The following is a 72,089-nucleotide window of genomic DNA, read 5'->3' as shown; positions in this document are numbered from 1 at the left end:
GGAAGGGAATAGGAGACAAATGAACAGTAGAAAGATTGCACTGAGGACCCTATGGCAGAGACATAGAATGCCAAGATTAAAAAAGAAAAGACTTCATCCTCAGGGTTAAAATTCCCTGAGCAAGACCACCAAAGGTTGAGTTTGTTCAATCCATCTACAATATCCAGCATTCCCCTGAATAACAGTTGTTGCAATCACAATAGAGCTAAAATACATTTCACCCAAAGAGAGGTTAAAGAGTTGCATGGCCAACTGAAAAGGTTAAATATGTATTGATCTAGAATCCTGATCCCAACTCTTCTTAGCCACATGGCCTCATTCAAGATATTTACATCTTCCTATTCCTTAGTTCCCTTCCCACACCTGCAAAATAATGCTAATTTTACAAGGTTAAGCAGGAAATGAGATCTAAAAATCCTCATATAGTGCTTAGTATGTACCTTTCCCAAAATTCACAAAGGCTGCCATCATGGAAGCTGGGTTTGCTAAGAACAAACTAATTTGTAATAAATAATGCTCAGAATTCCTCTCTCCTCATGTGGACCTCAGGCCTCATGAAAGGTATGAGTGAGCAATGCAGATTCCCTGCCCCACAGGCCTTCTGAGTCACAATGTCCAGGACTGAACCTGAGAATCTACAGTCATAAAGGGTCACTAGCTGATTCTTGGGAACATTCAAACTTGAGATCCATCACAACTCGCATTTCTAAGAAAGAGAGGGGAGCCTGCAAACTCATGTGGGTCACAACACAAAACTGACAGACTTTTTCCTCTCCCACTCCAAGATTCCCCTTTTCACTAGGATGATGTCTAAGAGTGTGGCCTTGTGAAAGAATGCAGACATTTGCTATGTAGCATCTGAGGTCTTTTCGATTACAGTTTGGTGGCAAAGACTTGCTGTGCCCCCCTGTATTCTAAGGGCTGTGGTTAGTCTTGCCAAAGTCCTCAACGCACAGTTCTCAGTGTGGGTGGATACAGTCTGTATTTTGCCTTTTTAATTTGATTTGCCTTTTTAATGATCAGGTGGAAATCTAAATCAAAGGAAGAAAAAGTCTGTCCCTATTTTCACACTTCCCCTTAAATTAATCTTTTTCCTCTACTTCTCCCTTCCAGTCTTTGAATACTTAAGTTTTACAAATTCATAATCATTACATTGATATGTTTCCATGATATGGTTCTTTTAATTTCATGATCAATATCTTTCCTCTTTCCTTTTCTGCTGTTCCCCCCACACTATAGAATATCTTTCTTGTAATAATTAATTGTTAACCTTTATGTGAGGCTTTGCAGCTCTCAAAGCATTTTCATGCCCATTATCTTATTAACAGAACCAGATTCATTTATTTAGATGATAGCTTTGTTCTTTCTTAAGAAAAGTATCTCAGCAGAGAGTCATCCAGCAAAGTGCCTTGAAGCAAAGGCTCTGTAACTGGAGAGATGCAAGTTCAATTCCTGCTCCTTAATAACTGTGAAGGCAGACAAGTAATGTAGCCTCCCACAGGCTGTTTCTCTTGTCTATTCTATGAGGATAATCACAGTACCCACTTCATAGTGTAGCAATGAGAATGAAATGAGATAATCACTTATAAAATGCTCAGCACAGTGCTGGTGGAGAGTAAAGATTCCATTAGTGTCAGGTATTATTGTCGCTATCATTGTTATTAAATATATTAGATAAAGACTTTTAATGATTGTAGGAAGTTGAGATACCAACTCCATTTAGCTTGACCTGACCCCCAAATCGAACTCAATCCAATACGAAGTTTTCAGACTAGAAAAGGAAAGAATCACATTTCTGGCCATGTCCTTTACTGACTGCCTAGTGGATAGATTGGAATTCCACATTGGATGATGTCTTCACCAGAGACAGAAAGATAATTTTTGAGACCCCTCCTCTAAAAAAAAAAAAATTAAAAAGCAGACACCTGGATATCTGGGCATGTCTGGTGAAACTGAAATTCAGATTTTTCATAGTTTAGAAATCCTTGGAACCTATTTGTTATAATCTTCAGATGGGATCTATTTAGGCTGCTGTGGAGATGGGGGGTTCTCACTGCCAAACTTGTCATGGGGAAGCAAGTTTTTGCAGGTCTCAGCAGATTCAGTTGGTTCCAAGAGTTCAGGCTCAGGTAAGCTTTGGACAAACACCTGAGGCTTTGAGAGGCTTAATTGAAATGAGCCCGAACTTAAATGTTTTATGAGATACGCCCATCGCTAATTTTCTTGGCCAAGTCTTAGTTGGCTTCATTGTGAATACGCTCCTTTCAGTGCCTGAGAAACTCAGGTCCTCACGATGGAGTGTTGGTTTGTTTTCCTTTAACACAACTTCTCTTTCGAGAGCTGTGCACCATGTGCGCATGTCAACACACAAGGCAGGCCCCATCACATGTGGATCTGCAGTCTCCTGTCACCCCAGGCTGGAAGCCGTTTCTCCCTTGGTGTAACTTGTCTTGAAGTTCCAGAAAAGCCAGGCTTCACCTTCGCCAAGTCCTCCAGGCTGGGACCAAACGCTCTCTCAAACATAACAAGTCTAATGAACAAGGGAACACCTAATCCAAGTGTCTTGCCAACCTCCTGTGAGACTGGGAGTGAAACTGAGCCTGTCTTATAAAAGGAGACAGAAAATACCCTTGTTGGATGGAGCAGACGGGGCAATCTGAGGGAGAAGCCAGTGATTCTACTGAGATTTGCCATCTTTTTTGGTTTGAACAAGCTTGTCCCTACACACAAGTTCAGAAAGAGCTTGGAAACTTGTCCTCAGCTACCTCCAACCTCCAGACAGAATATAAATCCCTCAGTCTTATTTTTGTTCATATCAAGAGTCATCGCATATATATGCCAAAAAACATTACTAGAAAATTCATACCCTGAGAGTTTGAGTGGAACAATATGAGTCTATGAGTCTATGAAATTTTCAAAATGTTCTTTGGGTCAACAGGAAATGAACTGAAAGGCACAATGAAGTCCCAGCCCCACATTCAAATGACCCTTCAGAATGTTCTGGGTCAGTCACACTCCAGTCAGAAAGAAGAGTTGAAGCCAGGAGGTCTGTGCTAAAAAAATCAAATGTGGGACACTATTGCAAAGCATGGGGTTGATAAAAGGCAAACAGAGTATGAGGAAGCAACTCAGAGTTAGCAGTGGCTGGGATCTCCTTCCACCCCCAGGGCTGGAGAGACAAAAGAAAGATGTGGTTTTATCAACATTCAAAAGCCAGACTGTATGACAGCAGCTTGGATGGAAGAGACTTCCTGGATGGAACTGGAACTCCAGGCAAGCCTTGCAGAAGGTGTGGATCAAAGTACAGAGAGGGGAGAAAAAAACACTATGGCTGTTTCTCCTGCCTTTCAAACCTCACCGAGTGCCTGTCATGGCAAAAAAGAACCAGAAGCCATTTCCAAAGAGAATCTGGGAATATTGCTTTCATGGCTTAGTGTCCTCAGAAAATGGTTCTAAGAGAAAGTCAGTATGTAACCAACACACACACACACACACACACACACACACACGACTGATATTATATATCATTTTAAAACTTGTCACATAAGGTGAAATTGAAAAATCAAAAAATGGTAATTATTTTAATGCAAACATTGACATTTTCACTTCCATTATTGTGTCATCTCTCTCTACCAATTTCTGACATTATTATAAATGTTTTATCTTCATTCTGCTGATACCTAGAGCCTGTAGTCAAGTCTCCATAAATATTTGTGACCCAAGGAATGAGGAACACCAAATCCATCAAAAGCACATTTTTAACTCCAAGGGGTGGTGGTGGGGATGTAGGTGGTGAGCAGACTCCTCCGCTGGGCTGATGTAAGGATTCCATGAGAAATTAGATTTGCATATGCCTCGTAAGTGTTAGGTCAAGACAGACATGCGTGATGCTGGTTCTCTGTGTGCCAGTGAAACAATCCAACTTCTCTTTTTTTTCAGGGTGATGTTGACACATGTCGAATACATTAACATTCCCATAGGAATGACTCATGTGGAGGAAAGAGTAACCCAGAAGACGAGAGAAGTGGAAGAAACAGTTTACAATTGTTCATGATATTAGGACAGGCATGTCTGTTGGGTTTTTGTTTCTTAAAGAGAACAGCCCCAGCACTACTGTTATCATATTGCTATTTGAGATCATCATTATCGTTGTGGTTGTAATTTGTATGTTGCCTTAGCGTCACCAAATTAGGAAGTAAATGAGGTCAGCAAGTCTGTGAATGGACACGAGTGAGGCCTCCCTGCTGGCTGAGCTCCCTCAGCTGCCCTGGCCAGTTCTCTCTCCTCTTCAGCGTGTAAGGAGTAGGGCTGCCTAAGCCTTCAGCCTCTGTCTTGGCCGCTGCCTCTGCCTCCTTTCTCACATGCTTTTGCAAGCCCTCTGTTCACCCTTCCTCAAGCGCGTGCTGATACCACTCATGTGCCTGACCTGTGGGGTCAAGTTCAAGGTCTCTGCACTAACGTTCCCTCAAAGTCTCTTCTCTAACCAGTTAGCACTTTGTTGTTGCTGTTGCTTGCTTTCGCTTTGTGTTGAGGAAGACTGACTGTTGTTTTGGTTATAAATGAAAGAAAATGTGAATCTACTGATTGCAATGGAATGTGAGCCCAGTTAGAGCCACAGGCCCAGTCTATCCTTGCAAGGCCAGAGCTGCCTTGCTCGCGCATTGGAAACCTCTCTAAGCGGGGAAGGTGGCTTCTCCTTCTAGGGAAGACCCTATAGCGGGTCTCATTCCCTGATCACTGGGGGGCCCAGAGCAGCCTTCCACCTCTGCTGGGTGCTGACCTCACTCCAGGATGATGGACAGTGAGCACTGTCATTCTCTTCAGGAGCACCCCCCTACACACACACACACACACACACACACACACACACACACAGAGGTGATTAGAATTGAGCTGTCTGATATCCACATACTTCTCGAAGCCTAAGCCACTGCATGTTTGAAAACATCCCCCTCGGGCTAACAGCATAATGGCTTAGGGTGGTCTTTGCCCACACTGTCTGCTTGCTGTTTCTCTTGGTGGCACCCTCAAGAGGAAATGAACATGGACCCAACAGTCCTCTTCTGCTTCAGAGCCTTTAACAGACATATAACAAGGACAAGTCCCAGTTTGTAGGCACAGTTCAAATCAAATCTCAGTGGAAAAAGGAAATAGTTCAGCCCCTGCTGTCCAAGAAAAATGCTGAAAATGGAATCAGAGCCCTTGCTCAGCCACACATTTCATCCCTGCATCCAGCTTCTTGAGTCTTCACACATTTTCCTCAAGAACCCTGGGTGGTCCTAGTGCTACATACGTACTACCCCCAGGGGTCCCTCCAGGTAATTTTTCTCAGATGAGAGAATAGTGGACTATACTCCAGAAAAAGTTTTACATATTTGAATAACAGATTTTCCAGTTTTGACCAGATCTAAAGGATTCCAAAGGCAGGACTTAAGTTTTCACACATATGACACTGTCATGGTTCAAACTTAGTGGTTTGCCCAACTTGTACTGACCCTGGTCTAGATGAGGCATCACAGTACATGCCAGCTCTGCACTCGCTCCCCCAACTCTGTGTCACCCCCGACTCATACCCAACACCCACACACATTACAGGGAAAGCCTCTGCCGGGGAGAATTAATTTAGACCAGCTGTCTTCCGTATGTTGCTCCAGATAAATGATCCTCCAGAACATACCACATCTAATAGCCATTGTGAGAAGAAGCTGCAAATCAACCTCAAGCCTGGAATGTTCTCATGACACTAGATAGGACTCTCAGACGTGAGTACATTGTGTATCCTGCTGTTGCTTTTTTCCCCTGTTGACAGCATCACCACATTTATGCCACCTTTCTCATAAGAGGTCACAAGGGGTTTCCTTTGACCTTAAGTTTCAGCTATTTGGGGCATGAATGTCTGCTGGAGAGCCACTGAAATCCCCACACTAAATTCTCTATGTGCCATATAACTTATACTAGGACTCAATCCATGTCAAGGACATTTTACGAACTTCTTGATATTGTCAACTATGCTTACATGATGAAGCACCATTTAAGCAGGAAATTGTGTATATTACATGTGTGTGTATGTATGTATTCATGTTTGTGTAGTAGAAAGGGGAGAGGGTATTATTGGACACTAACTCTCCCTTAGAGACTATCTTCCATGTGGTAAACTCTGTTTTGCTCCCATCTTGTTTCTCTGGGGCTGCAGGGGAAGCTGCCTGATTGAGGGTCTCAACTCTTCCCAAGCCTCCACACTGTCTGCACTCAGTCGAGCAGTTATTTGTCACCCCCTCTGAGTCCTGTGATGGATCAAAGTTTAGAATTCTACCATCAGTTGACAGAGGAAGGCAACCAAGCACAGACAACATTAAATTTTCTTTCTTCCTCACCCCTTCCATCTTTCATTTTCCTTTCATTCTTTCCTTCTTTTCTCTCTCTTTTATTCCGGTACTGGTATTTTATTTGAGCATCTCTGATGCCTATGAAAACAACTGTGTTGTTTACCTAACAACACAAAAATTGATCTTCAGATGGAAATGAAGGCATCTGTGATTCATTTCCCAAGCGTCAACTCTAGCTGCTGTCAATTGTCTTTTACTTCTTTTCTGTTCTTAACAGCCTGAGTCTAGTGTGGACACTAACTGGACACTAACCTGAACCACCTCCACAATATCTTGTCTCTTTCCCATGAACTCAAGCTTCAAAGACCTTCCTAGGCAGATCACTCACTCCCCTAGGGGGTGCCTGTTGTCCTTCAACTGACCCTTTAACTTTCTAGGGGGTCCTGATCATCTGCTAAGTTACAGTTACTCTATTTCTAAGAGTTCTTTAAACTTAGTTCACACCCTAATTTCGTGGCTACTGCTAAGCAATCTCAAGTCCTTCCTGAGATTTCCCAGGAATCTGTGAATTCCTGCACTTTATTCCTTTGCATGTCTATGACATCCTGGAGTTTTTTTTTTTTTTTTTTTTCTGGTATCAACATAGATATCACTGATTGACCTGGAAACTCCATTATTTATTAATATTAATTATATGAATATTTTGGTATATTTTATTTAAGTTTCAGAGAGCCCTGGAAGTGGCCATATTGTGGTTGTTAGCCTTCCCCTTGGTTCTGTATCTTCTTGCTGCCCTACATCCTCCCTTATCTGCTCCCTTGACCAGAGGTGATAACCATAATCTTCTCCTTACCCCCATAGACACTAACGGTTCTGATCAAGGCCCCCCCAGAAGCCTTGGTTGTACCCCAGTTACTTGTCAGGGAAGTTTTCTAAAGAAATATCTTCTGGGGCCTCCCTAGTGGCGCAAGGGGTTAAGACGCAACCTATGAAGCTGTGCACAGCCACTGCAGCATGAGTTCGATTCCCTGGCCGGACAGATAGCTAACCCACATGGTGCAGCAGACCTCTCCTGTCTCGCCCGCTGCTCCCCTCAGCAGTGTGTTTCAGTTAGTCTTCCTGTTCTGCTCCCCACTCTGTCTCTGGTGAATCCTCTCACCCCCCGCATCTCTCGCTGGACTCTACCCCAGTTCTTGTATGCATAAATAAATAAATCTTAAAAAAAAGAAATACCTTGTTTTTCATGGAAGAAAGCCTGAATACTTTTTTTTTTCATCTAATGAAGCCTAACTACCTAACTACAGGTGATATAATTGTTCTTATCTGGATTCTCACTGGCAAGTGGACAAAAGTAAATTTCGCAAAAAAAAAAAAAAAAAAAAAGGGAGGATAAAAAGAGAAGAAAACATAAAATAAATGAAAAAATGGGGGCAGAAAGAATAGAAAGAGTGAAGGAAGGTCCATTGACATACTGTGAGCAAGTGTTCCCAGGAGAGGTGGCAAAGGTTCCAGATTTGTGGAGGTTCACACCCAAAAGCCTTGGCCTGTTAAGAATGAAAATGGACCACACGTGGGAAGCTCTTCTAGAACATGGCTAAGTCACAGGGAGATCGTAAGATTATATAAAAGTAAGCACAGCTAAATTGAGGAGAATTGTGATTATTTTTCCTTTCACCAGTTTATTTATCTGAACTATATGCAAATCATTAAGCCTTGAGTTCTTGTTTTGACCTGAGCATCTGAAGTGGCAAAAGTACTGAACAAAACCATTAGACCACTCAAATCTAACCTTAGTTTAAACAATATACCGGGCCTCCCCTGGTGGCACAGGCAGTTGAGCGCAGTTCTGTGAAGCTACCCGCAGCCTCTGCAGTGCCGGTTTGATCCCAGCTGGCTGGCTAGGGTCCCACATGGCGCGGCAGACCTCTCCTGTCTCGCCCACTGCTCCCCTCAGCAATGTATTTCAGTCAGTCTGCCTGTTCTGTTCCCTGCTCTGTCTCTGGTGAATCCTCTCACCCTCCTGTGCATCTGGCCTGTACCCCGGTTCTTGTATAAATAAATAAATAAATCTTAAAAAAATAAAATAAACAACATACCCACAGCATTATGGACAGCACAAAATCAGATCACTCAGGAAAGTGTTGGACAGAAATCTGAGGCCTTCAATGGACTTCTTTTAAAGAACGTAGAGGAGAAGTGTAATAATACATGAAAAGTACCAGCACTTTGCCTGGAATGGAGCATTATTATAATGAAAAGGACAACAATTTATCTCTGGGAGACATGGAGTAACTAACTCCCCAATGTGAGATGTCCAAGGTACTTAGTCAATGTCTTCACTGTAAGGAGAGAGCCTCATCCAAGCAGTGAGCCAGAAGGGAGAGGCCACAGGGCAGGATGACCCTGACGTGACAAACTCAGTCAGTGTTGAAGCTGCCACAAATGCTATGTGTGATCCCTGCTCCCAGGCAAACACCACAAACAGAAGATGCTGGTTTTTATCATCAAACATTCAGGTTGCCTTCACAAAGAATACCATAGGCAGAGTAGTTTAAACCATAAATATTTGTTTCTCAAAGTGCAGGGGGTGGGGAGTCCAAGGTGAAGAAGCCAGGAAGACTTGGTGTCTTCAGGCCTCCCTGGTGGTACAGGGATTAAAGTCTCAGCACTGTTAAGCTATCACCAGCCACTGTCCCCAGCCATGGAACTGACCCACATGGCACAGCAGACCTCTCCTGCCTTACCCGCATCTCCCCTCAACAGTGTATTTTAGTGGACCCATCTTTTCTGCTCCCTACTCTGGTCTTGAGTGAATCCTCTCACCCCATGCACCTCTGGCCTGCACTCTAGCTCTTGTATGCATATATAAATAAATCTTTAAAAAAAGAGATTTGGTGTCTGGCAAGTGTTCTTTTCTCTATGTGTTCTCACAAGGCAGAAAGAGCAAGGGCACTAACACTAACTTCACCACGAAGATTCCCTCCCTTATGATCAAATCACCTTCCAGACCCCACCTCCAAATACCATCTCCTTGGGAATTAAGTTCCAACATTCGAATTTGGGGAGGACATGGTTAGTCTATTGCACCCTTGAAACTGAAAGGGCTCACACTTGGTTGTCAGAACAGAATGAAGCAGAAACCACACAGCAAAGAGCTTCTATGAAATCTGTTCGAGGTATCTTGTACACATCTAGAAGATCCCTCTGCAGGTTGGCAGTTCCTGGCCTCCATCTTGCTGTTTGATTTTAAGTATAGCCCAATGCTATCTCTTATTCATAAACTCTGCTTTCTTGTTTTCCTCATCTTAATATTCTACTTAGAGCTGGCTGGTACCCCATCTTCTACACATGGAAACCTCAGCCGGGGAACTACAGCATCTTTTCAATAAAACCCAAAGACCTCCACAGTGGTATGGAAGTTGGTCCAAGGTGCTTTCTTTTCCACACACCCATCAAGGCATTTGGGTGTCAATCAGCCGTATTTCCCAAGAATTAGAGAGCCTGGTAAGATCTTCATGAGGGTACTCAATCAAGTCTTCCCTCTTAGTTCACACAGGTATGAAAGGGACAGGTTTTTTCTTTTTATTTAATAAAGGCAGCTATTTTCCTTCACATATAGGAGAAATTAATGTCTTTTTTGAGTCCAGCTAAGGACTCTGTGAGATTATACCTGGATGGAAAGTTCTATAAAGAACCCATATGAAGGTCAATTCTCTTTTTATCTACTCTTAGTCTTCTTGCTGAAAACAAGTTTGGGCAAGACCTATTTCACAGTATCATGCTAATTCAGAGGCCACTGGGCTGATGACTTCATCATCTTCCATGCAGATATTAACTTTCAAATCCCTAAGCAATAGGATGAGAATACTTACCTCGAGTCCCATAATTCATTGCATATGCACTGGCAATCAAAGGGGGAAATAAAAGCACTTTGGTGTGAACCTAGCTCAGTGAGCTTTGAGCACTATCTAATTCTTGGGAGTTACTGAAAAGAGATTAGAGAAGAATGATGTGCCTTTCAGATTGTCACACTGACTTGATCTACAATTGGTTCATACAAGTGACTTAACCTGTTTTGAGCCCTTTTGAGGTCAGAGTGAGCGGGTTTGAAATGTACATATCCTTGTGACATGGACCTTCCCTCTGGCTAGGGGTATGGAAAACACACCACCACCTCCATCATATTGTTTAGCTCTCCTTGGGATCCTTTCCTCAATATTGGTGGTAGTTTAACGTGACATATCTGCAATTAAAGGGTGATGTCAGTTGACACAGAGCCACAGAGGCCAGTTAAACATTGTTCCTTAGAAAATAAGAGCAGGATTCAATCCTGAAAACATTGGTAGTGGTCCAGGGACTGAGTCATTTGGCTCTCTCGGAGCGTCTAAGCTAGCTGGAACATGCCTAGAAGCGCAAGTTCCCTTTCACACCATGGAAGCAGGAAAGCAAGAAGCAAGTGAATGTAATTTTAAAATAATGCACTGCTCTGGAGATGTACTATTTCCCTCACTATTCAAGTCTAATCTTATTCATGAATAAGAATTAGTGAATGTCTATGGCAGCGAGTTTCAAACCTTAACATGTATAACTGCAGCTCACTGACAGTGCTGGGTGGAAAAAACAAGAGATGCACTTCTCTATTATTTTAATATTCAAAGCACCTTTAGGTACCTGGATATATATTTTTTCATCCTTTGTGTCTGGCAAAAGAGCCAGGAATTGAAAGATTAAATCTAATCTAATTTATGGGCACCGCCCATTTTGATGGGAATACTTGGAGTAAAATGGGAATACTTGGAGTATACAATATGCTTGTAAAAAATATAATAATGCTTTCATGGAAATCCAAAAATGTATCCAACTGACTCTGTGCTCAGCTGGCATGACTGAAATTTCATATAGAACAAAAATACCTAATAGAGAAGAGAACCAGCATGACTGCTGTTCCAGAGGAATCAGGGTCCCGTTTCTATGTGAGTTTTCTACGTCGGTAATAAATCATCACAGAGCTGGTGGCTTCAAACAACAACTATTTACTATAGTTGTGTAAGGCAGTCTCACAAATGTCAGCAGCATTGTTTTCCTTTAGAAGTTCTGGGGGGATTCATTTCCTTGCTTTGCTTCTAGAGGCTACCTACACTCTTTGGCTTGCAGACCCTTCTTCCATCTTTTTTTTTTTTTATTGTCCCCTAATCATGAAATAGTGAATGTCTATGGCAGCGAGGCTCAAACCTTAACATGTATAAGCTTCACCTGGGAAGCTTGTTAAAAATGCAGATTCTGGGCATCCAGTCACTAATATTCTTTTTTTTTTTAATTTTCTTACATTGTTGTTCATTTTGTACAATAATTGAAACTGGAAGGGATTATTCTCACTGAAATAAGTCAGAAGAAAAAAAATCAGATGGTTTTGCTTGTATTTGGAATGTAGAGAGACCAAAAAACGGTCAAGAAAAAGATAAAACTAGCAAGCTGACCATAGATCTGAGACATACAGCAGGAGAAGGGACGCATGAGGTCAAAACAGGGGAAGGAAGACAAGGGACTATGGCCTTGGTTCATGCGTGACACTGTGGCAGGAGAACTATGCGGACTATGCCAGAGTGGAGAAACCACCCTTCCTCTTTAAAGTGGACAGTCATTGGTAAAGAACTCTTCAAACCACATTACTTCAATTGTCCTCTTCTGCCTCCCCTCCCGCCCTGCTAAGGACCTCTGTGCTTGTATTTTGTGCCCACCCAGACAATCTATGGTACTCTATTTATTTTAAAGTCAGCTTATTAGCAAACTTGAGTCCATCTGCAATTTGAATTCCCATTTCTCATATAAAGTAACAGTCATGATTCTAAGCATTGGTCATGGGCATCTTTGGAGTGGCTGTTATTCTGTCTACCACAATTTCCAATTTATTCCTATAAAATGCACCAAGTAAGTTCCAAAAGCAAACAAACAAACAAACACAGAAGTTGACTCCATACAACAATCATTTAAGTGAATGTGGAGTTATAAATTTATAGTAGAAGAAGAAAAGCGGTTTTTTTAAATGCATTATGGTTAAGAGCCAATGATTTTTAACTAAAAATTTGTGGAAACTATAGCTATAAACAGATGACTATTAAATTTAAATAGTCATCAAATTAAGTTAAATTCAATTTAACTTAAATATTTATTAGGAATGAAAACAACATAAATGTTGAAAACTCAAATTCTTATTTCTCAATTGTCCTCTCATTTACCCACAATGTATTTCTGACTGGAGGTGATTTCCTAGATTTTATTAACCTGTAACAGACGGGGTGTAAACAGCCATATCCATTCTAGGAGAATAACCATTGGTAACCTCATGTTGCAGCTTCTACAGCCAAGGAGGTTAAGGAAAAAAGTATGAAGTCGGGAAACTCTGTTGCCTGAAAATAAGTTAGATAAAGATGATCACTTCAAGAAATGTCAGTGAACTGATCCATTAACAATACATCAGCTTCCCTTCATAAAAAATTTCAAATAATGGGATATATGCATTCAAAATATGTTTATAAGCACTTATTCTATGCTGAGTACCGTTTGGGGCATTGAGGAGACAGTTGTGAGCAAGGCAGAGAGGATGTCTCTCCTCTTGTGAAGTCTGCTTTCCTATAGCGGGAGTTGGATAACACAAATGAAAATAATTTTTTGAAGGATTTATTTTATTTATTTATGCATACAAGAGCTGGGGTGTAGGCCAGATGTGTGGGGGGCCGGGGTCAGTGAGAGGATTCACCAGAGAGAGTGTGGAGCAGAACAGGCGAATCTACTGAAATACACTGCTGAGGGGAACAGCGGGAGAGGCAGGAGAGGAAAATAATTTTAGAGAATGTGTAACACACACACACACAATTCAGGTGGCATACACCAAATGGTTAAGGACAATTTCATGAAGGACAAGTGCAAAGATATGAGCAGGTTCTGGTGAAGCAAGGAACCCAGCAGGTAAGCCGCTGCATGCTCCTCCTGGCCCTGATTACCTACGACTCGCTTGGATGAATCCTAGAGGAAGCGAGGTCCAGGGAACACATTACTGCAGTCTATGAATGTCAGACTCCCGAAGTGCAGAAAAGGGGAGCAAATTCAATCTTCTTACACCTACTCCTATTTGTAAATGCTTTTGAAAGATGAAATAGGGTGTGATTGGCCCTCGGATAACGCAGTGGGATCTACTTCAGGTAAAGTTCAAGGAAGTCCTCCATTGGGGTACGGGGGTGCTTAGAGCTAGTCACCAGACAAAATGAAGACAATGATGCATAGAGATGGCATTTGACAGAAATAACCAAGAACAAGTGCAAAGTACGTCAGGTGGGGAGACATTTAAGGTGGTGGGAAAGTTCAGTGTCATGTAACAGAGCAGGCAGAAGATGATGTCAGAGAGATAGGAGGTAGCTCCTCATTGGAAGACTTGTCTTAGATTAGGTTTCCCCAGAAGAAGACCCTTGGATGAGGGTTTAAGTGGAGGCAGCTATTTGGGAGGTGACTCCAGGAGGCGTAGAGGTGATGGCATTGACCTAACTACCCTGTGGCAAGAGAGGCTAAGTCTCCTGGGGCCTTGTAGAGACCCTACAGTTCGTATCTCACAGTGCTTCCTTTGGAGGAGGAGCAGGCTGTTTCATCATCAACTCTGTCTGTGGTTCTAGTGAACTGCTTCTGGGGGTGCAGCTGTCTGGCTTTCTTGGGGAAGAGAAAGGCTTGAGGATTGAGGATGTTGCTGCTGGCAAGAATGTTTAGAAGGGCAAGTGCTGGGTGACAGGGGTGAGACATCCTCAGAATCTTCTACCCACCTAGAAGTCATTTGGATTCTAATTGTGTTGGGAAGTCATCAGAGGTAAGAAATTATTCACAATTATGCTCTGACTGGGATAAGTTGATAGGGAATAGGGTTTACATTAAGATAAATTCACATACCATGAAGCACATCCTTTAAGTGCGCAATTTAGTGACTTTTAGTATAGTCACAGAATTCTGCAACCATTGACACTAAGTCCAGTACCTCCTTATCACTCCCAAAATAACCCCCTCGACCCATTAGCAGCCCACTCCACCACTGAGAATGGGTTCTTATATGCTGGCGTGGGAGGGTGGTTGATGAGGGGTCTCAGGGCTTAGAATAGAGAAAAATGGGTGTAGAGGAAAGAGCACTGGGTCCCGAGTTAAAGGCACCCAGCTTGCATTACTGGGTCTTTCAACCCCATATTCACAGGTAAGTCACCTCTCTCCCTAGTCAAAGGCACCCAGTTTGCATTACTGGGTATTTCAACCCCATATTCACAGGTAAGTCACCTCTCTCCCTGACCTCTGTGTTCTTAGCTATGAAATGTAGTGTCCACCTTGTGCAGTTCTCCAGATGATTCCAGGAAGCTGTCTTGCGAAGCAAAGAATCTCTAACACCTAACTGGAAATCACACACTTTACATAAATCACAATGTGTCATATGCAAACATGGGCTTGTGGGATAGTCACTTTGGATAAAACTCATTCTCCCAAATCAAAGATTATTATTATGGATCATTTTAAATAATATCAAATTTAAAGTTCACAAGCCAGTGGGGATTTTTTTTTAGAATATTTACAATGTTGTGCAACCATCACTGCTAATCCCAAAACATGTCCATCACCCCAAAAAGAAACCCCTTACCTCCCAATTTTTCCCCTTGCACTATCCACTGGCAATTACTATACAACTTTATGTCTTCATGGATTTGCCTATTATGGACATTTAATATAAATAGATTCAAGCAACGTGTGATTTTGGTGTTTGGCTTCTTTTACTTAGCATAAAGCTTTCAAGATTCATCCATGTAGAGTGCATCAGTATTTCATTCCTTTTTATGACTGAGTAATATTTCGTTGTTTGTATATACTACATTTTGCTTATCAAGTCATTAGTTGATTGACCATTTGCATTATTTCTACCTGTTGAGTATTATGAATAATACTGCTATGTATATTTTTCTACAACTTTTTATGTGAAAACATATTTTAATTTCTTGGGTATTTATATTATAAGTGACATTGCTGTGTCATATGGTAACTCATATACTTTTTTTATTTTTTGTCAAATTATCTGTATTTTCTGATATGATTGTTTGACTTTCCCTCCTTTATTCTGTTAATATTGTATATACTATTGATTGGTTTTGCCCAGTCTTGCATTCCTGGGGCAAATATCATTTGGCACTGATATATAATACTTTAAGCATGATACTGGATTTGGTTTGCTAGTATTTTGAGGAGTTTTGTATCTATATTGACAAGCGATATTGGTCTCTAGTTTTCTTTTCTTCTGTCTTTGTTTGGCTTTGTTATCATAGTAACACTGGCCTTACAATAGGAGTTAGGAAGTCTTCTCTTGTATTTTTAGAAGAATATGAAAAGGATTGGTGTAAACTTAACCTTAAATATTGGTAGAATTCACAAATGAAGTCACATTTTCTGAGTTTTCTTTGTTGAAGTTTTTTTTTTAATTACTGATTCAATATTTGCTATAGATCTATTTAAATTTTATTTTTCTTCTTGACTTTTGGTAATATGTGTGTTTCTAGAAATTAGTCCATTTCACCTAGGTCATCTAATTCATTGGCATAAAACTGTTCATAGAATATTTATAATCCTGTTATTCCTATGGAAGCAGTAGTATTGTCTCTGCTTTCATCCCTGATAATAGTAATTTGAAACTTCTCCTTTTTTTGCTTGGTTAGTCTAGCTATACATATGTTAATTTTGTTGATCTTTTTAAAAACACCCAACTTTTGGCTTTATTTATGAGGGTTTCTTTTTCAAGGGAAGTTTTCACTCCATGGTATCTGTTTCAAGTAATTGGAAGTTTCTACAAGCATAGATGTTCACCCTCTGAGATACAGTGTTTTAAAGGTAACCCTGTTTTTATTTGATGAATAGAGTTATGCATGTAATGACATGCAGAAAATTAACTTACTTTTGGATAAATAATGTTGACTGCTGTCTGACAGGCTCAGCCTTGGGCTGGTAACAAGGGGAAATCATTGCTAAGAATACCAAAATGTGTTACAATCATTTTAGCACTTATTCTGTCTGCCAAAACCAAGTTAAACCAAATATAAATCTACAAATGTAAACATTTCCTTTATGTTTTCATGCTTTCCCAACTTTTTATCCTCTTCCTATAGGACATCTTTTTGTTTTTAAGGGCCATATCACCTCATCCTATACCCCCACCAAAATCTCTTTCCGGAAGTTGAAACTAGAAAATAAATCTGGATAGCTATGTAACCATTCTCTTTTCCAGAACTGAGATTTTAGCTAGGCTGTTTCCTCTCTTTTCATGGACTATCTATCTAGCCAACTCCTATCCATCTTCTATCATCTCTCAGAATAGAAAAGGGGCAAGATTGTTAGACTTGTTTTCATCAGAAGAATCATTATGAAGAACATGAAGCAAGTGGACCTTGATCTTCTAATTAGAGAAAAGACACGGTCCTGTGCACAAGGCCGGTCAGTCATGCATGAGGGATAGTCTGGGCAAAGGTTTAGTGGCAGAAGATGACAAAAATATTCAACAAATTCTAGCAAATTGAACTCAACCATATACCACAAGGATTATATACCATGATCAAGTGGGATTCACCCCAGGAATGAAAGGATGGTTTAATATAAGTAAATCAATGAATGCAATATATCATGTCATCAAAAGTAAAAATAAAAATAAAAATCATATGACAATATCAATAGATGGGGAGAAAGCATTTATTAAGAATCAGCACACATAATAAAAATCCTAAACAAGGTAAGCATAGAACGAACTTACCTCATTATATTAAAGGTCATATGTCACAAAACCAACAGCCAATATAACATTTGAGGGTGAAAAACTTTCCCCACGAGTTATGACATTAGACAAGGATGACCATCATCACTACTTCTATTTAATTTGGTACTAGATGTTTTGTCTAGAGTTATCAAACAAACACGGGAAATAAAAGGTGTCCAAGTAGGGAAAGAAGTAAAACTATCACTACTCACAGATACATATGTGTGTGTGTGTGTGTATGTGTGTATGTGTAAATACCTCTATATAAAGAAGATCATAAAGACTCCATCAAAAGTTGTTAAAACAATAATAAACACAGCAAAGTGCCAGGCTACAAAATCAACACATAAAAATCAATATCCTTTTTAAATACAAACAACAAGAAAGAAGCAATGGAACAGAATCAAGGCTCAAAATTAATTCATGCTCTTACTAGCACCTAATTTATGATAAAATATCCATTACTATAAAACGGGGAAAAGATATTCTCTTTAATAAATGGTGCTGGGAAAATTGGAAAGCCACAAAAAAAAAAAAGAAATTATTCACTAATACAATACACAAAAATAAAATCAAAATGGATTAAAGATACAAATCCTGCAACAATAAAATACAAAGAAGAAAACATTGTCAATAAGTTCTATGATATCTGTAATAAAAATATATTTGGTAACTCAAACCCCTATGGCAAGGGAATTAAAAACAAAAGCAAACAATTGGGATTACCTCAATTTAAAAGGCAGCTATGCAATGAAAGAAAATACAAGACAATTAAATAGACACCTTACTGAATAGGAGAAAATAGTCACACAATATATAACGATAAGGGATTAATATCCAATATATATTTAAAAAACCCATATAATTCAAAAGTAAGAAAAGCAAATAACCCAATAAGTAAATGGGCAGCAAATATAAAGAGACAATTCACCAAAGAGAATATGCAAACCAAAAGACATTAAAAAACGTTCATTGTCACACTTTATAAGAAATATGCAGATTAAAAATGCCAGTGAGATACCATCTCACACCTGTGGGACTATACACATTAAAAATTTCAAAAAAAAAAAAAAACAGGTGCTGAGAGAATGTGCAGAAAGAGAAACAGTTGGTGGAAATATGAACTGGTGCAACCATTATGGAGTCAATCTGGATCTACTTTAACAAAACTGAAAATGAAAATATCAGACAACCTGGCAATCCCCCTCTTAGGCATATGTCCACATAATATGACACCATCAATAAAAATCCACCCATATGTTCCACAATGTTCATAACAGCACTTTTTAAATTAGGTGGAATATGAATGCAGCCTAAATGGATCAAGAAGATATAGTAGAGACATACCATGGAGTATTATACAGCAATAAGAAAGGATGAAATGTAGCTCTTTTCAACAAAATGAAGGGGATGTGTGCAGCAAAGTAACTCAAAATGATAAAAACAAATACTGGACAGCTACATATCAGACAATTCTATAATATAAAGCACTGTCAAATGCTAGTGGACATTAATAAAAATGCTGGAGCTCTGAGGTTATCAGGGAGGAAGGAGGGAAAGAGATGAGAGGATACAAGAATGGTGGTGGGAAGAAGAAAAACAAACACAAAAAAGTGATTCATAAAACCATTTGAAAAAGGGGGTATCTTTTTTCTTAAATGTCTGTATAACTTAGGTTCTATAAAAACCCGGAATGCTTCAGGAATTGAGTATTACTTGCATAGGGACCACGCTAATGTTCTCTGTATGTTTCCAATTTTCAGTATATATGCTGCCAAAATGAGTGCTAAATAATATTTTCAACTTATGATGGTTTATCGGGCTATAGCCCCATCATAAGTGACAAAAAGAGTAAAAAAAAGTGATGGACAAGAGAATGGCATCACAGAGCAGCCAAAGGTATGACTTTGAAGGCTAAATAAACTTCTCTTTCTGCCAGATATGTGTCCATGTGTGCAAGACATGTGTGCACACACATTCAAACATGCATACAAGCACACTCATGCACACATGTCCATAAACACACAGAGACCTTCCTTTTAGCCCCATAATAGCTTACTGGTTCACTTTATCGCTGGCCCTTTTCTCTTGCATTTTCCTCCAAGAGAAACAAAAATGACTGCAAAATGGGAAGACCTGGGGATTGATGAAGAGTCCACAGATATCATGTCAGAATCAGGGACAACTGATGCTCATCCTGAGCCTTACATTAGCAGAAGCGAGCTCTAGTTTTCATATGTGTGCATTAGGCTGCCTATGTATGGACCAACAGAATGCAAAAAGAGGATAGTGTGTCTGGAGAAATCTGGAAGCTTCCACTTCTACCCTTTGGGACCCTATCATCATATAAAGAAGATTGGCGAGATTACTGATAAATGAGATTCCATGTGGAGAGGAATTGTTTGTTTTTTTTCAACTTTGGTGGTTTGCCTTCATAAAATAACATGGTTTTCACCTTGAAATGAAACAGGAGCAACTGTGTCTATAAGTGTTGGATAAGGATATGCCTGTAGAGTCATATATGTATAGCTTACACAACATTTCCAGAAATTTCTTTCTATGACCTGGTTTGGGATCAGGATGCTCAAAAAATGTCTCTTTGTTATCAAGGATGATGGACATGAGCAAGAGAAATGATGTGCCAGAGCCTGGTCATCAACTTCAGTCCTGGATATTTCTTTGCATGGGGAACTCATCCACTGCCAAGGCAGAAGTTATATTTAGAGACCATTCCTGTTCTGTAGTCAAAGTCCTAACAGGATTCTAGCAGAGCCACAAAATAAGTCCAGGTCTCATCCAATTCCATTCTCTTCTTACACTAATCACTTCAAAGGAGAGAGTTAAGTCACTAGGCAGGGTTTATTAACTTTCCTAAATCTCCTGGGTAAGTGCCAACTGGGCATGAAATGGGACTCTAGTGAAAGAGGCAATGGGACCCTCCAGAGTCTGACTTATCCCAGCTAAGAAGGATGGAATTTTTGAGATCTAGGCTTAGTCCATTCATATGTGTTCTTCACTCACTGAAGAAACCGGTATCTACCAACAACCATGTGCAGACAATGGAGAAGTCTTTAAATGCATTAATAATATGAAACTTTAAAAAAAAAAACACTGCAGGATGAGTATTTTTTTAAAGATTTTTTTTAAATTTTTTAAAAATATTTGTTTATTTATTTATACAAGCACTGAGTACAGTCAGAAGCACGGGAGGGTGAGAGAATTCACCAGAGCCAGAACGGGGAACAGAACAGGCAGACTGATGAAATACACTGCTGAGGGGAGAAGCAGGCACAGCAGGAGAGGTCTGCGCACCATGTGGGACCCTCTCCAGTGGCCGGAGATCGAACCGGCACTGCAGATGCTTGCGGGCAGCTTCGCTGCCCAGCGTTCAACCGCTGCACCACCAGGGAAGGCCCTAAAGATTTATTTATTTATGCATACAAGAGCATGAGTACAGGCCAGAGATGCGGGGTGGGGGGCGGTGAGAGGATTTACCAGAGACAGAGTAGGGAGCAGAACAGGCAGACTGACTGAAATACACTGCTGAGGGGAGCAGCGGGCGAGACAGGAGAGGCCTGCTTTGCCATGTGGGTATCTCTCTGGACAGCTGGGCATCGAACTCATGCTGCAGAGGCTGTGTTTTGCTTCCTAATGTGGTGCTTAACCCCTTGCTCCACCAGGGAGGCCCTAGGATGAGTATTTTTGCCCCCATTTTCAGCAAGATTCAAAGACTAACTCTTCACAGTCGCACATTTAGTCACTGCCAGGCCCAGAAATCTAGCAAAATTCTTATATTTCAAAGCTTATGCTGATCATGCTACCCTAGTACTTCCCAAGTGTAGCTGACTCACCATAGCCAAGTTCCACATAATTTACTTAATATCTTAAAAATTCACTCTTCAAATAAATTTATCTTAAATTCTGCATCGTTAGTGGACAAAAACCAAATCATTACTGGCCACAAACAGAAAGGAACAATAAAAATAAAATCCAGTTGCTAGATTCTGGCTTGAAGAGAGGTTCTTTCAGGGCATGAAACTGAAGCCTGATTTCTTAGTTAGAAATGGAAAGTAGCAAGTATGAGCCAGAGGCATGAAGCACATTGACACCCAGTTGAGACTTATCCTACCTGGATGATAAGGATCAAAGAGAATGGAAAAGAGCGATATTTCTCAAGGAGTCAGTGTTTTTAAGTATCCTTCTTTGATGTACCATCGAAAACCAGTTCCAGTGGGTACCATTCCTGTATGGTACTCCTTCCTTATGAGTTCCTTTAAAGGAGATCTTGGAAGAGACAGATAAAAAACAAACAAAAAAAGAAAAAAGGGCCTCCCCGGGTGGCGCAGTGGTTGAGCACTGGGTTGCAAAGCTGCCCGCAGCCTCTGCAGTGCCAGTTCGATCCCTGGCCACCGGTGAGGGTCCCACATGGCACGCAGACCTCTCCTGCCATGCCCACTGCTGCCCTCAGCAGTGTATTTCATCAGTCTGCCTGTTCTGTTCCCCGCTCTGGCTCTGGTGAATTCTCTCACCCTCCCATGCTTCTGACTGTACCCAGTGCTTGTATAAATAAATAAATAAATAAATAAATAAATAAATAAATAAATAAATAAATAAATAAATAAATAAATCTTTAAAAAAAAAAACAACAGAAAAATACAATGCAGGGTGAAGAGTATTATGTTATCATGAACTCTAAGGCTTTTGATCTTAAATTTCTTGACCATACTCTGTTGTATGCGTTTATATTTCTGCTTTTAAAAATGGATATCTGTGCATTATAGCATGCTGACATTGTGTGTATGCACTTTGTAAAGCCCACAATGGTAGGTATTTTTAAAATGTGTTCATATTTCCCCCCAGTGTTCCAAAAGAAGACCCTTGCATTGACCCAACTTGGAAACTCTGACTTTAGGGGAAGTTCAGGGAGCACAAAGAGAGGGCCCCTGGGACACTCACATTGATGAAATGGAGGTTTAGGAAATGTTGTCTGGAGGGAAATGGAATTCAGAAGGAAAAAGGCGAAGCCAAGGTACATGCATACATCTTACAGCGGAGGAGGAGGGCAGTAGAGTGGGAAATGAGACAAGGGAAAGTAGAGACAGTTCATGAAGAGCGTCATTTTAGGGTAAGTTGAGTCAGGGCTCTGTCCAAGAGCAATAAAAAAAACATTGAAGGATATCAGCAGGGAGAAAACCATGCTCCAAAAGATTCTTCACACATACACACACACACACACACACACATACACAAACACACACACACAGAGTACACTGTATAGATGCTCACCCTAACTCCCATATGAATGAGGTAGAGAACCAGCAGGCTAACAAATGATTCAATGGGCAGCACTCATTCAATCTTTCTTTCAACAAACATTTATTTAGGCCTACTATGTGCCAGGCCTACTCACATGGGGTAGAAGTAGTGAAAAAAACAGATACATCCAAGTCATCTGGGAACATTCTACTAAGGCAAACAAGCAAATTCATTCATAATCTCAAAGTATGGAAAGGGGAAATGTGAAATATTAGAGAATCATGGTCACTGTAACAGTGGTATCCTATCAGGAAGGCCTCTAGGAAGGAGGCAAGATGAGGGCCTCACTGGTGGTGAAAGGGGTGAAGTCTCATCACTATAAATCTATCCACAGCCACTGCAGCACGAGTTCCATCCCTGACCAGGGACCTAACCCACATGGTGCAGCAGACCTCTCCTGTCTCACCCGTTGCTCCCCTCAGCAGTATATTTCAGTCAATCGACCTGTTCTGCTCCCCAATCTGTCTCTGGGTGAATCCTCTCACTCCCACACCTCTGTCCTGTATCCCAGTTCTTGTATGCATAAGTAAATCAATCTTTTTTTAAAAAAGGAGGGAAGATGTGAACAATATAAAACAAACATTTTGTAAAGGGATTAGCAAAGAGATGTCCAGGCCATGGGAATATTATAGATGAAGCCCATGTGTAGACAAGCCCTTGGCATTTTTTGGATAAAGAACAAAAACAGACTTGGAAAACTGAATTAGAGTGAGGTGAGATGATGAGGAACAAGAAGGTCAAGGGAGTCTGGGATGGTGTTTGTAGGGTGGATACTTTCCACACTAAAACCTCTCTCTGGCTACTCGGAGGCCTGGAGGTTGCTTCAGTTGGTCTCTCTCTGAGGAGTTGGCTTGGACTATCATGGTAGTAATAAAGAGACAAGTAGACATTTGAGTGATACTCTCGTCAGAACTTGGTGACTATGAGGAGGAAAACAGAATTTGGGGGAAGATGCAGGGACAGAGCTCATGATGTCCCAGGGAAAGGCCGGCTGCTCTGAAGAAGAGACAGCCTCCGGCAGCACAGGGGGAGAATTCTCATGTCAAGGCAGTGACTGCACTCCTCGCATCTGGAAGGAGATTGTCCTCTCAGAGGGCCAGGGTGTCCTCATGTCAAAACTCAAAGGGTGGCCTCCTAACATTTCTCTTTGTCTCCAAAAACTTCTGTATGCCTAATGCTGCCTTCCAAAAGAACATTGAGCTAGTAGGAACTGTAATGAACTCTGGAAATGTGGTATTGATCAGGGGTGTTTTCTTCCATCACCACTGGACTCTGGAGTGAGTCAGAGAGAGCTGATGCAGACATGAATAGTCTCTCACGTCATTGCTGTCACCCTTAATGAGGCTATGTCTACAAGGTCACTCACCAACACATTTGGAGGACCACCTGGGAATGGGGTGGGGTAGACTCTAGTTGATTACATAATCAGATCAGACCACCCCTTGTTGGGAACTAAGAAAAGGGGGATTCCTTGGCTGTCCCTGATCTTCAGCCAGATCCAGCCCCAAATTTTGTTTCCTGGTTTCCTTCTTGTAATTTCTTCCATTGATTCTAAGTAGAGAGTGCTTTGAGCTGTTGCAAAGTAAAAGGGAACTGGCATGTATTCAGTGAGGAAACACCTGCTACAATCAATTGCCCGAGTTAACAGCTTTGATGGCCTATCTCATCAGAGGCTCATAGCAAAATCTCAACATAGGTAGTGTTACCTCTATTTTATTAACTGGAAAAATAAAGTTTGGAGATGCCAGGAGATTTATCCAAGAGTTTGATAGCTAACAAGAAGTCAGGCTAACCAGATCTCTGATAATGCAATCAACATTGTGATTTTGCATAGCACTACCGGTATGGAGCACTGACACATATGATGCTCACCCTGAGTCCCCAAGAGGAGACAATATGGAGATACAAGACCCATAAAAACACCAAGAGGAAGATGGCCCTATTATCCCCATAACCTGAGGTCACCCACATAGGAAGAGCTGGAGTTTGATCTCAAACGTTCTGGCTCTTCTCCCTGTTCTCAATTTGCCCAAATTTGTGTCCTTTTCATTGTACAACTTTGAACATAGTATTACTTAGAAGACAGTACTTCTGAAGCAGCACAAAGCTCTTCAATGGGAGTCAGGAATGAAAGATAATCAAACAAATATTTTTATAATGAATGCCACACAGACCCAGCTGAGTTTTCATATGTTCACATATGCCATTCATGTGTGCTTCAAAGGACAACATTCAGCCTTAGTGACCTGCCACATACTGTAAGTGCCCTACAACACTTGGATTAAGCTTTCTGAGCCTCAGTTCCCTCACTGTTAAAAAAAAAGGCCAGTCACTTCTATATGAGATAGCTCCATGAAAGAGAAATTAAGTGACTTGCATAGGTTTCCTTTATGCTAAAAAAAGGCAGCTCTTACTGAAGACATACTTGCTAAAGAGGAACTTGAAGTGGTGCAAGCAAACCAAGAGGAAACAGGCAAGGTATGTGATAAGTGTAACTAGGATAAATAAAAAAATAGATGAAGTAGACCTTGCTAGTCAGATAATAGGAGGAAAAGGGTTTGTATGCCAATTTTTTTTTGAATGATCTGCATATGTCCCACCCACACACACTGTAGGCCACACACAAGTACAAATAGGCTGTCTGGCTAATGAGAATCCCTTTTGAGGGGTGAGAGGGGGTGGTAATAAGTTAGATACCCAGATTCATATTCACTCATCCAGAGTAGAAAGAAACAGACATAGAATATCCCCACACTTCACTGGACACAACTGGCCAGTACATGGCAGAGACAAGATGCAGGGAAAGTATTCAAGTGTAACATGACAAAGATGTTGTAAAACAAGAAGCCAGAAGGGAAGAGTAGAGGGCTGGGGGGAAAGGGATAAGCAACTCAGCATGGTGAGGGAGAAGGAGGAGGGGGAAGGATTCAGGGCAGTTTTGGAGAGTTATAAGTTATACAAGAAGCAGCATCAAGGAGTTGTCACAAGTAAATGGGATGGTCATCTCAATCCCTATGGCCCTTGCTATCCAGGTCTATACATGGAACCAAAAACCTTAGCAGCAAGGTGGCGGTGGCAGCTGCTAGAGGGGGACATTGGAAAATAAGCTGGAAAGAGATCCTCAAGCGCCCATCATGAGAAGCCCACAGGCCCCCAAGCCATTTGGAGTAAATGCGTGAGTCTGCATTGGGGCAGGAGACAGAGAAGCAAGGAGGAGCAGCGGTAGAAGGAAGTGTTATCCCAAGGGGGGCCAGATCTCATACAATCCTGTACCCAACCAGAGGATGCAGTTCCCATGCCCTCTCCTCCCACAGAAGGATCTTTTTATTTGTCTTTCTCTTGACCTGGACTTTGAATCATTAGTCTGGGTTCACCAAGATTTTATAATTATTTTTTTTTTTCTGGGAGGCCGATTATGAACTGCAGTCCAATGAGAAGAAAAAGGACCCTTACTTAACACTCTTTAGGTGCCAGGCATGTGTTGAGTGCTTTATCTGCCTCCTCCATCCTGTGAAATCACCAGAAGAAACGCTGTTCAGGGTTGGTGATGAATTACATGATGATCAGATAACGCGCACAACTTGCCTAAGACCACCCAGTTAATGAGTTAATGAACTCTGTGGCCCTGATAGCGACCTCACCTCCCAAGCCACATCCACATTCACCCACATAAGTATTAGTCATTGGGATGGTGATGGTGGTGGCAGTGGTGGTGAGAAGGAGGATGTCAGTGACCGCTTACATTTTTCCATCACAACAACTTGGTCATATTTATAGATAAGCAAACAGACTCAGAGAGTTTAAATAATATGCTTAATATGCTCCAGATCACATGAGACTTGAAGGAAGACAACGGGTTGAGTGTCAGAAAACATTTTCCCCCTATACTCACTTAGCTACATTCAGGTAAATTGCCCCTTATCGTGATAACCAGTGAGCAGAGCAGTGACACATAATCTATGGCTTTTCTGCTGCCATCTTTCAAGGGTCTGTTTGCAGACCTATGTCTTTTATCCCAGGATCTTAAGATCTCACTCATCATAGAGTATATGAAAGGAATGAACAGGTCTGACCAGAGAACCAGCCTGGCAAAGAGCACCTGGAAGCAGAGAGTAAATCTCAGCCATTTAATATCAGTTTTCGTCTCTTATTGATCCATTTTATTTTCCTTTTACAGAACAGAAGCGTCCCTGCAGCCTGGCTCATCAGTGGCCTTTAAAGGTTTCCTATTGATCTGCAAAACTATTGTCTCGGTTTGCATTATCCCTTTTGGAGACACCCTTTACTTTTCGGTCATGTTCTGTATTTAGTTTGCATCCCTAGCGTGGCTTCTTTTCTGGAAGCAAGGAGTAGACATCTTGGGACCAAGGTAACAGATGGATCTGATTACCTAATGATTCTGGCACCTGCTTTTGGGCTCCAGGTGGTCTCCAGGTCCAAAGAGCAATAGAGAATGTTGACAAAGTGGTGAGGGTCTAGCAAGGACCTGATGACCTCATACCAGGGGTGGAAAGTAAGAGTGAAAACAAGAACTTCCATTTCTTGAACACTTTCTCTGTGATTCATCATCACAATAACCCTGAGGGACAGTTTTACACATGAAGAAACTGAGGTTAGGAAATATTTAGCTTTGTGTCCTGGTTCTACCAGTAACTGTGTGTTGAAATAACTTGGCAAAGGTCTCTCAGTGCTTTAGTCCCTTCATCTCCATGATAAGGATCATGCTAGAACACCCTAGAGGTGCTGTAAGAGTCCCATTAGGTGATGTATCTGGGACCCTTAGCAGAGTGTCCAGTACACAGCAAGTACCCAGTGGAGATTTGATGGAAGAGGGGAGTCTCCTTTCTACCTATTTCCTTGTAAAATTCATCTATCTTAACCTCTATCATTAGAGGGAAACTATTTTTTTTTCTTTCTCTAAAAAAGCTAATATTTAATATGGAGTCTGATTTCAGATGCAGAGAACATGCATCTGGCAATGACTGGTACAGCCCCTGCCAGAAAGTAGGTGCTTCACAAAAGCTAGTTGATGTGTTTACCCACTTATCCGTCTCCAGTCTCTTCGAATTCCCTTCTTCACTACATCACACATGACCTTCCCCTCAGTCTTTACTGACCCTTCAGTACTTTTTTTCCTGGCAAGTGACTTCACTCTTCATCAGAAGTCTGTGCTCTTCACTGCTCACTCTTCACTTTTACTCATGACTTTTCTGAAGCTTAGAGCTCATCAAGGTTGCATTTTCATGCTCATTGCTTTGCATTCCTCCTTGTCCTTCCTGGCCTCCCTCAGGCTGTTGACAGTATACATTGTCCTCTCCTCCTTGACAAAGAGCTCTCCTCCGCTGACACCAGGGTCGCTGCTTTAGTCCATGCATTCATTCGCTCACATAGATGCTTCTCTGTGTATTTGTGTGCTGTAGAGGCCCTGGATTTAGGTGTGGCTTCTATGCAAGAAAGGTTCAGACATGACAGTACATTCTGTTTCTTTCCTCTGTCCTCTGCCTTTGCCAACTTCTCAATTCTTTTATCCTCTGCTCTTTTCTATGAAGACGCCCTGACTTCCCTTGGGCAGGGACACATTTCTTTTTCTCTGTACTGTTTGCATTCCTTGAGCCCACTTCATTTTCTGTATGGTCCTGGTTTGAAGTTCTTCTGTCATGCATCCACTCACAAGTGAGTTTCTCAGGGGCATGAAATAGGCAAAGCTCAATACATTATCTACTGAGCTGAATGGGGCATTTCCAGTAATCCCCTCCTGTTTCCTTTGCTTCCTCTTTTTTTGTTATGTCCCATAACTGGAGATGTGCCTTCAGAAGCCCAAGTTTTATCTAGTTAACTCATCGTAACTCTAGTCATGCTCATGTAGGTTCCTTGTTGATTCATAAATCAAATTTGGAAAGACATCTCCCGTTTATCCTACCAGGGTCTTTGGCCACCATCTTCACACCACTGTATAAAGTTAAATGTGTCTTTCTTCCACTGTGGAGATGAGTCAGGACTTACACATCATTTATCCTGTGGTGACCTTGACTGGAGTCAGTTATCACTATGGCTATGGTGACAAATTACACAAACTAGGGACTAAAACCATTACAAGTTATTCTCTCACAATTTGGGTGATGGAAGTCGGCAATCAACATGTCAGCAGAGATCTGCTCCCTCTGAAGGCTCTCAGAGAGTCTCAAGCTCCCTCCAAGCTTCTTAGGAAAGCTGCAATCCTTGATGTTCCTTGCTTTTTAGCTGCATCATTCCAGTCTCTGTTCTAGCTTCACATGTCCTTCTTCCTTCAGTGTATCTCTATCTTCACAAGGCCAACTTAGAAGAATACCAATCATTGGATTTAGGGTCCACCCTAATCCAGTATGTCCTCTTTTTAACAAATTACATCTGCAAAGACCCTACTCCCAAATAAGGTCACATTCTGAGATGCTGGTTCATTCTGCATTTGAGGGGAGACACTCTTCAGCCCAGTACATCCTTCAAGTCATCTAGTAGACTACCATCAAAATCAGATTTCCAAACTCCACTTGTTATATCCTTTTTAGATTTCAAAAACCTGGAACAATTATAAATTGCCTCACTTCCTTGTCCATCATAAGATTCTTAAGCAGCCTATTTTCCTACCATAACACACATTACCTTTATTTTTAGTAATTAAAAAACAATCATCCTGATAAACTATAAACTCAATTGGATGAGTGTAACCTGTTATTTTAATCCCCATTTTTGAGAGTAAAATAGAGTTCATACACAGGTGTTTGGTAGCTAGCTGTTGAATGAATGCATGGTAAGTTGAGTATCAGTTTCAAGTCCTCTATCTGACTTTGAAGAGTCCTTCATTACCTGTCACTGCACCATCCGCTACAGTCAGCATTTCCTAAGTAAAAATTAGGTGCTCTCAATAAATACTTGTTGGTTGATTGATTAATCCATCAACCAGGTTTCCTGCTCTGAAGCATTTTTAACATGGGTCTCCAGAGGGGCTGGAGTGGGGGGCAGAAAAGGGGCAAAGGCAGGAGCTGTGGAGACACTTGATCAGCATTCCCACCTTCTGGGGCCTGCCCAAAATTTCCATTTGCTTGAGGACCCACTTCTAGGCCTTCCAGAAGAAATAAGAATAACAACTTTAGGAGCCACGGATGGTGGGGATCATGACACAGAGATTACGATTCATATTAAAACCAGACCACACAATCCCTTTTTCTGCAGAAATTGTCCCAGACAGGCAGGAAGCTGACCTTAAATTAGAGAGATGTCAAGCACCAGGACCCTCTCCTGGAACACTGACGGGAGATTCTATCAGTGAATAGAATCTCTAGGAATGACACTGTGTGGTCACACAGCTTCTAACACACTCCAACTTGATGCAACTTGCATCCACTAGATCTAGACAAAGGGGTTTCTAAAAAATCTGGATGAGATTGTGCTGAGGATGAGGGGAGACCACTGGAAGTAGTTCTTTCTGAAGTAGCTAACAAGTCTGTGGATTGGCTCCAGTAGCAGAATGTTAATGGCTATGTAGGATCCTAACAACAACAGAAAAATTACTAAGGCGGTGAAACCAATCATTTCACCATAGAAGCTGGTCATAGGTCATCACAATTGCTACCACATCTGAGTCGACCACTGCCCCTACCTCCACTCCAAATGGATGTGAGCTGAAGCAATATAGCAATTAAAAAGTCACATGAATCCACTACTCTATTTTTCTGTTTTCTTTTTTTCTTTTCCATGTGTCCTAAGTCACCCATCCCCTTAGCACTTATTTCTTCAGGGATTACAGCACTAAAGCAGGCTTTATTTTGTTTCGGTTCCCTTGTATCCATTTCAATAGACTCACTAATACCACTCATTTTCAGATTCTGTGTGCTTAATAGATTGGGAATATGAGGTCATGTGTCCAAAAAGATAATTATCATTCTGGGCACTGATTGAATGGTTTCATTGTCCTCAAAATACACGGAAAGCAAAAAGGACTTTTGTTATGGCTTTACCTGAGGAGTGATGTGTGTGTGTGTGACATGACTCAATTTTCTGTTCCAAAATAACAAAAAGTTAACTTTGCTACTGTGAAAGTAGAATTTTAGCAGCAGATGCATTTATTTGTACTGTCAGGAAATGTGAACCACGCTAAACTTACACTGAGCATCATCAGCCTTGTTTGATAGAAATAAGTGAGAGTTAATCTCATCTGCTAGTTAGTAAGCTATATGTATGCATTTCCTACATTCTCAACTCTTGGAGTTGGAGGGATAAGGAGCACTTTCCTTCGGCTTTCCAGAGTAAGAACACAGGTTGATAGCACTTCTTTTCATTTGTAGAGGCAGAGAGGGCCTCAGTTTTGTGGTCTTCCAATGGCATATGGATATAAGCTGAGGGTCACTATTGAAGCCCCCAAAGGACTGGTATGAAGGGTTCTTGGAAAGGACATACGATCTTAGACTCAAAGCAGGATATAGTTTGGAACTAAGAGTATGGATCACATCATTAGAAGTCATCTAGAACTTTCCTTTCATGAACTGCAATCCCTTACAGAGTTATTATCATTAAGTCAGATAAAGACATTCCAAGAGAGGTCCCATTTGGAGAATGAGGCTGACAAGTGTCTGGGCAGATGGTCTCATCTGGTGCCCACAGACTCTAAATTCCCCATTGCTTGCTCTAACTGCACCTGAAACCACAGTGAATGGAGTTTATGTCTCCATCTCTGGCCAAACATGTTTTGTTCTTTTTTATACTCTCTCTCTCTTCTTCAGCACCTCCCTACCTAGTCCCTCATTATCAGTTTGTATCAATATGACATTAATCACACAATTACGCTTAAGGATTAGTCATATTTGGTGTAGGAGTGGATGCAGAGACACACAGTACTGGAACTGAGTGTTACTAAACAAATTACTAGAAGGGCGAACCTAGGTGAGAGACTGAAGTTCCTTAAACTTCAATGTCCTCATATAGAAAATGAAAATAACAACATCCACCTCACCCACACTGTTGAGATTAAAGGTACCTCTGCTATGAGCCATATTCCAGGGGTGGGGCAGGGAAACCATCTTCTCTACTAGAACTTTTGAATATTGCATTTACATTTTAAAGATAACCTTAAGTAAAGTTAATGGAGGATAATCTGGATTATCTGAATGGCCCTTTTTTACTAATAACTGCCACCACTTTTTAATGTCAGTGATTGCAAACAAATTGTCACTATATACTATGAATTTGATTGATTAATGAGGAAAGAAAAATGAGGAAATAAACTCAAAATCATGCATTCCTGTCAAATAAATGACAAATAGCTTCAAACTTCCCAAAATAAATGGGGGGCATATGTAGGATACTTGAGTCAGCCCGCTTTGTAGGCATGGTGAACTGAAATGTCCCTGTGCTGTAGCATTCAGTAGACACTTTTATGCAAGTTTTGAACCATTTTCATCAGAATCGCATCATCTGTCACATTTAATTGAAATTGTTAGCCTGAATTTTAAATGTGCTGTAACTTTGCATTTAAATTAGTAATTCATTTTGTCTCATTGTTTCAGAGGAGCAGTATGTATGAGGATATTAAACAGAACTTTATTTTCTAAATATTTATATGACATCAAATTTAAAGGAATGGGTCATATATTTTTTTCTGGACTTTAACTGGATTCTGTGCATAACCGAGTTGGAGAAACATTCTTGTAATGTATGTGAAATTCTACATAGCAAATGGCCCACAGAAGGTACACAGCGTGATAGAGCTTGTTTTTGAGGGTACGTGTGTGTGTGAGAGAGAGATGGGGGTGTATCTTCAGCATGGTGGAAGATATGAAGAATATACAAATGATAAATACTCATAAATCTATTATTTATCACTTTCTCTGTGTGTCCAGTAACAAATTAAAGATGTTGTTTATATTCTAAATCTTCATAAGCACCGAAAGCACAGGATGTTATCCATTGTATTATACTGTCTTCCTGCCCTCAAGGATTTGACAATCTACTCAGGAAATGACTCATGCATATAAAGAATTAATATGAGACTATAACTGTCAAATGTTGAAAGAGTGTGTGTGAGCTTCAGGGAGGAGGGATCTGTCCAGATGGGTTGTCCAGAAGAACTCATCAAGTAAGGGTCAACCTTTACATTGGCAGGCTGCCATGTCCCCAGATTCACTACCCTCCTTCTTCACTCTGATATGCACCCCGAGAAGGTGACCTTTATAGATAACAGTGACCTCCTCTTGCCCTCTGGCTTCCTTTTGATTGTGCCAAATTGGTGGCATTGTCTTGCTCCATAGAATATTGATGAGGAACTTTCTACCTCTAGAAGGCATATGCTTCTGGAAGTCTGTCACAGGTTTCATCATCAGACCACCAGTGGGGCTACATGTCCAGCATTTAGGGTCCTACAATGGTCCTTTCCATAGCAGTTGTAAAATAATTTTCATGGGTCCCACTTCTAATATTTTTAGTCTCTGGGCTGTATATCATACATTGGTGTAGTCATCACTGTTGCTTCTTTTTAATCTTTTAACTTTTTTTTTTTAAGATTTATTTTATTGGGTCTCCCCGGTGGCGCAGCGGTTGAGCGCCCGGTTGCGAAGCTGCCCGGAGCCTCTGCAGCGCCGGTTCAATCCCTGGCTGCTCCCCGGCCATCGGAGGAGGGTCCCACATGGCGCGCAGACCTCTCCTGCCGCCCGCTGCTCCCCTCAGCAGTGTACTTCAGTCCTTCTGCCTGCTCTGATTCCCGCTCTGGCTCTGGTGAATTCTCTCACCCTCCCGCGCTTCTGACTGTACCCAGTGCTTGTATAAATAAATAAATAAATCTTTTAAAAAAAAAAAGAAATATTTATTTTATTTATACAAGAGCCAGGGTACAGAGCAGATGCGCGGGAGGGTGTGAGGATTCACCGGAGACAGAGCGGGGAACAGAACAGGCAGACTGATTGAAATACACTGCTAAGGGGAACAGCAGGCGAGACAGGAGAGGTCTGCTAGCCATGTGGGTTGCTCCGAGGCTGGCGGGGATCAAACCAGCACTACAGAGGCTGCAGACAGCTTCACAGTGCTGTGCTCAACTCACTGTGCCACCAGGGAGGCCCTTAATCTTTTAACTTTTGACCCAGCTTTATTGAGATACAATTGACATATAACATTGCATAAGTTAACATGTACAATATGTGGTGTCTCCTTTGGAAATGCAGTTTTCACCTCCTGAGTGTATAATAGTGCACACCCAACAAGATCAGAAAGTATCACTGTGAAATCAGTCAGAAGAGAATCTAAAGCAAGATATTAGCAAAGGCATGAGCTGTACATAGGAGGGTAGGAAGGAGGAACTGGATCTTTATTCTCTGGCCCTTAGTGAGTTGGTCGCTCCCCGTAATAATAACCAGACAGGGCCTCCCTGGTGGTGCAGCAGGTTGAGCACAGCACTGTGAAGCTGTCTGCAGCCTCTGCAGTGTGGGTTTGATCCTGGCCAGCCCGGGAGATACCCACATGGTGGGGTAGACCTCTCCTGTCGCGCTTGCTGCTCCCCTCAGCAGTGTATTTCGGTCGTCTTCCTGTTCTGCTCCCCACTCTGTCTCTGGTGAATCCTCTCACCCTCCTGCACCTCTGGCCTGTAACCCAGCTCTTGTATAAAAATAAATAAATCTTAAAAAAAAAAAAAAGAATTTGTGCTTTAAGACTAATAACCAGACAGAGACCATTAGGTAAACCCTGCACCCCCAACCCCAGGCAACTGTCTTCTCTGAGGTCATGTAACTGCTTTTTCCCCTGGGCCTTTCAAGCCTGTGGTAATGTACTTTCTAACCTCCAACCCTGCCAGAGTTGCTAGGTCTGGGGCTCGTCCCTTATAAATGCCCTAGGCCCTGTGTCACCTATGTGTAAAGTCTCTTCACTACCCTTCCTTCCTATTACACAGTTGAAGTCTGCCATCTGTTTCCCTCCAATCTCTGAGTGATACATGGAGTGATGGGTCATAGGGGCCAGTAAAAGGGACTTCACAGTGATGGGAAGTTCTTCTTGACCAGTATAAGGCATAAGGACAGTGAATGATGGATCAAAATCATAATAATTAGTAGTATTGGCATTTGCAAGCCTGCACTGTGCCTGATATGAGGCTACATCTATTGCTCCATAATTTCTGATCTTTAAAATGCCATTTCATTGCTCTTCTGATATTCCAGGGGAGAAAACATGGCCACTGCTTAAGTTTAACGCAACTTAGTTATAAAAAGGCAAGGCCATAATTCATCTCAGGTTCCAGCTCTCTCTCTCTGCTTATTCAGACCTCTGTCCACATCTTAGTGACAGTCATAGTCTGATGAGGTTGAGAATACTGGGTTCCAGTGCCCAATTCTCTTTTGGGGTGGGAGGACTCAAAGGGAAGCAAATATCTAATGTCCACCCAGCCTTAAATCCCAGGGACCCTCCACACACACCACCCCTTTCGAGGAAGGGCCCGCAGAGTCATCCTTTGTGTAGGATGGACTTTCGTGAGTTCTTTTTGACTCCAGAGAACAGCCTACCAAGTATGTTGGAATGCCTTCTCCACATGCTGCCAGAATCAGACTTCAGAAACTCTCGGGGCTTCTCTAAGTTAATAGCTGTCCATCTTGCACCTGGCTGGTGTGCATGCCTCCAGGCCCTGAACTCTGGCCAGCTGCTATATCTGAGCTGGGGCCCACCTGCTTCTCCTAGAGCTGAAGTCTTCAGAATGAGCATGCATTAATGTGATTTCCTTGTGGTTAGGCCTCTGAAAAGGCCTAGTGTGGCTATAGGAGAAAATCAGGGCATCAGGCATGCAGACCTGGCAAGGAATGTGCTGGAAATCCTGGCCGTGTGACAAGATGTAAGAGAAGGGAAGATCTTTCTGTATTGATAAAATTTATTACATTTTTTTAATGTTTTCTTTACATGTTCATTATTAAATTTTTGAGAAAGATAGAACATTTTAGTGAAGGGGGAAAAACACTTAGAGTCCCTCATTTAGAGGTGACTATTTTTAAGTTTAAGGATTTTTTTCTGTACTTGTAGAGAAATCTCTCTCTCTCTCTCTCTCTCTCTCTCTCTCTCCCTCCATATATATATATATATATATATACACATATATATGTATATATATATTTATATATATGTATATACACACATACACACACACATACTTTCTTATTACAAAGGTACATACCCAGTTTACTCAAAGTGGGGTCCATGAACCATAGACCTAGATTCACTGAGAATTAATTAGAAATACATAACCTCAGGCCACACCCCAGACTTACTAAGTCAGAATCTGCATTTTAACAAGATCTTCAGGTGATCCGAGGACACATGGATTAGAAAGCTGTACAGACTCAAGGGTATGAAGGCACCATGAATCATTTCATTATCCTTTCAGTTCAAAATCGTGCTCTGTCTAAATTTTCATGATTATACACTGCAATAGAATAAAAATATACTGTAAAAAATCCTTTTGCATCCATCTTTGAGCAAATGATAAAGACAATTATCATTATGGTTGTCATTTATTGAGTGCTAATTATGTGTTAGCCCCTGCGATGAATGCCTTGTGAGAATTATCTTACCTCATCCTTACAATGACTCTACAAAGGAGGGTCTACGTTCATCTTAGAAGTGACGTAAGTGGGACACTTTTTGATGTATTTCAAATAATGATGCTATTTCTACAACTGTTAATAATGACGACAGCACTAACTGAGCACGTTCTCTATTTTAGAGACTATAGAAACTGCTACACATTTATATTTCTAAATTTTAAACCCTAATAACCCTAGGAGGTAAATATTATTATTAACCTTTAATTGAGAGAACCAGGACTCAGGGATTAAGTATCATGTGCAAGGTTATATATCAGGCAAGACCATAGTAGAATCTCAACTTGCCCTGGGTCTGTCCAATTTCACTGCTCACACTCAACATCCTGCATGAAGAAGAATGTGTTAGTTTGCTTCCAGTACTTCAGTATGTCCTTGGAGCCTCAACCTCCTGTGCTGTTGGGCTCTAAGCTGACCATTCTCTCCCCAAGGCCTTTGTGTGTGAACAGACAGGGGATTCATGTCACTGCCTTCTCAATGGGGATGGGCTTAGGGGCACAGAGGATAATCACAGCTCTACACAGCAGAGCTGCAGGCACCAGGATTCTCAGATATTCAGACTCTCTAGCCGCGTGGCAAACATCCCAGGACTTTGCAGGGAACAATGGGCACTGAACTGCAGGTGACCCGACCTGCTAATCGCTGCCTGATTACCAGCTAATCAGTGCCTTGTTTGGGACACTGAATCCTAAATCCCTTTGGACTGGGCTGGGCCCTGGCAGGCAGTCACCTGGTTAATGTGCCAGGGTGAGGCAGGGGGTCATGTGTTCCAGTACAGAGTGGCCAAAGGCCACCTACGGGAAAATAGTCATGGGGTCTGTGTCTCTCTAGCTGGCCCTAGACAACTACAGTTCTTCACAATAGCATGGAAGTGAACGAGGCAGAGGAATGGAAGGTCAGCCTGATGGAGGAACAGTTAATCAATCCTTCCAGGCACAGAGAAAATAGAAGGGTCTTTTTCTCAGAAACTCTGCAGGGGCAAACCTACTAGCAACTGCCACCAACATCTTCATGGCTACCACCATGTCACTGTCTCTGCAAACGTGAATATTATGAATACCACCACCACAACCACAGCTGCCATCAACATCTGGGGTACCACATCCATCATCATCATCACCACCAAGATCACCATCGGTGTGTTATCAGATCTATCACCACCCTTATCATTCCCAGTCTTGCTTCAACTGCCATTACTACTTCTATTACCATCTCTACCATCATCCTTCCACCACCGTCATCATCACCAACAGAATCACCACCCCCATATCATGAGTACTATTGTCACCACCAACATTTCCACAATCACCATCATCACTATCCCCTCACCACCATCACCAACAGGATCACTACCTGCATCACCACCACTATGCCATCTGTCAATCCCAACAGGATCACCACTGCCTCTAACATCAATATTACAAGCACCATAATTACCTCCAATATCACTGTCACCTCCATTGCTACTACCAACACAATCACCACCATAACTGCCCCTACTGTTATAGCCACTACTACCAACACTACCACCATCACCATTACCACTATTGCTATTCTAATCACTTTCACCCACATTGCCACCACCATTAATATCCTCACACTCCTCCCACTACCACTACGTTCACCATCTCCATCACCACAACCACCACTTTCACCACCACAAAATTACTACTGCTACTATCACCACTACCATAGCTGCCACTGCTACCACCATATCCTGCACACTGCCTCATTCTAGAATGTAATTTTTGAGTAGTGTTTAAGCAAATTGAAAAATACAATTTAAAAAAATAAATTAGAATAAATTAAAAAATGCTTTAAGAGTCAGACAATTTTATGATCAACTCAATGAAGTTACTGACACAATGTTCTGGACAATGAATTAAACTTTGAAACTCATTTGTCCCAAATAGAAAAATAGTAACAGAAACAGCTTGTAAGGATTGGGAATCATGAAGGTTATTTATCACAGTGCTTGCCACATAATAAGGACTCAAGAAAAGCTCACTATCATAATTATTATCGCTACTTCTGCCCCAGCTCCATTTGACTATAGAACTTCTCCTGTAGCATCCTTGCTTGAAAAATGGCTGGGGAGAGGACACTTTACCCATCACCCTAATATCATGGGATTTTCTAGGATGCTTGAAGCATGAGTCTGGTCATGGCAGCATGGGATGAAGAAAGTTCTGGATTTGGAGTCAGTTGCCTGGGTTTGAACCCACATCTTCTTTATAAAAGGCATGCCACCTTAGAACGTCTCTAACCTCCCAGAGATTCCCTTTCATCATCTGAAATATGAAGAAAGATAATCTCTTCCTTGAAGGGCTGTGAGAGGATTACATGAGATAAGATAGGGGAAAAGCCCTAGCAGATCAAAAGGCACAGGGTAGGCATTCAACAAATGGGTTGACTATTGACCCCCATATTAGCTTTGAATAGATAATATCAGGAAGTGGAAAACTTATGCCTTGCTCTAGAAAATAAAGGGAGGGATAAAACCAACTCTTCATCTTCCTTTTCCTCTTTCAGGTAAAGCTCAGGCCTACATTCTGACCCGTTCTCTGGCTGGACTGCTAAGGTCTAATAAAAGGCTACCTTTGCCCAGTTGCTTCAGTTCTAGGAAGCTGTTCAATGTTTGACTATATTTTTCCAAACTCATTTAAAAACAGTTCATCAGGTTAGTTCAGTTGAATTATTGCTCCTTGGGAGTTGTCCAAACCCTGAATTTCCTTCAGAGAGAGTTGGATTCTGTTCCATTCTTGGAATTCAGCTCCTGCTCCCCTCTGTGACCCCTGATCACAAATACAGTGTAAATAACCTGCTGTCTCCTGCACTAGGAGAGAAACTCCTTGGCCTCCTGCTTGCAGGATGGAATCTCTTCTCTTAGGCTTCCCGGAGCAAGCATGTCCATTTCCCTTCCTTACTTCTAGGGCTGTCAGACACTGACTTTTTGGTAGCGCACATTAATAAAATAGATATGCCCAGAAGTATGTATATCGGTAAGAGAAAGGTAGAAAAATCTTACTCCACTCAAAACTGGCTCCTCAAATTGTTTGTAAAATTTACTGTTTACTCTATGAAACAGACCACAGGGAGAGACCCTCAGTAGAACTTCCATCCGTTACCATGTAACAGAGGCTGTATTACAGGTCAAGTGAGACAGTGATGAATTATGAACCCACAGAAGTAAATAGCTAAGAATTAACTCTGGCTAATGTAGCACCCAGTTGGGGCAACACTGCCACCTCCCCCACTAACATCAGGACAAGGCAGCTGCCAGCAATGTAGGGCTGCATGCTCAGAAGTTTTCTCCTTGTAGAGCCCCTGGTTCAGCTATTAAGGAAGAGAGAAAGGACACAGAAATAAAATTGGCTGGTAAGCAGCCCCCAAATCCTTTTTGAATAGTTTTAGATAGCACTCCTGGTGACAATCATGAATCTTGTGACAGGATGGGCTTCTCATTGCCCACCTACCTGTTGACAAGATTGATTGAAATGATTACCTTCTTTGATTACCTCATTGACCATGTTCAATGTTTTATTGCCATTCGATTCCCCCAGTAAACCTGGCTGTTTTTTTTTTCTTACTTTTCACCCAGTACTGTATTTTTAAGCACTTTAAATGCTTTCACTGGTAATTCCAATTAATTTCTACTATCTGCTGCATATTCATTATTTCATAGTGGGACCCACACATTTTAACTTCCCGTTTCTTCAATTACAGCTCTCCTGATTGCCTGCCTGGCCCAGCAACCACAAGTACCAGGTAGCAGTTTCACGACTTTCTTTGCTACTCATTTTCATGAACCCATGAAGATTCTCTGGGATATTCCAGAAACGAAGCTATTGAGTCTAATGTATATATTGAAACTTACTTTTATGAGATTATTCTTTGCGGGGGGGTGGGGGCTCACTCATCTCAAGAACACCTTGAGAACAGGTATGTAAGGAATTAGGTATTTTCCTGTCTCAGGCCAACACTTGGCCTTAACCAGATTTCTCATTTTTGCCAATCTGATAGGTGTAAAGCCATATATCTCCTTAGAGTTGACTTGTATTTCTTTGATGACCACTGGGTTTAAACACCTCTTTAGATTGTGTTAGCCACTGGATTTTTACCTTGTGAACTGCCTGCCATATTGCTGGCCACTGATTCTACTGAATTCTATAATCCTTTTCTTGTCCATTTATAAGCATCCCTCACATACCCTAGATTAGTTTCTAGTCAGTTTTTTTTTTTTTTTTGGAATTAGCAAACAATGTATTCCAATTTGTATTTTTTAAACTTCGTCTTTGCTATCTTCATTAAAAAGAATCCTCAATTGCAGAATAATCAAGAACATCCATTTTTTCTCTCATGGTTTATGATTTTAGGGCTGTTTGGAAAGTTCCTCTACTTCTAAGTTATGCAAATATTCTCCTCAATGGTCTTGTTAACCTTATAATTGTGCCACTCATTTGATCTCATATTCATCTGCAGTCCACCTTTGTTATTGTTCTCCATATGGTGAGTTTCTCAATACCATTTACTAAATAAACTAACCCTGCCTCATGATTTATAAGCTGTGCTAATCATATTTCAAGTCCTCATTTATAAATAGGCCTGTTCTTCTCATTGGTCTCTGTTCTTGAGCCAGTACCATACTGATTTTATTATTATGGTTTTGTAGTATGTCAATATATTGTAGGATAAGCCCCTCCCCTGAGCCTTCTATTTCATGGTTCTCTGGGAGCACTATACTCTTCTGCATTCACTTTAGTGTAATACTTCTGTGTTTCACAATAATACATTTTTTAAATAAATAAATAAATAAATAAAGGCAGCTGGAGTTTGGTGCTCAGGTGCTGCAGAAACCGAGTCATGGAGGGCACTCACACTGCACTTTATAATCCAGATGAGGAGAGCCTCTCCCAGGTGAGGCATGTGGCTTGCTCAGGACCTGCCTACCTCTGAGCCCAAGGTGGCCCTGGGTTTGGTTCCGGTCGTGCTGTGAATGCTTGATCCTTTCTTGAATAATGACTCTGCTCAGGGAACCTTGCCTCCAGGCTCAGATTTCCCCCATTTCAGCTTGTGGCTTCTTGGCCTGGAGCCTGTTCCCTTCCCAAAATGTTTGTTAGTATAGTGGCTTTTTATGGCACTTTATGGAAAAATTAAAGAGGAGGGGGAGGCCACCGTATTCTGCCAACCAGCCTGTCTTTAACCTTCGTTTACTGGAATTTGAGTCCTCTGCATACCTTGTTAGCAGAAAAAACTTCAAATATATTTTTCCATCCAAGCTCACAATTGGAATGTTCTTTACCTCTTAACTCGGGCCAGGACAAATGTGGCCCAGGCTCTGAAAAACAGCCTGTTATTTAGAAGACTTGTCCAGCGGTCCTTGCACAACATTTACAACCGTAGTATCTGCGTGGGGATCGGGAGAGGGCTGGCCTGTGAGGATCAGAGGCCGTGGGCTGCTCTATCAGGTGAAGCTTACCCTGGGGCTCTGTTGGTGGGCTCACTCCTCTGAGACCCCTCTCCAGCTCTAAAGCCATACCTGGGAAGCTCTCAGGTTAGAAAGGGGCCCTCCAGGAAAGGGCAGTTTCTGTGCTTCTGGAAAAGGGCACCAGTTTGCCTGCCACACAACCAGTGTCTGTTGAAGGGCGGGAAGTCAGAAGAGATGTTGGCTGTGACGCCAGCAGACAAGAAAGACCAAAACAAGGTCTCCCAGAAATGTCATGTTTTTCTTAGAACCAGGGCCTATATTACACACAAATTTGAGATTATCTCTGACAATTATCTAAAATTAACTGTGGTTTTCAAATGAAAAACACTTAAGGGAGGATCAGATAAGAAGGAGGCCTATTTATAATACTTGCCACGGGGATGGGGGGAGAGAAAAGGCAAGAGCGAGCATGAGAGAGCGAGGCTCCAAGTGATAGGGAATGCACTGGAAGCATCATAGGGCGGAGGACAGCTGAGCTCTGTCTGCCCCCTCAACCTCATTCATGACAGAAAGGAGGACATTTATCCTGACGGTTGGTTCACTCAAGGTTTCTTAGAGAAAAATCCCATTCCAAAGAGGACAGCTGGTTTTCCATCTTTCTAGATCTAGCCAGCATTGGGTTATTCTAGCTCTGAACTTATGCCTTTGACGTAAGTCAAAATGTTTGTCCATAGAAATATTAAGCAGTGATTTTTGACTTTGAAGTGGTTGGTTGAGGCTGGAACTACCTGGGACAGTTAATAGAAATGAGGAACAGGGCAGAATGCAGAGGCGGAGCCTCTAAGGCCTGTGTGGTGAGAAACACCAGTCTGTTTCTTAGCGCCTGTGACCCACACTTTAAAGAGGGCAACCCAGGGCCTCCCCGGTGGCACAGCGGTTGAGCACTGGGCTGCGAGGCTGCCCGAAGCCTCTGCACCTCCGGTTCTATCTCCGGCTGCTCCCCGGCCACCGGAGGAGGGACCTGCATGGCGCGCAGACCTCTCCTGCCACCCGCTGCTCCCCTCAGCAGTGTACTTTGTCAGTCTGTTTGTTCTGCTCCCCGCTCTGTCTCTGGTGAATTCTCTCACCCTCCCAGGCTTCTGACTGTACCCAGTGCTTGTATAAATAAATAAATAAATCTTTTAAAAAAGAAAAAAAAAGAGACAGAACCATGAAATAATTGTTTAAAAAAGTTTTAAAAAAATTAAAAAAAAAATAAAGAGGGCAACCCCATAAAGAATGGACTGTTATCCCCATTTTACAGATGACAAAACTGAGACTTCAAGAGGCTATAGGCTAGAAGGAAAGGGCCAGAATCTGCACCTGGCATGCCTCATGACTTCACCTAACCATTTTTGTCCCTGTTACATGTGTCCCATGATTCAAATCCATGTACAGTGGCCACAGGGAAGAAAATAGGGCATAGGGATGATATATTCAAAGGGGAAATTTCTCCACTATCAGTGAATAGCAGCCCTATGCAGACTCCGCATGTATGTTTGCTTTTGCATGTATCATCCCAACTGCCATGTGCCCAAGGTCATTTCAGGGATGGGAAACCGAGACCTGTGAGGAGGAAGACCATGTTTGCCAGAAGCTGAGCAGGATTTGAATGGCTGCAGGCAAGGAGCATGCACTTCCCACTACACCGTGACCCCTCCCACCACCAAGGCATGTCCAGAATCAGTCATCTCCAGGGGCTGAGGGCACTGTCTGCATTGTTTCTGTCTCCCCGCACCCTGCGGTCCCCCAGACACGGGTTGGCAATGAACAAATGATCCTAAACACCAAAAACAGCCCGGTGGGAAATATTTAACCCACGTACTTCCAGACTTTCTGGCATGGACCAACTCCTTGCCCCACCTCTGTTCCAGAAAGAAATGGCATGGAACGAAGGACAGTTTTTATAACCTCTTTCAGCTCTAAACCATGTTTCCTGTGCACTTAGCTGGTTTTAATGGAAACCAAACAGCTCTCTTAGGCATCTATATTCTTAACGCCCCAAGTCAAGTGCCCACGTGGTTAGGAAAACTGCACCAACAAAAACATTTTTTAAAAATATCATAACACAACATGAAGTGACCATCGCTAATTCAAAGAGGCAGACATATTTCTTAAAGGTTGAAAAGAGGTGAGCCTTTCACAAGATTCTAGCTCAAGGCCACATTTGTAAAAGTATAATCATTCCCCTGGCAAGGTTTTGTTTATCTGGCCATTAAAAAAAAAAATGTAAGACAACTTTTACTTTCAGCTCTCTGAATAAGAACTGTTTTTCCAGCTGTGCAGTCTGAGGAGGATACAAGAAGCCTGGTTTGGTTCTCTATGTATTTTTTTCGTAATGGGAGGAAAGTTTTTTACACAATTTTGCTTGGGCTAAACTGCACACAGGGCAGTTTGCTTATACTGCTTTATCGCACACCTGTTTGGATATGGGCTGTTTTCTGGTATTTAAACATACCGTTTCTTGCCAATTGCTTTATCTGCAAAGTTCCATGCTTTTGCTGCAAATGTTTCTTATTAACTCAGAAAGAAACACCAATTGCTCCATGAACATTATTAGTGAGGACAAAAATAACCTAATTGTGACTTACTTCTAACATGCTATCACTGAAGAAAGATACCCTTGGAGTCCATTTAAAATACAGTGCAGGCTATTTTACTGTGCTTAACAACAAAATAAAAGGATAACAAAGCCTTTTAGGATGAAGTCCTTTAAAGAAAACGTCTTCTTTTTTTTTTTTTTTTTTTAAGCCACCTGCTCATTTTGACCCAGTATATTAGGGAGAAAGAGAAACATTCCATTTTATTTTATTTTATTTTTATTTTCCCTTTTTTTAATTTTAACATTTATCACTTTTTACATTTTTTAGACATTATTTACCTCCCCCCGCCCCCTCAGATTGAGTCCCCATAGACTCTCCTTCCCCAAGGTACCCGTGCACCATCACCACAGTCCCCTGTGCTCCCCCCTCCATCTCTCTCAACCCTCTCCCTCCTCCTCCCCTGCAGTAAGTCTCTGGTTTATAATTGTCTGTTTTTGCTTTGTTGTGATGACAGTGAACTATTCCGCCCCCTGTAGAAGTTCTGGGGTACACAGATGGCAGTCTTAGAATTTGGGTGAAAGACTTAGCTAATTCCACCTATATGATCCTTTCTCAATCATCCTAACTCTATGTAACTCTCATTACGTAGAATGTGGGTCATAATAGCTAAGCAGTAGGCAGATAATTTAATTCAACAAACTATTTAGAATGGCTTGTCTGGTATAAGCTTTGTGCTGGGTGCTGGGGTGCAAAGTTGCATTAATCCATTTCTAGGAATCTCTTTTCAATGATAGAGGAATGTGAACATTTATGTGTTGACTCATAAATAGCTACATGTAAATCGAAACTTAATCTGCAGAATTGAGATCTGAGTGTTTATATAAAGGGGTTGATATTTATCCTGAAGCTTAAAAACTGGGTTGAAATATTAGCCTAGCAAACTGTATCAGTTATCTATTACCGTGCAATAAATTGTCCCTCCGCCACAGATTGTAGTGGTTTATACAATAAACATCTATTATCTCATAGTTTCTGTGGGTTGAGGACCCAAATGTGGTTCAGCAGGATGCCTCTGCCTTAAGGATTTTCCTAAGACTGTAATCAAGGTTGCTCGGGTCTCCGCAGAAGGCTCAGCTGAAGGACTCTTTCTCCGGAGTCTATCACAGGACTATGTGTACTACTCAGTCTTTTGTGGGCACTTGTTACTGGGGGCTCCCATTCCTTAATAGCTATTGGCTGAGGGGTACTCCTTCCTTCTTCAGACAGGAGGTGGTCCAAAAAGTAACACCTGACACCCCTTGAAGTGAATCAGAGAGCAAGAAAGAGTGAGCAAAATACAAGCTATCATATCTTTGCCACCTAGTCTTGGAAGCTACATCCAATCACGTTTGCCATCATCTATCTGATAGAAGTGAGCCAGTAGATCCATTCCACATCTCGGGGAGGGGTGTGTGTGGCTAACACATGAACACCAAGAGGCAGGGGTAGTTGGCAGCGGGGAATATCTTATGATACACACACACAGACCAAAATGAGAAAAAGAAACTTGATCAGGAGCCTTGACTAAATCTCAGCACAGTGGGGTGCTCCCATCATTTCTCAGGTCCCCAGCACAGCTGAGCAGCCCTTTCTATCTGCATCTGCACTAGAAACTTCTGCTTTATCCACAGGACAAATCTAGAGAGACTCAGCCACAATGACCAACTCCTCAAACCATTTCATGGAAGCATCTCCAAAGAGGGCCCATCAGGACAACTGGCAGCTCCTGCAGTCTCCCAAGACTAAGTTTGGAGAGCACAATCCCATGGCATTGAGTTGGGGGCTTCTCCTTTTTCCCTTATTTTCAGCATGGATTTCCTTTTTTCTTTTGAAACAGTGACTATGAAGTAGGGATAATAAATAGTTATTACCTCCTACAGGGAGTTGCTGTGAGGATAGAATGGCATAGTTAACATATTGATATTGTGGCTCTTTTAGATGCTCAGCCTTTCCACTCCAAAATGTGTCCTTTCCTTCTAGAGAGTTGAACTTGATAAAGGTGATAAATATTCACTATTAAACAATGTGATTATTAGGCCAAAAATTCACAAAGGGAATAAGAACATAGGCTATACTGACGAATGAGAACAGACTGATTCCAATCAGAGTCAGATACAAACCCATAGCTGTGAGCCCTTTGGAGGGCCTGGTCACAAAACTTTAGCTGTGGGCAGGGGGATGGCCCCAAGGGGTCACATGACCAGAGTTTGGCATGGGGGCTCATAGCAGCAGCTATTAACAGCTGCAAACATATTTCAATATTTTAACTGGTGTAGATACAGCTGTGTGCACAGATTTGTTGTCTGCCATCAGCTCTGAGAATGATACCATGGAAACCTAGGGTGGAAGGATTTGAGCTTATATAGAGGGATAAGGAGAGACTTCTCTGAGGAAGAGACTCTACTGTACACCTGGAAGACAGGTGAAGGGGAAGAGAAACAACTTCTTATAGCAAGGGAACAGCATGTGCAAAGACTCTGAGACTAGGAAGGGCATGACAGATTCCCAAGGAGAGTACAGGGACACTAACATGGCCTGAGTAAGAGAAGGACTAAGGCCCCTGGGGTCAGATAAGGGGTTGGTAGTTTGCTTTAACAGGCTAAAAAGAAACAATGGAAGGGATTTAGTAAACATATGATACTACCATATTCCCATCCTGAAAGATCATTCTGTCTAGAGACAGAACTTAAGTATCATAATCATCCCTCCCCTGTTTTCTATTGGCGCTGCAAATCCAAAGGCACACATAGTTAAAGTACACACAGGTTTTGGCTGCCTGCCCTATTGGGGAGCATAAACAAAGCTCCTGGACCTTTGGATTCAGCCCACTTGAGTCTGGGGTCAAGTCCTCAGAACCAGTCAGGCAACACCAATAATAGCACCCCCTGATTTGAGCAATATTTGCAAGATAAGGGCATGATCACAATTGACTTCCTGGGAGAGGGTTCCTAGAAATTGTAAATTGAAGGGATTAAGGTGGAAAAAGAACTTGCTTTAAAGGTAACCTGACCCCTCCCACATGCTGTTAAAGTAGCCAAGTCTCCTCTTGCCCTAACCAGTATCCAAACATTTGTGTGTGTGTGTGCACATCCAAACATAAATATATCCTTCAGAGGACAGGAGAGCACTTGAGAAAATTAAGTTCAGAGTGAAATTCATATGACAAGTACTTACTCAAACAATTTGCTGAACTTAATTGCTCTGAATCTGGAATATGGGAATAAGATCAATCCATCTCTAAGCATTATGAGGAGGAAATTATAAGACCTGCAATATATGAACTTCTAGGCATAGGGCCCACCATAAATGTTGCTCAAAAATTAGTAGTTTAAAAATATATATGCCTCAGTTGCTTAGTTAGGGTTGCATCATAATCATAAAAATTTCAATTCTTATTACAAAAATAAGCATTGGTTTGACTCGTGGGAAACATGGGTTGACTAGAATAGGCTGAGTCAGGCTAGCTCTGCTGATCTTGACTGGTCTCACACTTTTTTGGTGATCAGCTGTCATAGGCTTGATTCTGTTCCATGGGTTTCAATCCTCCTGGGATTAGCAGGACACTAGGATCAGACTCTTCTCAATGGTAGAAACACAAAAAAAAGCAAAAAGAAACACATAATATCAATATATCTTAAGGCCTGGGTATGAAACCAGTGCACTATCATCCTTTTGGTCAAAATAAGACACATCTGAGTGGAAAGCCAAGGGCAGGTCATCTTTCGGCAGCACAAACCACATGGCCAGGCCTGACATAAATGAGGTGTGACACATAATCCTGCTGCTGGAAGGAACTGCAAGGAAGGTGATAATAGGCAAGGAGATATAATCCCCTTATGGGGAGAGGAGCAAACAATTTGAAAAAGAGTAAAATTAAAATAATTTCAGATGGAATTTGTACTCCAAAAGTGGAATACAGAGTACCTGGATAACGTCATTGGATGAAAAGAAACAAATCTGAAATAAAATAACCAGTGAAATAAATTGACCAGTGACCATCAATGAAGGGCCTTTAAACTGACACCACGTGGTCAACCACTGTTGACCAGCACAGAATAAATGGATGTGAAAGGAGCTGTTTCAAGAAGAGGAACCAACACCCTCAATGAATAGCTCAGAAGCTTCGTGATCCTAATGACAAGTCCTGATTTCCATCAATAAAACTGGAAAACAACTATTATTGGTAGTGCTTGTTTAACTCTGTGCCAAGTACTATGATGTAGGAAATACGCAGTCCTGGTCATAAGGTGTCCATGATCTAGTTCGCTGGCCACACAACACACATCATTAAATCGAGAGTTATTGTCCAAAAGTGGGTATCTTGGGAGTTCAGGGACTGACTGGGACCTTGAACCAGAAAAGCAGAGGAGACATAACTTTAACTTAATGGAAGGATAAGCAAAGATGATAAGAAGAGAGAGAAAGACGACATCTTTCTTGGTGTGAAAGATACAAAACCAACGATGGGGGACAGGACAGTAAGAAGCCCGGTGAGGCAAAGAAATCATTGATGACAGAATCTGAAGAAGATGACTGGCAGGTTTAGATCCTAAATGACAGTTTAAATGTAGGGGTTTCAGCTGGTGGGTGATAGTCAACAAAGGCAAGGAAAGGAAATTTACGAAGACTAAGCAATATGCCCTGCACCTACTTCTCATGGTGGTATCTGTGGACCATCATCCCTACCATCACCTGGGAGCAGGTCAGACTGCAGAATCTCTGCTCATCCTCCAGCACACTGAACTGGACCCGCATTTTCACAACATCTTCAGGTAATTCTCATACACAGTATAGTTTGAGGGACACTACACTAGGTGATCAATTCATATGAATCAAAATAAAGCGAGATTGTAGATAGTGTAAGAAACGGCCCCATAAAAGACTTGGGCAGATTTCTGGCATGAGCCTCTATGGAGCTTGTCTGTGATGACGAGACATGGAGAGTGAACACTGTTGTGGATAAAGAACATGGGCATGAACCTGCATGGATAGACGAGACAAGACGGAGGTAAAGCAAGAAATGGGGTGCCTGGATGAGAACGCTGGAGCCATCACAGAAACAGGGCAGCCATGGTGAGGTAGCTGATGGAGGAGAGTGGACGAGGGTGTTTCAGCCATCATGACTTCGAATTTCCTAATGGCTTAAGTGTAAAAGTCGTCAAATAACGTCATGGAAGAGTATTTGGAACAAAAACAAAAACAAAAACAAAAACAACCAGAATGTGCCTCCCATGAGGCTTACAAAGAATGAGCATTCTCTGGTTCCCACTCCATTTTCAGTGCCTACAGCGGTGTCTGGCATAGAGTCAGAGCTCAGAAAACCCTCATTAAATGTGGAAACTCAGAGAAGGCAGTTGACCAGGCTGGGAAGTTAGAGCTGCATGGCACTATGTGGCACACAGATCATCGGCATGAAGCTCCACTGGGGACCTTGCTAGAATTGCAGTCTCCTGGTTCCCACCTGAACTGCACTACCCCACTCTCTCAGGGTGGACCTTGAAATCTGAACTTTTACAAAGCTGCCTAAGAGATTCCAAGGTATTCTCAAGTTTGAAGATCACAATTCTAAAGACACAGAAGTTAAAGAAAAGAACTCAAGATCAAAATTTGGACAATGTCCATCAGTAGGAGACAAGTTATATGCAATTGAGAGAGAGAAATAAAGTAAGAGCAAAAGGTGGGTGAAAATTATAATTCATCAGGAGCCTCTCAGAGTCCAAAGATCTTAATACCCCACAATAAACACATACTTAGCTCATTCTATACCTTTGCCACCTAGCTGAGAGAAAAACGATTTCATTTTATCTCAAGCACAAAATGCAATCTGTCTTTAATGAAATGTGTTGGGAAAGCATTGATTAAGCACCAGTATGTGCAAAGAATGGCACTAAGATCAGGGGAGATGAAGATTAGTAAAATACAGTCCCTACCCTTGAAGTGACTCATTGGCTGGTGTGATACACTCACAACAACAATACAAGTTCAAGTGCTGAGAAGTGGCCAAAAGGAGACTGGTATAAGGATCACCAGAGCATCAAGGAGGAGTGGACTAAGTCTCCTCAGGAAACCAGGGAAGACTTCTCAGAGGTGGTGGCTCACGTGATATATGCAGGAATTTTCCAAGTGCACAAGTATTCCAGGCAGAGGGAAGGGTACAGGAAGGAGAACTGAGATTCCTTTTGCACAGGTGGGCATTTGCCCAGAGCTGCTGAGCATTATGAACAAGGCCAAGTAGATGAGGATGAAGAGGTCCCCAGAGGGCAGGTGAAGCCCAGCTGACACTGCCTATTAACAATTATCAGGGTGGCACAGGGTGGAGCAGGGGGAAGGGCTACCCCTCATTCCCCCCTTGCCCAGTGCCTTGGAGGGCAGCCTGGAGAGAGGGAGTGAGCAAGCAAGTCCTGGCACCCCCACCCTGTGACTCACTGTTGGCTGTTAGAGCCCCAGCCTGAGAAACCAGGAACTGTGCAGAGATGCTTCTTGGAATCAAGACTTAGGCTGGGTGAGAGTCCCCTCCACCCGCTATCACCCTCTTCACAGAAGCTGGGACAGACAGCAGGTGAATTCTCTTGGGATGCTCAGATGCCAGCAGATGGAGGGGAAGGTAAAGAGGCATGCTGGGAGAGGCTAACCTGGAACCGAGAAGTCAACTGGTACAAGATGGAGAAACAGAGTCCTAGTGTAGACAATGAGAGAAAGCAGGGCTTGCAATCACAGCTCCAACTGCACCTCACTGTCTCATGAAGGATCTCCTGCTGCCAGATGAAAAATAAGAGACCAAGCTACTCAAGAATTCAGACTTCAAGGCCAAATTCTCACCAAATCACCCATGCTCATTCATGTATTGGCCATAGCTGCTTTCATGATGCAGTGTCCACTGGAGTCACTGCAAAGGACTATATAATTGTCCATAGAGAAAATGTTGTTTACCCCTTGTCTAGCCCAAGCTGCTCCAATTTCAGTGTGGCTTGGAGCTGCTAGGAATGGTTATAAAATAGAAGGGTTCATTTGGGGTGGGACCAGGGATCTAAAAGTTAGTAAGAATCCCAGGAGGCTCAGTGCTGGTGGTCTAAGACCACACTTTGAGAACAGTGACCAGTTTACAGCTCAGGGCAGAGAGGGCTGACAGTGGGTTTCATCCACCAGGGCCAGGAGAAGCAGGCCTGTACCTCTGCCTCAGCCAGTAGGGTCTATGGGCTTCTTTACAGAAATCCAGTGTGTCTTCTGGCCCTATGTGGCCTAGAGCTCCATCGGCTGTCACAGAGCAAGGCCTCCACCTCTGCAGGGCTCATTCTGAGCATATAGAAGGGACAGCACAGTGACCACAGGCAGTGGCTCTCTCTGATTAGCTGTGTAGCTAACAGGTCAGGGAATATCAACATTAATAGGGTCATCTCCCTTTTGGGCTTCTTCATCTGTAAAATGAGCTACTCACTCTCTGTATTTGCACAGATGCCTCTCTAGAATATTCTAGAGTTGCTGATATAACAATTACACATAACACCAACACTGTTGAGGCCCTTGCAATGGGGAGAGTGAAGCCTTCAAGCCAACAAGTTCAGGAACAGGAACTAGAGGTAGAGTCGGGCTGAATGTTATGCAGATGAGCCTGGACATCCTTCCACACCCACCAGGATTAACATTATTAATCATTGTACTATAGTCGTTTTTATTGAGAACATATTATGTCTGAGGCTGCCGGCCAGGCCCTGAGAGTACAAAGAATCATTACAGTCCCCGCCTGAGGAGCTCACACTACTAATGAGCCATGATCCTCTGGCACTTACAATATTCACTGCTTTAATTTGGTTTGTGTTTATAGGAAAAGGGGAATATTAATGGTTTGTGTTCATTTAAAGCACATGAGCCTGTTTTCAAAGTTATTTGTATTAGGTTTAAAAAAATCAAAACAAATATCCAACAACAGAGGATTAGTGTTTAAATAAATAAAAGACTTTCAAACTACAGAACAAGATGCAATAGTCAAAAATGATATTTACACATGGATTTCTCATCTTTGATGCCTTACTGATCCTGAGAATTGGATATTTCTGTGTTGTAGGGAACTGTCCAATTCATTGTAGGGTGTTTAAGAACAACTGCCCCTCTAATTAAAGAAACTAAGTGTCTCAAGACATTGCAAATATCCCCAGGGGGATTAAATTGCCCCTTCTTCCCATTGAGAAGGAGTGATCCACAGTAATTTTTCAACAGTTTTGGCATGCAGACCCCTCCTGCCGTGCCTGCTGCTCCCCTCAGCAGTGTATTTCCTTGGTCTGCCTGTTCTGTTCCCTGCTCTGGCTCTGGTGAATTCTCTCACCCTCCCAGGCTTCTGACTGTACCCAGTGCTTGTATAAATAAATAAATAAATCTTTAAAAAATTTTTTTCAACAGTTTTTAAGTTACAAATGTTACTGTAGTCAAGAAAACAGAAAAGTCAAAAATGGAGGATGAGCTTATGTATGCAAAATTGTAGTAGATGAAGAAAGAGGAAAAGAAAACAGAAAGGGAAAAATAAAGAGTGGGAGGATATGAAGAAAAGAAAGAAATTAATAAGACTGAAAGAAAATAGACCAAACGTGTAAAAGTAGTTGCTTCTCAGTGTCTTTTAGATTTTTCTACAATGTTCTGCATTTTCCACAATGACTGCATATTACTTCAACAATCAGGAAAAGCACATAGAGAAAACAACTTAAAATACTAAGGAAATGCACAAGATCAGACACCATGTCTAATTTTCTAGGTAGCTATTTTGGACAAAGAACAAGTTTTTGTACTTCATATTTCTAAACATTGCCTCTTTTTTCAGATCATCTTGGCCCTGTAAACATGCCCCACACTGCTGTGTCTGTGGCCGGCCAGCAGGATGTCTTAGTGGTTCCGACTCAAAGGGGATTTTCCCCAATTCTCAACAAATAATTGGTTCAAATGGAGTCACATTAATACCGATACAAAGTTCTACTGACTCATCTCCACTGGCCTATGATACAGGCCCTCAGATCTTCCCAGAATTGGCTGCAATAATTTTTGAAAGACTTTAGGGAGTATCTTAAGGGATTTTAAAATATCTCCCTTGTGAACATTTGTGGATATCCATGTCCAAACTGCTCTGGAGAGTGGCACTTCACCCATAGCACATCTTCGTCCACCTCTCTGTGCCAATGCTGCCTTTTCTGGAGGCTCAGGTGGGGAAGCCCCATATACCAATGGCTTGACTACCTGGAAACAGATGAAAAAAGTTCTTCCTCCTCTGATTCTACCATCTCCATACACTGTTCTGAAACTCTAGACGAGAAGTTGACAGATGATATTATAAAGGACCACTGAGTAAATATTGTCGTCTCTTTGGTCTGCATGTCTCTGTCACAATAACTCAACTTTGCCACCATAGCAAGATAGCAGCATGGGCATTATATAAACAAACGGGCCTGACAATGTTCTAATAAAATTTTATTTATAGACCCTGAACTTTGGATTTCATAGAGTATTCAAGTGCCATGAAATACTCTTCTTAAAATGTTTTTCCAATAATCTAAAATGATGTAAAAACAATGATAAACTCATGGACCACATAAAGTTGTTGGGTGACAGGTATCAAGATAAGTTTGGCTTGTGAGCCACAGCTTGGTGACCCCTGTCCAGTGCAAAGGAAATGGCAAATGAAGACCAAGAGGAGAAAGTAGATTGAGCTCAGTGAAGAGACTGGAGTGGGAACACAGCATGAGTCATGGATTTATGCATTCATTCATTCAATTGAGAGTACACTCTAAATACATAGATAGCCAGGCACTCAATGAGGTGCTAGAGTCAGAAAAGGGAGTAGGAAAGGCAAGGGCCCTGCCCTCGCCAAGTTTGTGATCTGCTGGGGAAGTCAGAGTTTGAACCAACATCCAGAAATGTGGTAGGTGTTGCAGAGAATGTCAGGAGTCAGGCCAGCATTAGTGAAGGCAGAATGAAGGAGCTGTTTCACTTTTCTATTGTTGTGTAACAAATCCCCATACTTAGTGTCATAAGAAGACATACATTTATTATTTCACAGTGTGTGGGGAGTCTAGGCATAACACAGCTTAACTGGGCCCTCCGTTCAAGATCTCCCAAGGCTGCAATCAAAGGGTGAACTGGGCTGTGTTCTTAGCTGGAGGCTCAAATGGGGAAAAATATACCACCAAGCTAATCAAATTATTAGCAGAATTGATTTTCCTGTGACTGTGGTTGAGATCTTTACAGGCATTGGTGGTAGGTCACCCTTAGGTCCTACAGTCTGTCTTCAGACTGGCTATGGACACTTAGTCATCATACCTCAAGAAAAGTCTAGTAGTCCTACTACCTCTTTGAAGGACTTCTACCTGATTAAACCGAACCTGAGACAGAGAGAAAATCCCCTTGTAATCAACTCAAAATCAACTGTTTTGGGAATTTTGTTACATCTGCAAAATCCGTTCCTCTTTGCCATATTTCTGCTAAGAGACAAGTCATAGGTTCTCTCTATGCTCAAGAAAAGGAAATTATACAGGATGTGAACACAGGGCAGGAATCACAGGGAATATCTTAGGGTCTTCTCCCCAAAGGAGGGGATATTGTGTCATTGCAAGTGATGTCTAATCAAGACTTGATGAAGGTGAAGCCTAGAGAAACAGTTGAAAAAAGGGGGAAAGGCCTGTGCAAAGGCCCACAACGTCAAAGTGCAAAACTTGAAAAGGTTCAGGTTGGTGGAATGGCGGGTCTCATTGCTGGGTGGATACCATCCAAAGAACTTAAAAATTATTGTTTCCAAAAATTATTTTAAAACAATACAATTCCAAAGTTCTTGGTTTAGGCTTGAGCAGCCATTTGTTTGTTTCCCATAAAATTTCTCAAATTAGGGCCTCCCTGGTGGTACAAGGGGTTAGGATACAGCCTATGGAGCTATCCACAGCCTCTACAGCATGAGTTGATCCCCACCAGACAGGAAGCTACTCACATGGGGCAGCAGACCTCTCCTGACTTTCCTGCTGCTCCCTTTGGCAGTATTTTCTGTCCGTCTGCCTGTTCTGTTCCCCACTCTGTCTCTGTTGAATTCTCTCACCCTCCCATGCCTCTGGCCTGTACCCCAGCTCTTGTATGCATAAATAAATAAATCTTTAAAAAAAATTTTGCAAATTATCTCTGGGCAGGACAGGAGAAGGGGATACCCAGTCATTGGGAACAGAGAAATAAGCAACGTCTGTGTCAGCTCAGATCAAAAGTTGCTCAGTTAAGGGAGGTAAGGAACAGCTCATTATATTTTCCTAAGGCAGACAATATCATTTAAATTTCAACTAAGGATATCAAATCTATGTGCTATAAAAAGAAGTGTTACCTTTGGAACTACAAAGTTAGTATTTAATTGGATTTGGCCAGAATTAGTCAAAATGCTCTTTTGTAAATATCCAATTAAAATGTACTCAGGTTTTATTTAAGTCTGTATTTGATCCAAGAAGCGGTATTGGAGACAAAAGATTTTTTTTTTAACATTTATTTATTCATGCATACAAGAATGGGGTACAGGCCAGATGTGCAGGAGGGTAAGAGACAGAGACAGAGCTGGGAACATAACAGGCAGACTGAAGAAATACACTGCTGAGGGGAGCAGCGGGTAAGACAGGAGAGGTCTGCTGTGCCATGTGTGTGTCTCCCCGCCCGGCCAGGATCGAACCTGTGCTGCAGAGGCTGTGGGACAGCTTCACAGCATGGTCCTCAACTGCCTGTGCCACCAGGGGAAGCATGAGACAAAAGATTTTTAAAGCACCTTTTTTGATTTCAAAGCAATCAGCATGTATCATTTCTGGTCAGGTGTTAAGTGTTACATTAGGCTTCATTGTATATTGTGCTGTATTGAACACACACAACTGCACAAACACTCACGAGTGTGCACACACACACATATAACATCATTCTTACTTTGTGGATGAAGAAAGAGTTGCTCACAGAGTGACTTGGAGCAGACACCATGGCAGATGGGAGAGTACATAAGCTTTGGAAGTGAACAAAGTTTACTTTTTTCAAATACTGGTCCCTTTCTCATGACCTTTGGGGACTTGAGGAAGTTACTCAGTCCCTTAAGGAAATAAATCTTTTATTTGTTTAAATAGACAATACTTGTACCAACCTTCCAGGGTGGCTAGGAGGCCAAAACAACATAGCCTGGCACAGTTCGGGAAAGAAGTAAAGTCTTTCTTTACTGTTCTCCTGACTTCCAGCAGCTAGGCATGAACAGATTCAGGATTCTAGACCTGATATCTCAATACTAAGTCCAGGCACTTTGCCCTGAGTAAAAGGAAAAAACACATACATTTTGGCAATTCACTAAAAGAAGATTCTTCCCGAGGAAAATGGAGAATGATTACTCAAGCACCTTCAGGAAGTGGAATATATTTAACTTTTCACTCTTAAACATTCCATTTAGAAATTAAACCATGTTACAGATTTAAATTTAGAAATTACTAGAGCAGGAGAATCATACAGATCTCCCAAAAATTATTCACTGAGCAGCCATATCCAAGAGTCCTTAAGTAACTATCTGGATCCTCTTTATCTGGCATTCCCTACATGAGGTGAAAGGATGTGAAACATAGTAATACAATCCCCTGTGTTATATACAGAACTAAAGCTCTGGCATGTCTTCCCACAGTTTCTTTCTAGCTCCTTTTCCACAGGTATCTGCTATCTAGGCCAGGGGTACTGTAACCTTCCTCCAGAAGCAGCTCCACCGCCACATTAAGCCAGGATCCTGAAATCATGAAGTTCAAAGAGAGGTGGTAAGGGATCTAAAATTACCTGGTCCTTCCACCAATACCTGAGCATGTTCCAAGCCTGTAAATCCACAGCCAATGGCCAGGACAAGCCAACCTGGATCCTCCCCACCCTTCCTGTCTGCCCCCAAAGATTCACAATCCTGCAATTCTAAAGACCCAGGGCCTCTACTGTTATCGAATTCCTCCTTTGACTCCAAAGCTATATTAAGAAAGGTATCTTTTAGAAAAGCAAACAAGAAGGCCCCTTGACTCCTAAGGACCATTTCTGAACGTGTGTGCACTGCTCCAAGAGCAATGGAAAACAGCTGTGAAACTCGAGGTGCTGCTCCCAAGAAGTAAGAGGGAAATGCAGTGCCTGCCTGGTCTCTCTTTAGTAGCCAGGGGTCTCAGTGACTTCTGTTATTTTAATGATAAGATATGACACACATTTGCATTTCTCCTTCTTTTATTCCTGTGTCAGCCACTTTGCCAACAGAAGCCCTGAATACCTAAACTCAAAAGGAAAGGTGAATGTGCATAGAAGTTGAGCCAGGGTTAAGAATAATTGCCAAAGTATCTCTCTCTCTCTCAATCTCTCTCTCTCTCTCTCTCTCTCTCTCTCTCTCTCTCTCTCTCTCTCTCTCTCACTTAGGTAATATAACCAAGTTATAGGCCTCCCCGGTGGCTTCGGGGTTAAGTCTCTGTACTATCACTGCTAAGACCTGAGTTCAATCCCCGGCCAGGGAGCTAACCCATATGGCACAACAGACCTCTCCTGCCTCGCCTACTGCTCCCCTCAGCAGTGTATTTCAGTCAATCCACTTTTTCTGCTCCCCATTCTGTCTGTGGTGAATCCTCTTACCCCCTACACCTCTGACCTGCACTCCAGTTCTTCTATGCAAAAATAGATAGATAGATAAATAAAAAAAATAAATAAGCAAACAAACAAAATAAACATGTTATGATAGGTTAAAAAAAAAAAACCCTGGGAAAAATTCAGATTCATGGCTAAATTTTATGGCTGGACCAGGATGGAGGAAAGAGGCAGGCAGACTTCTCTATCTGGCACAGGGTGCCTAATGTGTAGGACCCACAGTGCTTTTAGGGACACTCGTAAGTGCTTTAAATTTCTTTTAAATCATAAAAATGAAATGTAAAAAAAACCAACATGTACTATTGAGTCCCACATGGATTATACTCATTTATGCAAATACAATCACAAAATAGAATTTATTATTATTATTACTATTTAAGGAGGATGACTCTATGAAGGCACAGTGCCTGGGGTCTACAAAAGTCATACTATAGTCCTAGTTAAGAGGAGCACACTTAGGGGAAAGGAGGTGGAGAGAGGGGACAAAGAAACTAAGTAGAGGTAAACATAATTGTGAGATTTGCACATGGTGATAATGGCTATGAGATTTCTTCCAGAGGTAGCTTCTACATGTGTTATCTAAGTAGAGAGCCTGGATTGTGACTTGGATACAATTACTAAAAGTTGTATTTTACCATTCCGAAGATCATTAATGCACTTGAAAAAGATTTACAAAGGCCATATGTTACTTTAAATCATCCCTTGTGTTCTTTCCTAGTCTCTGCTGTAATGCATTTGTGGGTTTAGATTACTTAAAACCTTTCAAGTAATATTTATGAGAAAACTTTAGGGAACCTGAAGACAAAGGCAAAAATCTTCACTCTTAAGGGACAGGCTTCCCTCTTCTAATATTATTACTGCTGGACCTCATTCTTGTTTTCCTGATAGGGAGTCACAGCTAGTTGAGAAACCTGTAAAAGTTTGACCTTTTTAGGAGAAACATAAAAATCTGACCTTCCTGGGCAACATTTTTCCTTTACAACTTTTGTTGTTTTTATCTTCTAGATCCTGAGACCAGATAGCTGGCTACCATCCTCTGGGCCTATCTTCCACACTAGGCTCAGGGTGCTGAGCCCCAAGAAGCCTTTAGAAAGGCTACTTGTCTGGAATCTCTGAGGCTTTGTCCAAGGATAAAGGCAAACAGCCGAGTCAATGACAAATTAGCCTATTTAATCCTCTGTAGACTGAATTCAGTAAAGAAGAATTTACTACCAGAAAGTATCCTTTTGATTGTGCCTAGAAAATACCATAGTACCATGAAACTTAATTCAACTATTTAGTAGGTAGGCAGCTATTGATATTTAGGCAGTGTTTTGTGCTTTAGTTTCTCTGTTTAAAAAGATGTCAAGTCTAAAGTCTGTTAGAGAACTTCCATATAAGTTGTTGTAAGGATTAAAATTGCATAACGTATAGCATTTCTTAGCTCATGAATGACAATAATAGGTATCAATCTGGTGGCTATTACCATTACTAATGTTATCTAAATTTTAGTTTTCCCCTCAATTATTAAGGACATGACACCCACAAAAACTGAAAGTAAGGAAAAATATAGAAATGCAAAAAATAAATCTACTATAATCACCCTACCTTAAGGCAATTAATTTGACATTTTGGCATACACGACCCTACCATATGTTCAAAAACATTTCAGATACAGGCTTCTGAAACCAATGGGAAAATGCACCAAAGCTGCTAGATTCCAGAGCAATACACACGAAACTATTAGAAAAAGTGTAACTATATTAGTTGCATTACAGTGCAAGTAAATAATAAAAACTTAGGGGAAAAGCCAAGAAAAAATGTACATAACTGCAAATACAAACATACATAGTTCTAAAATAGAAAATGGTAAGTCACAGAAGAAAATTTCAGCATTTCAGCACATGAAGATATAAATCATGACCATGATAAGCAGATTACAACATGGCAATTCTTTCCAGTTAATTTATATTTAAATGTAAAGTAATTCCCAAAACCTCAGTTAGGAACTTGAGAACATGATGCAAAAATCTCACATGGCAGGTAAGAGAAGAAAAAGGAGTCAGGATTATTTTAAACAAAGTAAGGGACACACAAGTATCAAATTTCTTTTTAAAAAACTATAGCAAGTATGGCAGTGTTATAGACAGAGAGAAATAGACCAATGAGTTGAACAGAAAGCTCCAAACTAGCGTCAAGTATTTATGGAAACTTGGCATATTAATAATGGGCATAGAAATCAGTGTGCAGGGAAGGGAAAAGGGGTTAGACCACATAAACAGTAGTCTTGGTAGAGCACATTTTCCAAAAGAAGGTACATTCATTTCCTTCCTCACTTCCTACCTTTCCAGATAAACCAAGACCTACATGTAAAAAGCAAAAGTTGAACAATTTAGCAGATTAAATATAAGAGTATATCTATACTTTATAGTAGGGAAAAAAATTCTCAACCTGACTCAAAAAAAGCATAAGTCTTAAAGGAAATTACTGATAAATTTATACTCATTAAAATTTGAAACTTCTATGCTGTAAAAGAGTATAAATAAAGCTAAAGGGTCACAGAGAATACTATCAGTGACAAAATAGTAACAATCAAAGAGTTTGAATCTAGAATATCCTACATCAATAAGAAAAAGGCAATAAAATTAGCTAAATATAGAAATAGACAAGACATAGAGAAGAAACCCCAAAAGGTCCATGAGTCAATGAAAAAGATGCCCAATCTCACTAGTAACAAAGGAAATAAAAAGTAAATCATGAGTAAGCTACCATCCCACACATATCAGACAGTCTAGAGAAAAGTCTTGCAATACAGAGTACTGGCAAAAACGTAGAGCAAACTAAATTCTCATACCCTTCTGATGGAAGTATGAATTTTAAAAATTATTTTGAAGAGCAGTTTTGCAAAATCTAGTGAAATTGAGCATGAGGTAACTGAGACCCAGCAATTCTACTTCTATAACTATGCTCTGGAGAATGCTTTGCACATGGTTACATGATGTGTGGTTTTAGAATGTTTTCTGCCAGAGACTATAATGGCTATACAGGCAAAAGTAGGAAGCCACACAAATGCCCATCCACGGGTGAATGGATAAACTGTGATGTATTCACACAATGTCTGCTCTTCAGGGGCTATAACACATCAACTGGGAAAAGATATATCAAAATGAATTCATCTCCCAAAAATAATAAAGTGAAAAAAGAAAATTGCAGAAGGTTATTGGTTACATAAAGCTTCAAATATAAATATAATACCATCCTGTTGTTTATGAGCATTGATATATTTTGTAAAAGTATAAAATAAGGGGTCAGAATGATCATTAATAAATTCAGGGTAATTAGTTATTTCTGGCAAGAGAGGGAGAAGAATGGATGGAGGCAGTGGGGGGCATTTCAACTGTCTTTGCAACAATGCATTATTTAAGGAAAAAAGTAAAAGTGGATCTATTCCAATAAAAGTTAGGTTTTAACAAAGTTGGATGATGACTGCACTGGAGAAGTTTTTTCATTCTCTGTACTTTTCTATATATTTGTAATACTTCATAATATGGTGAATATGTATATTTAGCTTAAAGGAATATGTCTATTTTCAAGCATATGAAAAATGTCTATTCCAATTGTAATAGTGAAAGGAATACTATCCAATTGCTCACAAATATGCCAAGTGAAAGGTATATTGATAGAGAAATAAAGATCTGAGAGAGAAATTTCCTAAGGGGGGGAACCTCTAAATGGAAAAAGTATTGTTTTCTTCTTGACAGTTTGATAGCCTCTGGTATTTTCTCCATTTAATTTCAAGCCATTTGTACCTATTTCCTTGGCCTGAGGGAACCCAGAGTCAGAGAGATCGCCAGTCTCCCAGGCATCTGGCTGCTTCCTCCTAGTAGGGTTCCTGCAGAGAAATGTCCCTGAATCTCAAAATACACCCACCATTATTACTACCACTTCCCAAGAAACAAAAACATTAGGACCATGATCAACACAAACAAGATGGCACTGGGAGTGTAGGTCAGGGGTGGGATTCACAACTGCTAAAGGTGATTTGGTTCTGGACTTGCCTGAAGCCAGAACCAAAGGAAATGTGAGCTCTCCCAAGCTATTTGCAATATCCCAAAGGGTTTTTTAGGCGTAGCACAACAATTTCAGGAGATTAGAATATGAAGAACATTCTCCCTCATTATAATAAAAACAAATGAAACAATTAGTCACAAAACTATCTATCCCCCTACACAACTTGGACACTGAGAAGAGAAACGACCCACCACATACACAACTTATTGCCTACATTGCATTATCACATCGTTGCTATTCCACTATCTTCATTAATGCCTTCACTATTCAGGGAGACTCTTGCCTACACAAGGGTGGTTCACTGCAGGAGCTTCAGCTCAACTCTTCCATGGAAAGCATTAACAGCGGACTGGTGCCCTTCGAAGTCTGAATCCTTACTGTTTCCCTTCAATCCTAGACTGCCGTGATCCCTACCCAATTCTTATCAAGTCCCACCTAAAAGGAACTGCCTTAAACCAAACTTCCTACGCTGAATAAATTCTGATCTTGCCTCCTTTCCGGGATATGCTGTCAAAACTCTGTTGCGGTAAGGTTCTTATTTACCGTGGTAAGCAATAAACTTGGCAATGCCTTATCAGCAAGTTCTATGGTGAAATTCAGGGCAACAGGCAATTATTTAAATTAAAAACAAAAACTCTGCAACAGAGTGAACACCCTCTTTCCTCTTCTGGCATTACTGAAAAGACTTTCTAGTGATACAGGACACAGCCTTGTCACTTGTTCTCAGGACCAAGCTGCTCAGTGGTTTCTAAATACCAAGAAGCCCATCACCTTGGTACACTGACACCCCCCCAACCCTGCCACCAAGGCCCACCTAAAGATGCCTCTGCACCAGCACTTTAGCTTTCAGCTCTTGCCCCCTTGGGCTCCTGAGAGCTTTCTGGCAGCCTGAAGAAAGGTCTGGGCATGTCTGTGACTCTGCCCTTGCTGGGTATTCTCGCTGAGAATAATCAGAGTAATTATAAACTATGCCCTTATTGTCCTGACTTCCTGGGCTCTTCACCTCCCCCAGGAGCACCTTTTTAGTGCCCTGAAGAGAACATGAGGGAAGGATAAAGTCAGGAAACATTTGCCAAGGCATCACCCCCAGGAAGAGCTGGAGTGGCTTTGGCATAGTTTCCCTACACATTTTTTTCTACATTCAAAGGAGGAGAAAGAAAGCGGGTAGGAGGAGGAGAAAGAAGTAAAGAAGGGGCCTCCCCTGGTGGCGCAGTGGTTGAGCACGGCTGTGAAGCTGCCCGCAGCTTCTGCAGCGCGGGTTCGATCCCGGCCACCAGTGAGGGTCCCACATGGCGCGCAGACCTCTCCTGCCGCCCGCTGCTCCCCTCAGCAGTGTACTTCAGTCCTTCTGCCTGCTCTGCTCCCCACTCTGGCTCTGGTGAATTCTCTCACCCTCCCGCGCTTCTGACTCTGCCCAGTGCTTGTATAAATAAATAAATAAATAAATAAATCTTAAAAAAAGAAGAAGAAGAAAAGAAGGAAGATTAGGAGGAGGAAGAGAATCATTCCTCAGTCAATCATTCCTTATCATGAACCTCATCACTTTTTGTGCTAAAGTGCTTGGACATTTATAACCCCCTTTACCTCATACATTTGACCACATCATCTGCTCCATTGTGTCCGGATGGGACTAAAGTGTTTTCAGAAGAGGACACATTTGCAGTTTGGGATATCCCAGATATCTTTTCCTTTTGGTGGGAAGAGGATACCGCCTGGGTGTGGACAGCCAGAACCAGGAAATGAGTGTCTTCCTCAGCTTCAAATTATATGAACAATACCAACAATCGGCATTCCATGAAACCTAGAGATTTTGCAATTATTCTCTCTCATTTATCACTGAAGCATCTGCATGCTTGGGACTGCCATTGTTCCCATTTTACAAAGAAGAAAACCAAGGCTCAGAGAGATTAAGTGACTTGCCCAAGGTCCCACAGGAAGTGGCTATCAGAATCAGGACTTGAATGGAATCTGAGTGTCCAGTGTTGGCCCTACAATGAGGATGCTCTTCAGTCTCTTAGGGAAAGTGTGGTCCATTATGGGTTCTAGCTCTCCATGAAGGGAAGAGATTTTTCCATTTTTCTGACTCTGAAATGAGTTCCATGAAATAGGTGTTCTGAATGGGACTCAGCAGTTGTATGGGGTTTGTGATCAGCCAACACTCTTCATTAACCCAATCTCTCCCTCGCCAGCCCAAGAAGAAAGGATGGTCACAGTGCCCCCTCTTCCCTCTGGGAAGAGCCCCCACCATGAAGCAGAGTAGGACCCAGAGCCCAGGGACTATGCTGCAGGCTGAGCCACGTGGTCCTGGGCCAAGGCTCACACGGGCTGTGCAGTGATTTGCAATCAGTTGCAAGTGATTACACATTGTTTCTCATCGATAGGCAGGAGGGAGTCCTGACGGGATAATGAGATGCAGCTGATGGAAAATCACAGCTGACTGTCAACAGCAAGTGGGTTTGCACAGCCCTACAGTGCTGCAATCGAGTCCTCCCCACTGCAAAGACCAGGAGCTAATCTGAAGAATTTTAATGCTAAGCCATCTCACAGGGCCAAGGAAAATTGACCTGAGGGTCCTCAGGCTAAATATTAGATAACTGGGTAAGACTAGGATCCAGGGACTCCCTCTGGACAAACCACAAACCCATTCCTGCCTGAGACTCCAAACAGCCTTCCTAAAAGGAGGGAAACAGCTCCCAAGCAGGCAGCCTGGGGAAGGACTAGAATCCAGGGTAACAAGGATGGGTCCCTTTATTTTCCCTGGCTCCCAGAAAAACAGGTTTCTTTGTGTATTACCTGTGTGGGACTCCACAGTGACACTGAGTGTTTTTCGCACTGTGCTCAATGAGAGAATCTGTTGAAACTATCTTGCCATGGATCAGTTCACTAAGGGCCAACTTGAGTCCTTTTTACCCTTCTGTTGTCAAAGAAAAACAGCTGTTTGCTTAAATTGAGGTCTCCTTCTTCCATGACAGTCATTACCACCTCCCCAGTAAGAGATAATGGGCTTAAATTTCCCAACTAGACGAGAGTTGCTCAAGTCTTTACTATCCTGGTAAAGGCCACCCAGAGTGGTCTTTCTGAGGAAGGTGCTGGCTGATTTAATCTTCATGCTTAATTATCCTTGTCAATGGACATGCATAGAGGTCCCTCATAAATGAACTTGTTAAGAGCACAGATCTGGTTCCAGATCTTTAACCCATTTTCTCACTACCATTTCCATTTGCTACGTTTAAGTGGCATTGCCCCGAACAACATGTTGGAATCATTTCTTGCAAAGGAGGTAGGCTTTGATCAATCAGTGATTGGCTAGTAAGTGTGTAAAAGAAAAAAAATCAAACAATTAAAATTGTTAAATATTAGTTTTTGCTTGTTCTGCCAACAGTTTATATTATTAATATTTTTAAATTAAGATTTTTTTTTTTTATTTTGAGGCAAGGTTACAAAAAGAAGGCAGAGAAATTGCATGTAGACTACTCCCATTTGCCCTGGTGGTAATATCTTACAAAACTTAGTATAATGTCACAGCCAGGGTATTGACATTGATGCAATCCACCAGTTCTCAGACATTTCAAGTTTTATTCATAAATTCTATGAAATTTTATCACATGTTAGGTTCCTGTATGTAGCACTATGGACAAGACTTAGAACACAAATATACCTGGGCTGCCTTCTTGTGATTGCCCCTTCCTACCACCCCTAGTCTCTGACAACTAATCTGTCCTCCATTTCTAAAATGTCATCACTTCGAGATGCTATATAAAATGAATCAAAATATGGGCCATTTTGGGGTTGACTTTTTCACTGGCAATAATTATCTGGATTCATTCAAGTTGTGCTAATAAGCAAGTCATTCATTTTAATTGCTACATAGTATTCCATAATGTGTATTTTCCATAGCTGGTTCAACCATTCACTTGAGCAAAGGACATCAACATGCTTCCAGTTTGAGGCTATTATGAATAAAATTGCTCAGGATATTCATGTATAGCTGGTTATAAAATAAGGTCACTTAATTCTGTCATTTGGTTATAGCACTGATGACAAAAAACAATCCCAGCAGGCACTGAAGGAAAGGATGTTTGTCCAGGACCTCCATTTTTACTCCTCATTTTGCTTAAAGTCACAGTTTCCAAGAACCTATCATGTTAAGAAAGACTTCTGCAGGTGTTTGTATGAACATTGGATATCATTTTTCTGGGATAAATATCCAAGAGTGTAATGGTTGGGTTATAAGACAACTGCATAACTAGTATAAAAAGTTGCCAAACTGCTTTCCAGAGTAGCTATATCATTTCACATTCCTACAGCAATGCATTAGTCATCTATTTCTCTGTACCCTAAAGTAGTTTTTATCTTAGCACTTCTGATAGTTGTGTAGTAATAATCTTGTAGTTATTTTAAAGTACACTTACCTAATTGCTTATGATGTTGGACATCTTTTGTGTGTGTGTGTGTTTTTGCCATCTGTACATTTTCCTTAATGAAATGTCTGATCACAACTTTTGTCCATTTTCTAATTGGAGTGTTTTGGGTTATTTACTGTTGAGTTTTGAGCATTCTCTAGCCTAGATAGCAATCCTTTGTTGAATTTCTATCAAAAACTTCCTCTCAGTTCTCATTTTTGGTATCCATTCCAAGACCAAGATCCTAGGGCCTCCTGGGTGGCCTAGGGGTTAAGTTTCAGCAGCGTTATCATGGTTACAGCCTAAGTTTGATCCCTAGCCAAGGAGCTAACCTACATGTGGCACAGCAAACCTCTCCTGTCTCACCTGCTGCTCCCCTTAACAGTGTATTTCAGTAAATATGTCTGTTCTGCTCCCCACTCTGTCTCTAGTGAATCCTCTTATCTCCACATCTCTGGCCTGTACCCCAGTTCTTCTACACAAAAACAAACAAAAATCAAGATCCTAAAGATTTTCTCACAACATTTTTCTCAAAGTTTCATAATCTTATGTTTTCCATTGACTATTATGACCCAACTGAAAGAAGTTTTCATATAAGGCATGAAATTTTTGGTCAAATTAATTTTTTTTTAACCTATGGATGGCCAATTGCTCCAGCATCATCAGTTGAAAAGACTATTCTTCCTCTAGAATTGCCCTTTCACCTTTGTGAAAAATCAGTTGGGCATATTTATGTACAAAGTGAAAGATCAAGTTGCACAATAGTATGTATATATGATCCCATATGATCAATGGTATATATAATTGCCAATTGTGTTTACTGTGTTTCTCTCTGGAGATTGCATTGGGAGTATTTTCACCTTATATACTTAAAGGTAATAACTAGTTTGCTGAGCATTTATTATATGACAGATGCTATTGAACATTTTATGATTAATTAGATTGCTATTATAATAAAACGATGATAATGGTTACTAGATTATTCCTAACTCTCATATGCACATGAAAATGCTTTACTTATATCCTTTCACTTAATTACCATAAGAACTCTTAAGAGTTGCTTTCTGTCATTAAGCTAACACCATTGTAAGGGAACAAAGGCTTAATGAAGCTTTAGTCCAAGGTCACAGAACAAGAAAGCTGCAGAGATTGAAACCCAGGTATTCTGACACTACAGAAAGACCTCTGATCCCCTGCATTATACTGTCTGGTTGTTGTCTAAAATATTTGAGAACATTAATTCATATTTTTTAATTATAGAAGGAAAACAATTGCTTAAAATAATGCAACATGGTTTACAAAAGACATGCCTCTTCTTTAAACAATTTAGCTGCAAAATCAACTCACCAATTATATGAGCCTATAATTTATGTATAGCCTATAAAAATATTACATTTAGGATTTTTTTAACTCTAAACTAACTCCCAAAATATTCTAATATCTTAACAGTTTTCAAAACCAAATCATTTTTAAAAGAATAGTTTTCTTTCTTGAGAGTTTTGCTTGGCTGGTTTGAAAGGACTCCTGAGAATTAAGTGTTCCCTACAATGTCTCTTCTGTATTGCAAATAAACAAGACAAAGCCAGAAAGCTCTGTGACAGGACATGACCCAAACATTCAAGGCTTTATAGCCTAAAGTCACCTCGTCAGAATACATTCAAAGGCAAACAGAAGGCATTCTTTAAATATTTCTGGGTTAAAAAAAAATAGCAAGTCTTTAATTTTTTCCTTTATTAAGTAGCAAGACCCTAGAAAGGAAATAATAATTATGTGCTAAAATGTACATTAATTAAAATATTTAACTATTCCCTAGAGTAAAAGCACCCTCAAATACCGTAAATCCTGCAAATGAGGGAAAGTGGAAGCTTGATGTAAAAATTCCACATTGCTTTCCTTCAATCTCCTTCACATTTACTTTTCTGATTCACCATACCTCCCCACAAAGAGAGAGAAAGAGAGAGAGAGAGAGAGAGAGAGAGAGAGAGAGAGAGAGAGAGAGAGAGACTAAAAGAAAATTTAAAAATACAAAGTTTGTAAAGCATTTTTTTCCCCCAAGGACTCCTACTTCTACCTTGGGTATATTTCTTCTATTACTCACATCCTATCTGTACTGATGGCAACTGGTTTGGCTTGGGATCAGGTCACCTACTTTCAAGTATGTTCTTGTAGCAATCTTCTGACTTCTCCTAACTAGTGTTTCTTCTCCAATCCATCCTACCCACACAGCCAGATTAACTGTCAGAACACACAGCTCTGGCCAAGTGACAGCTCCACCCCATCCCCTGCTCAAAGATGGTCACAGCTGCTTGCTGGTACAGGTATAATCTCCACCATTTAGAATTCAAGGATATTTACAAAATGACCCCATTCAACTTCCCCTGTCTTTTCTTGGACCACTTGTCTTGACCAACCATTACTCTGCCCAACCTGGAAAGTAGGACCATTTCCCAGACTGCCTTCCCACCCACCGGTGTGCGTTTCCTCAGGTTGAGCCTGCAGCCTGTGTGTCCTCTTGAGACCTGTGGCCACTTACTTCCTCCTTCAAAGCCATTGAAACTCCACCCCCACAAAGTTTTTCCTTCATTTTTTTCCAAATTGGCTGAGATTTTGAACATTACCTAGTGGTAATCCTCACTTTTGCATGGTTGTCTGCAATGTATAAACAGTCCATGGCCATGGCTGATGTTCTCTAATCCCTGTGAGTTAGGTATGGGTGAGCTGGTGTAAATATCAACAACTAGCTCTCAGGGGGTGAGCAGGAAGGGAGATAATACATGCACATCTATATACATATATGCATTTTTGTGCCCCCACATATATGCATTTTTATAAATGTTGCTGATATAAAGAACATAAAGCACAACATTTACAAGTAATGAAATATTCAATATGCTATTTTTTGGGTAAATTTTATATAGTCTATTATCTCAAAATGCTTTTGCCGATTTTTTGTGCTTTTGTAAAACATCTGCCATCCACCTCTGGTTGCAGTAGGCAGGTGGTGATACTCTCAGATGAGTGTGTTGATAATTTTGTTGACATTAATGAGCAAGATGAGAGTGAAGTGAGCTAGGATGATACTTATTCATTAATGATGTACACGAATTCTTTCCTCCCTTGGGTAACGGTTTTCAAATATTACAAGACAATTTCCTCAAATGTTTGTGCCATTCACAATGTCATAATTGTAAACATGGTACAATTTTAAGGTTAATCTGAACTATTAACATAGCCTTCCAATTCATTCTTAAATCTGGAAAATCAAAATAATAAATTAGGCCTTGATTAGTGGTGTTTGCTTATTTCTAGGGTATAAATATTTCCATTCTGGTTGAGTTTGAGGTACCAAGTTGACATCACTGAATAGAGTTGGGAAGAGATATACAGTCACATATCGTTATATAGTATTTCCACCATTAATATACAATAAGCACACAGAAATTAAAGAAGGTAGTTAAATGTAAAATCATTAGGAAAGGTCAATTGATTTTCAACCAAGGGCCTAGAGCAATTCAGTGGGAAAGGAATTATGTATATTGGACAAAAAAATGAACTCAACCCCTATTTCACATCAAAACAAAAATCAACTTGAGATGGTTCACAGACCTAAGCACAAAAACAAAACTTACCAACTTCTCTAAGGAAAATAGGAGAATATCTTTACAACTTTACATGAGCAAAAGTTTCCTACAACACAAAGAAGTAGAGCCCATAAAGGAGAAAATTAAAGTGCACTTCTTCACACTTAAGCCTATCTGCTTTTCAAAAAACACCTTTAAAAATAAATAGGCAAATCATAGACTTACAGAATATAGTTGCAATATGTACATCTGACTTAGGGCTCATATTCAAAATACATAATAATATAAACAATTCCTCAAATTCAATATTTAAAAGACAAATGACATTGTTTAAAATAAAACTGACACAAGAGTCAAGTAAGAACAAAGAAAAATATCAAATGTTCAATGAGTATATGAAAAAACATTCAACATTAATCATCAGGAAAATACAAAATTAAAGCCAAGTAGGGAGGGCTAAAATAAATTGACAATACCAGATGTTGGTACAGATCTAGTGGAAGTGGAAAATGGTAGAATCACTTTGAAGTTCAGTCCAGGAACATCATAAAAGTAAACACACCTACCCCATGAGCCAGCATTATCAGCCTTAAATGTTTACCCAAAAGAAATGAAAGCATATATACACAAAAAGACTTGTACAAGATTATTTATAGCAACATCATTAATAATAGAAATAACTATAAAGAGAGCCAAAATGTCCATCAAAAGGAAATAAACAATCTTCTGTTACATACCCATACAGTGGAATATTACATAGCAATAAAAATAGCAAATACACAATAAAAAATAGTTAATACACATCAGATGAAATGAACTTCAAACAATTATGCTAAGTAGAAAAAGTGACACACAAGAGTACTACCACTTTATTCCATTTAATTGACATTTTCAAACAGACAAAACTAAATCTCTGATGAAAAATAAAATGTTGGGAAGCTTTTTTTTTTTTTACCACCAAGAAATGCCAATGCAAAATCTTAAATGAGTGTGTGTTCACACACACATACACAGACATCACAACCTTCCGACAGATGATACCAAATCTGACTTAGGCTTCTCCTTCACTAAGATGCAGAAATTGGATTTTTTCCCCTGCTAGTACAGAATCCTATGTACTCAAGAATGCAAACTGTAAATCAATACCCACGTCTTAAAGGTGACATTTCAACAACTGTACATCCTGGAGCCTTTCAGGATCTTGGGATCATTTTGTTCTTGTCAAATTGTCTAACTTTGTAAATAATTTATGAGCATCCAACTCCACATCTTGCAATGCAATGTGGAGACTTCTTCATTTTGTATGTGTCTGTCTTCACTTAAATAGCCAAGCATTCATTCACTGAATATCACTGAACACCTATTCTGTGCCACACACTGTGTTATGTAGTGTGAATATATATTATACAAAGGACAGTTACCGCCTAAACCTGGAGCTTGCATGGGGGAAAGAGAGGTTCCACCAATAATTGCTAAAGTATTAATGGTAATAATGATTGAAAAAAAAGGTGTTGTACAGCACAGACTTCTTATGACTACATTTACTAAGAATTCCTGATCTTTTCTTGGATGGACAGAGAGTAAATATCAAGGAGTGCTTTTTGGAGGAAGAAGTTTTTGAGCTGGGTTTTGAATGGGGAGTAAGAATATACTTGGAGGGGGTTAATATTTCAGGTGGCAGAAGCATGTGTCTGTGGTCTTGATGAAAAAGCAACATGTTTTTAAGATACTGAGAGGAAGCTTATTAGAGAAATTAGAGATATAAAGTGAATGGTGAAACATGCAGGGCTCTGGTGAGAACTTTTGCTTTATCAATAAAATCAGTGGTAAACTATTAAAGAGATTTGCACTTTGGACAGATATGGTCACCTGGTTTCAGTGTGTAGAAGAGACCTGGAAATATATACAAATGATGGGGAGCCTGGCTCGAGGCTGGTATGTAACATACAAATACCCCTATTAATTTCCAATGAAAGACAATCTCTGAATTCTGTGGACTACAGAGAAGTAAGGAGCTTCTACTTTGAACAACTAGCAAATATCAAGTCGCCACTTCTCAGCCAAAGCACAGAGCTCTGAGAGATTTAGCAGAGGGAGTTAAAGAGTCAGCCAAGAAGAGGACACAAATATGGAAGTCCAAAGAACACTCAGAAGGCAGACATCTGAGATACAGATATGTGTCAATTATATTTTTATTATTTTTTTGAATTTAGAGTCAGCAGTTTAGAGCGCTGCCTCAGAACTGCACCAAGTGCTTTGTATTTATCACAGTGAGTGTCTCCCCCTTACTTCCCTGATTCTAGAAGGCATGTCATTTCATTAAT

The sequence above is a fragment of the Talpa europaea genome, assembly GCF_964194135.1.
Source record: "Talpa europaea genome assembly, chromosome: 16".
Taxonomy (NCBI): domain Eukaryota; kingdom Metazoa; phylum Chordata; class Mammalia; order Eulipotyphla; family Talpidae; genus Talpa; species Talpa europaea.
The sequence above is the reverse complement of the archived record's forward strand: the minus strand, read 5'-3'. Positions refer to the sequence as shown.